At 37.7% G+C, this 61575-nt stretch overlaps 5 protein-coding genes across 12 annotated transcripts; 2 read left to right on the forward strand and 3 right to left on the reverse strand.

Annotated features, from left to right (window-relative positions):
• Positions 1 to 9006: 9006 nt before the first annotated feature.
• On the reverse strand, positions 9007 to 23216 carry LOC116194408 (histone-lysine N-methyltransferase ATX2-like). Of its 8 annotated transcripts, none has more exons than XR_004154430.1 (28): positions 22117 to 23216; positions 21779 to 21830; positions 21601 to 21675; positions 21270 to 21489; positions 20061 to 20184; positions 19837 to 19941; positions 19028 to 19233; positions 18662 to 18754; positions 18437 to 18534; positions 17213 to 17380; positions 16889 to 17026; positions 16454 to 16501; positions 16108 to 16225; positions 15858 to 15923; positions 15712 to 15773; positions 15531 to 15587; positions 15127 to 15195; positions 14735 to 14936; positions 14166 to 14450; positions 13257 to 13318; positions 13099 to 13176; positions 12553 to 12648; positions 11713 to 11816; positions 11417 to 11563; positions 10004 to 10115; positions 9839 to 9909; positions 9614 to 9737; positions 9007 to 9512 (listed from the first exon to the last, which is right to left on the reverse strand). XR_004154430.1 is itself a non-coding variant. In XM_031523219.1 (25 exons), exons 1-24 carry the CDS (start codon positions 22824 to 22826, stop codon positions 11422 to 11424), a joined length of 3378 nt encoding a protein of 1125 aa, XP_031379079.1. In that variant the 5' UTR covers positions 22827 to 23215; the 3' UTR covers positions 9007 to 9512; positions 11417 to 11421. The 8 variants fall into 8 exon arrangements, 1 of the variants encoding a protein (XP_031379079.1); XR_004154429.1 differs by having other exon boundaries at positions 9614 to 9743; XR_004154432.1 differs by lacking the exon at positions 10004 to 10115.
• Positions 23217 to 34732: 11516 nt separating this feature from the next.
• Positions 34733 to 35134, reverse strand: LOC116194410 (SKP1-like protein 1A). The gene has a single exon (XM_031523220.1). It carries the CDS (start codon positions 35108 to 35110, stop codon positions 34865 to 34867), a length of 246 nt encoding a protein of 81 aa, XP_031379080.1. The 5' UTR covers positions 35111 to 35134; the 3' UTR covers positions 34733 to 34864.
• Positions 35135 to 35915: 781 nt separating this feature from the next.
• On the forward strand, positions 35916 to 37229 carry LOC116193783 (uncharacterized protein At2g29880-like). Its single transcript, XM_031522531.1, has 4 exons — positions 35916 to 36272; positions 36360 to 36825; positions 37038 to 37090; positions 37182 to 37229. Exons 1-4 carry the CDS (start codon positions 35916 to 35918, stop codon positions 37227 to 37229), a joined length of 924 nt encoding a protein of 307 aa, XP_031378391.1.
• Positions 37230 to 41689: 4460 nt separating this feature from the next.
• On the reverse strand, positions 41690 to 46679 carry LOC116194411 (methionine--tRNA ligase, chloroplastic/mitochondrial). Its single transcript, XM_031523221.1, has 12 exons — positions 46134 to 46679; positions 45609 to 45752; positions 45382 to 45531; positions 45119 to 45286; positions 44610 to 44734; positions 44327 to 44420; positions 43925 to 44023; positions 43358 to 43538; positions 42929 to 43044; positions 42648 to 42803; positions 42397 to 42525; positions 41690 to 42300 (listed from the first exon to the last, which is right to left on the reverse strand). Exons 1-12 carry the CDS (start codon positions 46425 to 46427, stop codon positions 42151 to 42153), a joined length of 1806 nt encoding a protein of 601 aa, XP_031379081.1. The 5' UTR covers positions 46428 to 46679; the 3' UTR covers positions 41690 to 42150.
• Positions 46680 to 51246: 4567 nt separating this feature from the next.
• On the forward strand, positions 51247 to 57905 carry LOC116194412 (aspartic proteinase-like protein 2). Its single transcript, XM_031523223.1, has 10 exons — positions 51247 to 51579; positions 51999 to 52128; positions 52207 to 52454; positions 52807 to 53034; positions 53746 to 53905; positions 53989 to 54062; positions 55499 to 55586; positions 55976 to 56051; positions 56812 to 56883; positions 57423 to 57905. Exons 1-10 carry the CDS (start codon positions 51302 to 51304, stop codon positions 57572 to 57574), a joined length of 1506 nt encoding a protein of 501 aa, XP_031379083.1. The 5' UTR covers positions 51247 to 51301; the 3' UTR covers positions 57575 to 57905.
• The last annotated feature ends 3670 nt before the right edge of the window (positions 57906 to 61575 follow it).

Below are 61575 nucleotides of genomic sequence, written 5' to 3' on the forward strand. Positions count from 1 at the left end.
TCAAATTGTTTCAGTTTAGTCCCGGGACCATTTTTCACCCTTTTCAGATCTGCCCCGAATTTCAAAAATTCTTTTCAATAAAGTCCCAGTTATTTTACTATTTTCCAATCAGCCTTGGAATTCCCAGAATTTTTCAAGAATCCCTAGGAACTTTTCGAGTTGTTTCAGTTTAGTCCTGGGGCCATTTTTTTTGTTTTCAGATCAGTCTAGATTTTCAAATTCATTTCAAATAAGTCCTAAGACATTTTCATTAATTTTTTTACACAGTTCCTATTTTTAGAATTTTCAAATCAGTCCCCAATTTTTTAGAATTTTCAAATCAGTCCCCAATTTTTTCATAATTTTCTAATCAGTCCCTGCTCTTTTAAACTCGTTCAATTCAGTCCCCTGGACATTTTCTAAAATATCAGGCCCCTTTCTACTTGGATCACCCACCGACAATGTATGTGCCCCATTTAAATATTTCATTTTTGTAATTATGTGACTATGTCGGAAATTAGAGTTTATCGGGCGGTCAACTAATGGCTATCTCGACGGCTCGAAATCCGTAGACTAAAGCATTCGGCAAGTTTTTTTTTAATTAATCTAAAATTCTACACACGGGATAATCGGGACGTTAAATTTGGCTAAATTAAATCACTTGATTTCTTTAAATGGATTGCACGAATTGATTAATAATTTGTAATCGCGTCGACAGTTCAAAAACTGTTAGTCATGCCCTTTTCAAAATTCACAATTTCAAAAGCACCGAGATACGTACAACGTAATCTTGATTTTTATGCACACACATATTTACCGATTCAAGGACATGATTACCGGTTCTTGTCCTGCCGTGATCCTAGCGTAGGTTTGTGCATAGAATTGGTCAAAACATGGGAAAACAAACTAATCACAAACTCGGCTTAAATCAAACATGGGCAATAGTCGAATAGAGGGTTAGGTTTTGGGTTTTTAGGTGAAAATACTTTTAATCTGTAAAAGTCATATTGTCGCAATACAGAATAATCTAAAAATAACTCACTCATTCGAGACTTGACTATGGACATCATGTCTGTCGGGTCCGTTAAATGATGCCGAATGCTACATATCCTATCCATCATCCTATTTGTTTGTTTTAGGGTAGGATTTGTATGTCAAGATACCCCGGATAATAATTCATTAACTCACGTAAATTCGGCAATAACAAAATCTCATTGTTTGTTTATTTGCGCTTACTTGTTACATTTTTACACTTATTTGTTATGCGGGTCGAGCCCGATTCTTTAGGATACGATTCACTGGGTCCAATGCCCATAACCTTCGATCACGGGGTCCAATGCCCCCATACACCGAGTGCGCATTTAATTTAATTTTCGGTTTTTTCCGAAATCATACGGTGAGCATGAGTGAAATAACAGCCGAACGCGAACCGACCGGGATTCAGTCATTGTTATTTATCATTTATTTGAGAGAACAATGTAACGGTTTTATTATGCATATTTATTCATGTAATAATCCCGATCGGAGAGTGGACGGTTCAAGTGTCTATTCGAATTTACGGGTCAAAATGCGTAAGATAAGCGGAACTTAATTAAGCGGTAATTAAATAAAAAATGGCAAGCCTAGACAAGCTAGAGTACCGATAGGGCATGCGAGATATAGGCTCGCATGTAACAGAACCCCCGAATTCGGAACCTCGGGTTTCGCAGACCATATACCTTAGCAATTAGGTGTACCCCGTACCCGTAGACCCGGGCAACTAACCGGCCCTCGACCTTCGGGTCGTAAACAGGTAGTGGCGACTCCTTCTCGCGTACGTCCGTCGCGCGTCCCTGGGAAGGTGGACACTCCCAAGCCGCGTTGCATTTAGGCGCGCGCATGCGTGCCCCGACGAGACGAAATTCGGGTGCGCACACGACATTTTATTCTTTCTTTTTATATGCCCTAACGCTTTTCCTCAACCACCCGTATTTATAATTTTTCTTTTTTTATACATATGAAACATAACTTAATCACTTCGATATAAACAATGATTAATTTTTTTACAATTATGTAATTTTTCTTTTTTTTATGTGAAACATAACTTAATCACTTTGATAAAAAAAATGATTAAATTTTATAAATATAGCCATAAATTAAGTATTATCTCAAAATAGCTTAATCATTTCATTATAAAAAAAAAGATTAATTTTTTGGTAATTATAACCATAAATCAAGTATTATCTACTAAATATAAATGATAATATAAAACGTAATACAATAGATTTGTTAGTTTTGTTTAATGACTAAATAAAATTACTTCCACAATATTGATACAAAAATCTTGATACATGCCATTTTACATGCTTATATTAAATTAAAATGAATTAAATATTGGGTAAATACAACCATAAGTCAAATATTATATACCAAATATAAATTAATGATGATATAACATGCAATACAATAGATTTGCTAGCTTTGTTTAATCACTAAATAGAATCACTTACATAATATTAACATGAAAAAATTACATATACCATCCATATTATTTTTATTTTTAAAATGATATGTTTACAATTATTATTTTCTAAAGTGACTCTTCAATCCTCAAAATTTTTTTTTGTTCACATCCTAAAAAGAAAATCATAAAATTATGAATTGTTATACAACTATTAGGTATGCTATTCAAATAATACTAGGCGGAATATCCACACGTAAATATCAACTATTGCTTATATGGTGCAAGTAATTTACTATTTCATGATTTGCTTCAATATTACTTCATTTAGTTTGTCCTTACAAAAGATAGATATTTTTCCAATTATCTCCTTTTGTCGTCCGCACGTAGCGGGACGCGTCATTCGCCATTACATATTAAAGTGAATAAGAATAATATACCTTCAAATGCTAATATTTAAAGATTTAACGATGTTATTGCTATCATTTTTTTCCATTAAGTAAAACTAAGGATTTTGATTTTTAGAACTTAAAAGATCGTTTCTTAGAAAGTATATTGATAATTGAAATCATTTACGGATTCTCTGACAAATAATAACTCCTATTATACCAAGACATGATAATTTATTTTGTGTCGTCATATCGAAACAATCATCAAAGTGGTTTATTGAAAATCAATTTCAAGAGGTCGAACACTCCCTCTCAGGACGGTAACAATCGTATTGACCACTTCCGTTGGTGGAGTACAGCAAGTCCGTTGTCATGTTCCCTTTGGTGTTTATGTTTTCCATTTTCGCTACCCATCCCATTTGGTCGACTCCCTTAGGTTTCTATTGAATTAAAGGACTACGCTATATCATGTGTCCCGCTAAAAGCTTCTCTTTTATTTTTCAAAAAGTGACCCCAACTTTTTGTCCTTTTTAAAATCGTCCCACCCTTTTTATCCCCTCTTCATATCTATTAATATTGTGTAAGTGAAATTCCGATTTTGTAACGAAGCACCTTATTTATAGGATGTGGTTAAAAAGTTGGAGGCTCATCCCTTATTCTAATTTCAAGAATGATACAATTTAAAATAAAAGAGGGGAGTTGAAGGATAATATATTATTCCTCCTCTCTCTTTCCCCTCACATGTCAACCTCTTATGATTTTGCTCCATCCTTTCAACCTCTTCTTATTTTGATCTCTTTTCAACCTCCCAATCTCGCATTGTATCACACTAATTTTTTTTTTTCATTTTCAAATTCTCTCTCCGATTCTTACATTTTGTTTTTCTTACCCATAAATTGTGTTCCCTCAACTCAAAAGAGTGGAGTCGACTCTGAAGACAAAAGAGAGAGATTTTTTAAAGACAGATGTTGTGTGTACGGATTGATCAAATGTAGTGGATGGCAGTGAGATTAAATATATTTTCCTTTTTAAACTAAAAAGAACTCAACCATTTACCAGGCTCTGCCTAAAACTCTAGTCGGTTAATCCAAATCATCATTCACCCGAAATCCTCATCTGCGCATACAACCAAATCAATTTCCCACCCCACATACTTTATGGCGGCCGCCATCTTATCTTATAATAGCGGATGATCATAATATCGGGTAAACGCGACTCATAAATGTGTAATTCATCAAAGTTATTCCAAGGCATGAGAAGGTTTCGTAGGGGCGGGTTTGTGTTTGGCTGGCGTCCCATGCCTAAAGGTATAGGACACCTATGGATACGGAAGCCATGCTCCATTGGGCTTTCTTCGCAAACGGATAAAAAGTGGAGTTGGAATAGGGCATATGCCGACAATGCGAAAGGGCTCCATACGGCTTTCAAGGTACCCTCTATCATAGAAGTTCCAGTAGGCCGGACTCTACTTAGATAAAAAGAAGGCATTTATAATAGTCCGCGAGTTACTATTCGAGGATTATAAAGAAGCATAAATACGAAATACAGCGGGAAGTAAAGCAAGCGCTGCAAAACTCGGGGAACCCTAGAACGTCAACCGCTTTCGTCGAAAGAAAAAGGAAAAGCACCTAGGCGGATGGAAAAAGAAGCTGCAAAAGAAGAGGAAGCCGAAGATAGAGAGAATCGTCTCTAACGCACCAATGGGAGAATGGTATTCTTCAAGGACAAGTGCTATTGAGGTAATTTTTCAACCAAGTGCTCAAGCAGCAACAACAACAACTAAGCCGGATAATATGGCAGAAGACATATACGACGCCTGGGCCATAGAACCTTGTACCAAATAGTCCGCTAATTCAAATTACATCCTGGAGAATGCGCAATTACAGAAAGGGCATTGTTACCTTGAATGAGGATAGGTGTTGAAAGAGGACTTCCCTTCTGTCGATAGGCATTTTTAGGCGCTCTAGGACTTGAGAAAGTAAGATTAGTCCGAGGCTTGGGACTTGATCGACTCCACACCGTTTAAATAGGCCGATAAGCCACCTAAGTCTCTAATTTAAGTCAAGATACTAACCACTTAGGGACTTATTTATTGACTCAGTCTTGAAACAAATATCTAGATTCGAGGTTTCTATTACAACACCAATGCCTGCGAACAAGGGCATTGCCCGAATGGTGCTCTCCTGGGTTATAACTACCTAGCACTTGTTTTAATTATAGTCCAATCGTTTAATCCTAGAAGTCTAGGGCTTATTCGTGATATGTATATATATATATATATATATACACGCACATAAGTATAGATTACGCTTACAATTACAATACGCACACCACACGTGTACACATGCATCTATTACATGATACATACCTTCATTCCACTCATACATGAGTACATACATCCATCCATACATTCTTTTCCATTCACATTCCATTCATTCATCACAATTAGGCCATTATGGGCCTCGATGGGCCCAATCTACCTTCATGGACCAAAGGGTCCTACGGGTGGGCCTAAACCCCCAAAAAATCGATATTGGGCTTAAGGCCCCTAACTAGAAAAAGTCTAAAAAGTCATTTTTCCTAAGTTTACTAATTTTATTTACAAAATTTTATCTTTTCAATTTATTCCAATTTTATTAAGTCCAAGTTTACATGTTTAGCCGTTCAATTTCCCAAAAAATCTAAAAATGGTCCTAGTGCCCTCAAGGCTAAATTGCCTTCAATTTAGATACTAGAACACTTGAAGTGAGTTTTTATATAGTAAATGTCGAGTTTAAGTAATTAACTAATTTTAATCCCAATTAATCAATTTTCATTCAAATCTAACTCTTAACTTGACAATATCAATTTGTTAACCAAGTGAGGACTTAACCACTTTAATACCTGACTCTAAGAGTCCTAATCCCTCGAGATCACGTTGAGCTATTCAAGTTAAGCCTAAGACTCTTATTCTAAGTGTGTACTTAACCCCAATTCCCATGATTTAGAGCTGAGGGTACATGACTAACCGAATTAGACTCCAATTAGCCAATCGAACACATGATAGACACTTAGACCATGGAGATTCAATTTCGGCCGAGACACACACATACCACACAGTCGGCCACTTCAATTTTTCAATCAAGTTGAACGCAATTAATCCATTTTAAGCCCCAATTCCAAGTGGCCGAAACCAAATATACTTCACAGATTTGCATTCTATTCGTAGGCCAAGTGAGGCTCAATTAATCAATTTCCAACCCAAATCCTCGAAGTGACCGAGAGTTATCCTAGCCATTTCATCCAATTTCAAGCAAATTTTAACCCAATTAACCCTTAGAACCTCTAGATCATAAAGACCCGAGAGCTAATTAATCAATTTTAGACCAATTGGAATCAATTAAATTTACAAACCTATACTAGACATCAAGACCGAGACATTGGTGGAGTCCTCTCTTTGTTGCGAGTCTATGTGTGTGTGTGTGTGTGTGTGTGTGTGTGGAGGAAGTTCTGCTACCCTTGAAAAAAGTTAATGACAATTTCACAATTTTTTAAGCAGTTATGAATTCGTTCTTAAATTATATTTATGAAATAATGCTCATTCCAAGAGAAATCTTTGATATCTTAAATTCATCTCTTCTAGATTATTGAAGACTCCTACTAATTGAAAGTTTGAAAATAAAGCATCATTGATCATCAAAAGTCATGGGTTGAGGACATTTAGAGTCACCACATTGGACCTCACTAATTTATTGAATAAAAACTAAAACTAGTTTATGTCCGTGCATTGCGCGGTAGTATTTTATTAATACTAGACACAGTAACCGTGCTATGCACGGGTTAGCTAGATTTGATAGGTATATTAATAAATCGGTGATGACTACTGGATCGGACATATAAGTAAGATAAAATTTCGTCCGTGACTAAGATTGGTCCACAAAAATTAGTTTTTAATATTTTTCCTTTGAATCCGTATATTTGATTAATTTTATTTCTTACTCATTATATTTTGTTCAAATTTCTTTATTTTTCCTTGAAATTAATGCATTTACAGAGGAAAAGTGAGTTTCCCGTAGTTCATTGGGTAGAACATTGTTTTTTTTGGTTCATTCTAAGGTGAAATTATTCTTTTCATAACAATACATATATATATATATGACTTTTATAACCGAAGAAATCTTTGTAATTCGGAGTTGGGAGTGATGTTGCACAATAATAGGACGCCACTTTTGTTATGGTGGTGAGAACTCTAGAAGTTATTTAATTACAGATTACTTGCGTCATGTGTAGCAGTTGATCTGATTGTTATAATTATATATTTATATATATGTGGATATGAAAGATTTTGTATCTTCAGGACATTTAGTTCACTTTGACGTCCAGCTACTGTGAGAACCAAAGGAACACCTGAATGAGATGAATTTTAATCTGCCAAACATATATATTAATTTATTTTACAGAGCTCAGGATGTCAATTTAATACATTCATTATAATATAGTCTTTTCATCTTCTATGAGTATCACTACACCCTGCCGCTTGACCAATTGCTATTGGCAAGCACCCGAGAAGTCACGCAAGGAGAAACCACCTCCGTCTTACATCCCATTGTTAGGTGCGTCGTCCCAACTTTTAATATTGCGTATAGATTTGTATAACTAAATGTAAATGATCAATCATATGCCACAAAGAAATATAAATAGAAAAAATATATGTACGGCTAATATATATCAATATATATTATGAATGAGATTAACAAAATGTAAATTATGACAATAAACAAATATTTACTCTGAGTTGATAAAAATGCGAATAATATACATGTGTATATAAAGAGAAATTCAACTTGTAATATGTACAGAGTGATATCGTCTACAATTTAAAGGAGTAAGAAAACTAAAACGAAAGAGAATCATGCATAGAATAAATTTTCAAGTCATCTATTTATATAAGATATGTAGCACAATGAACCTAAAAATGTCTCTCGTATCTCGAGGAATCTCTGTAAATTATCAAAAGAACCTTTGATTTTTTAAGAAAACATTATGAATAGATACAAATAATATAGAAAATTATACACAAATTCGTTGAATAAAATACAAAATAAAATATATTGTAGAAAAAAAAAAAATATATATATATATATATAGTAAAATTCATTTAACTGAAAATGAAAGGTCCATTAACGTGGAGTTGGGGGTTTACGATTTGCCTTATATAGCGCAACCAGTTTTGTGCCAAGACTTTTATATATTATAGTTTATTTAGACCTCTAATTGAATGAAGTCAAATTAAATTGCTTGAGCATTATATACAATAAGTACGCTCATTTTCTTAGGTGAATTTCATTTGACACGCATATCAGAAATACTCCATGTATTAGAAACAGAAGAGATCGCGTATTTTCTAATTTGTTAAATTTCACATTAAATTAAGTGAACTTTTAATAACTGAAATCCTATTTCTCAGTTTTGTTAATCAACTGCATCTATTGCAATTTCAATTCAATTTTAATGTAAATCAAATCACCCATGAATGGAATGGAATGGACGGAGATTTTTTTTATTTTTTTTGGTGAGTACGTAAAGAGAGACTTTAACTGTGCGATCAGCGAGAGAAAACAACTGCATGGAGATGGACAAATAGGGGGAGGTTGAACACAATCCCATTCTCGACCAAACTCCAAATTAAGACGAAAAGCATCGTTTATTCACAAGCAGAAGCCTAATTGTCTTCTTCATCATCCTCATCTTCTAATTGATCGAACATATTTATTGCTACTTTCCAAAGGTATCCGACGCTACTTTCGTGAAAGAAGTGAATCAAAATTTGACAAGACTTAAATGTACCGCTTCATTTGATTCCCGATGTTCTTATGAGAGAGATCAAATATAAGGACCTTGAGGGGTTTGGAATTCAAAACACAAAATGCCATTGATCATCAACTCTCTGTGACCTAAACATCGTAGAACTCGCAAGCTTCCACTGAGGCCAACGGAGTATCTCAGAAGAAATGGCTTCATCTGAAAACAAGTGATAGCTTAGGCTCATCTGCGCTACGCATTCCTCTTGGCATTTTGATCATCCAAACAATTGTCTAAGCCATTGCAACTTTTCTGTCAAAGCATCAGAAACTGAACAAAATCATGAATGCAACCCAACGCACCAACCTAATACTAACCTCAGTAATAAAACAACCCAAGTATTGCAAGAACTTCTACTTGTTCAAAAAATAAACCCCTCCGATATCTGTATCAAGTATACTCCAGTGTATTTTTGACACAGAAAAAAGCTCGAACACTGACCAGAATTTTTACTCTTCAATTAGTAGATACATCGTATATACATTTCTTTGCTGGGGGGGAATCTACAAACAATCAAAATGTGGTCTACGTATGTAAGTAGCAGCAAGTTACATCTGAGATCATGAATTATTATATGACAAACCTCTTACAGTCCCAGTTTTGTGGTTTAAGGAGTTTTTTCAGTTAATCGACGGAGTAAGAATCCAAATAATTCTGCTTGACCGGAAGAGATCGCGCATGCAAAGAGAAAGAAGCTGAACCGCTGGAGGATTGCACCTTGCAATGGTAGGGACATGCTAGAGTAGCTGATCACCGGAGAGAACAGATCAGAACAAAGGCAAAAAATGAGGGAACTGTAGGAGTGCAGTGATCTGTCTCCGCAGAAGATCTTAGGTGCCAGAAGTTTGACAGTGGAGGAACTTCTGCAGAGAGGGAAAAAGGAGATACTGATCAGCACACCAAGTACCCTTCGGCAAGGATAAAAGAAAGAACAAAAATCGGAGTTGACCAGTAATGGAGATACCAAATTTACTGAGAAAAGAATTAGGACTATTGACGAACAAAGTGGAACAGCTCGTCGAGTTGATCACTTTTACAGTGTAATGGACCATGATGAGGGAAGCAAGAGGCTACCGTGCAGATTGCACCTACATCTTTTCAAAAATTTAATTACAGGGAAAAGTAGCGGCTTCAGAAAAGAATTGGATGAGCAGGATGAGTTTGCAACTCAAACTATGGAAAGACCTACCGTAATGCCGACTTGCGGCATCTATATCTCCATATTTGTTTGAGAAAATAGGCCAAATGGACCTGGTAAAGCTAGAAACATAGCATTGAGTTGCCAGTTCAGAATCCCATTTTCATGAAGAATAATGCTTTCATGATTTAAAAGACAATTAAAAGCAAATATTACCAAATACACAAACTTTGAACAGATTAATCTCTTGTCAATTTCTCTATGAAGTCGAGCAGGAATTGTGCACACTTCAACATATTCAGCATATGTCTTTAAGAAACCTAAAAATCTGCAACAAGCAATTTCAGAACTACAATAATTGTGCACGCATGTGGCTTCAAATTTTAAAAACATATTCAGAAAGAGAATGACACTCTTCCTTTCACATGCAAATGACAAGGTTCGCTGCTGATGTCCCACAAAGATCAACATATTAACAGCAAATTACTATATCAATTTGCCCAAAATCAATGCAGCACTAACTACTTTTATACCAAAAATACTAGCCATGCTCAAAATGGCTTACTGATTCCATCTCCAGACCCTAAGCAATTTCATTTGACATTAAGAGACAGAATTCTTCAGGTTATTCTGCCCTTAGTGGCACCAGAATTTCAGGTACAGTGATGTGGGAAACACAAAGAAGATGAGGTGACTTAACAATTTCAGTACGTTCTGATAGAAGCTTAGGTTAAAAAATGAGAAAAACAGATAGTCCCCACAGTCCACAAGTTAGATATCCATTTAAGCGACAAGCTTTTCTTTAGGCTTGGCATTTTGCTCAAAAACTTTCATCGTTTTGACAGCAACGACTTACACATTTTATCCATATAGTACAAACTTTAAATTAACATATAATGCACTAGGGCCTTCCCTTAGGGTACAAGGCATTCACCTAAGTGGGGGCTTCTAAACAGAACAGAGGTCCGTCAAGGAGGATGTCCACATGCAAGTCTGTACTGTTACCTTGCAAGTTAGATAACAATCTTTGGTCTCAAATCAAGGATCAAACTCATAATCAACTTACTTGATCGATTAACAAAAGTTATTTTCACTTTGCACTTTCCCTGCACATGTTATTGTAACTTTGCAGTTAAAGTGCAAAGTGTGAATAAATTTGGTAATTGATCGAGTCGAGTATGAGTTTGATCCTTGATTTGAAATCTAGATTGTTACATAACTTGCAAGGTAACCAAGGACGCTAACAAACATAAGAAAGGAAAACCACACTGGGATTCTTTTCGATGAGGTAAGGATGGGATGCAACATGTTAACATATTAAAAGAGCTCTGAACTTGCCTCTAATGGATTCCGCATCAAGTTATCACACCAAAGGAACAACAGACATGCAAAAAGAAACACCTATAGAGATTAATTAAATTCCTTTAAGTTGTAGCTAGTTTTGGTGCTGTAAATGTCATCTAATCCAATTGAATTGCAGAGTTTTTTTGGCCAAAATTTGCCAAGAGTTAAGGTAAGCATTTCTGATTGGGCAAGGGCCATTTATTTGATGAAGGGATGTTTCAAGTAATAGCATATCTTTAGTTGAATAATCACGAAAACACATGCCACAGTTTTAAACCAACTTACCTAATTCATTCCCCATTCCAGTCGGTCAACTCACTACGAGGCACACGGAGCTTAGCGGATTGCTCCTCTGATTCAGTGTCATTAACTACACCCCTGCATCCCGAGAAGCCACAGTAACATGCCAGTCGTTCATCGATAGAGAAAAACCTGAGACGTGGGCCATTGATATCAACAAATAAAACAGTGATCAATAATAGATAAGACTTCAAAATTTTTTTTTTTTTTTTGGGGGGGGGGGGGGGGGGGGGGGGGGGGGGGGGGGGGGGGGGGGGGGGTATCATCATCTGAAGTAGAACCTGTAATCATAGGTTAGCTCTTCCCATCTCTTGATGTCCCTTTTGGCAAAGATAATTATATGCTCATCGCCGTTAACACTAATGACTCTCGAGTAGCAATTTGGCTGCACAAACAAAGAGTAAATAGAAAAAGCAATAAGGGCAACCAAGAAGTATACCCGCCGAGACAGTTCCCATCAATCCTTCTGAACTTTGACTCAAGAATTGTCATTTGACAGACCGCAGGCACAGTTTGACCTAAGTTTCCCCCATTCATTTGATAATTCAACAATGGTAGACAAGGACTAGGACATCGAAATGCGATTGGCCATCATATGCTCATGGTTTCTCAGAGTTCTAATATTTTGAAAGAATCTAATTTTGAAAGGGCACAAAACAGTCAAAACTAGTTGGCAACTCCAACAGCAGAAACGTAATAAAGATGGATCCAACATTTTTGCTTAGGATTGTACTGAACAAGAACGTTAAATGTCAGTAAGCCTAAATGCCACAAGAGAATCGGAAATTGTTACAGGGGCCTCTCACGGATTTACTCAAGAAAGATCATCAGCATAGAGAAGAAATAGTTGCATGTGCTAACCAGCAAAAGGTCAAAGCATTTTCACTCTTGAACAGAACATGAAAGAATAAAATGACAGGGCTTTCACGAGCTCGGAGACTTTGTTAATGAAGTTAATACAGTAATTCATAATCAAGTGTTCCATGGATAATTTAACATGCATGATAATTCACATTGTCGCATTAGCAATATTAAATTGAATGAAAGTTATGCAAGAGCTTTGTAAGAAAATTCCCATGTAATGAAATTGAAAAATCCCAATGAAGAAAATAATTACTCACTTCGCATGAATGATTAATTAGATGAGCTATGCTGCCTGCTCTCGTGGCATCAATAACTCGTTCTTCATCAATTCGAAACATATAAGTCCCAGCGCCCTGAGCAGAAATCAGAAGAACAGATACCCTCAGGTACCAACCTTAAATGCTTCAAATCATGTCAGGATTATAATAATAAACAAAAAAAAAGAGGAAAAAAAACGAGAAGGCAAATTAGTTTGAATTCTTAAAAGAAAATAGTCATTCTTCGACTTATAAGGATCAGCCAAATTACTTTGACACTCCTTTGGATCAGTGAATAGGAAATCTTTTCAGCACTCCATATCTCTGCTTATATTGCATAAAAAATGTGTTTAAATCCCTTCCAGCCTAATTTTGATAATAAACAAAGACAGGGATTCAAAAATGTTGAACAAACTACATCTTTTAGAGTGCAATCAAACGCTCATTATCTTATTCTGTTTCTTTTACGGAAAAGATAAATGGAAAAAGAAAATCTAAGTAACAATAAAAAATAAAAGACCTCAGAGACATCCAATAAGTGCATACCACTAATGAATTGTATATGAAGTGCTCCCTCCTGTCAGCTATAGAGGGTCTAACAAGTTCACCTGTGTACTCAATGACCTACATGTGGAGCAATTAGATTGAATTAGTAGGTATTGTTATTCCACCCGAATAATAAATCTAAAGACAATTTAGCATACCATGTCCCCTGCTCGATGTGGTAGCTTTGCAAAGATACCAAAGCCATGTATGCCAGATTTCCCTACACAGCAAGAGAACAATCAATACGATTACAAAGAGAGACACAACCATATACTAACAAGTGGAGCTTATAACATATTCAGGAATAAAATTCCATAAAAAGATTGAGAAATCATAAAAAATAAACCTCAAGTAATATTAAGAGCTTGACCCATTTTTCTCTACTATTATAAGACCCGAAAAGCCTCTTTCATCTCACTTTCCGTTTCTATTTTGCCCATATTAATATCAATTTTGTCAATTAACTACATTAGATTATGAACATGATTTTGTTAATTTGACCAAATAACAAACCTCTCCAAGATATCCTAATCCCTTTCTTTCTTATCCCAATACAACCGCACATATGCTTTTCCCATTTTATATTTTACTTTTAAAATTATTTACCCCATTAAGTTACATATGCTGAACGTAGCATGGAGGCATAATCTATTAGCTGAAAAAAGGAGGAAAAATATCTAGACTTGTGAAACTATTATTTAAGAAATGAAGTACTGAAATATCTAAAAATAAAAAATAAAAACTCATTCAGTAATTTATAAATAAGATACTTCCAAAGAAAGAGGTCAAATAATGTACCACGTGCTTGAGAAACATGAGATGGGATAACACTAGTAGCTGAAAGATATCTGAATATAAGACTAGAATAGAATAAATAAAACTTTCTCAGAGTTCAGATAAAAAATCCTTGAATAATAAGATATACTTGTTCAGCCACAATAAAATTTTCATGAACATACTTTTGGATGCAACAAGAAAGATCACCGCCATGAATGAGCATACTTGCCAAAAAATAAATGAATATATAAATTATGTCATCAAAGTAAAGAGCACAAGAGAATGCTTACCAAATGCCAATCTCTTTCTGAAGGTCTCTCTCATGAATCTGTACTTCTCGGCCATAGAACTTATGCTATCAGAAGCATCAAGCTGCTGGGGCATAAGTCTTTGGAGATTAAAAGAGTACTTTGAAACAGTAACCTCATTGGAAGTCATAGTTTTGCCCAACAATTCATGTTGACAGTATCCACTGACAAGGTAAGGCTGATTCTCTACAAACAGGCGCTTCAATGATGCAGCGGCCAAGGCAGCCGGTTCTTTTCGTCCTCTTCTTCCAAAATAGTTGTAAGGTTCTGCAAGAAAATGGGGCGACCTTAGTATGGTCATACTAAATAAAAAAAAAAGAGACCATGCCAGGTTCCCTTATGGTAAAAGACATGAGGGAAAAATTCAAGCATTTGGCAGAGAATATGAACAGCACTGACTGCTATTTTGCCAAATAAATCCTCCGTATATTCAATCCATTTATTAAATGAGAACTACATGAAGGCATATATACCATGAAAGGTGTGCAAATCTAGACCTGAGAATAATCAAGCAAGAGAGGAATGATAGGAATGATAACTTCTGCACGTACCAGTGCGAGCACAACCAGATGGATTAGTAGGAGGGTTGTAATCACAGCATCGACTCACTACTTGTCCAATACGGGCAACTTCAGAGTGTGATCGCTCATTAGAGGGTTGCTTGTGCCTCTTGCAGAAGGATAAAAGGCGAATGCACTGATTCTCCTCATCGTCATCATAAGAAAGAAGATGCAGTCTGTCCTCATCTTCAAGCTATTTAATCATTTTTAAGAGAAGAAATGAGCAATATAACGTAATTATATGAAAATCCATAAACACAAAAAAATTTCAATGTTTGCCAGGGTTTTATAGTTTATACATAACATAACATACTTTCCTATAGTATACTTTAATTTGCCTTTAATTGGACAAACTGTATAAACACATGAAGAACAAAATATACCTCAACGCAAAGGCCAGCTGCTCGGGCACACAAGGGATGATATGCTACACGACAGTTATTGTTTGAACACTAGAAGAAACAGGATAAAAAATACAAACATGTTACTTGATGGTGCAATAATTTGAGATAAAGATTTCAACAAACTAGACCGAATAAATGTAATAACAGGGTACCAAGCTCCAAGAGAAATTTACATCTAAAGCTTAATGCTTGAAAAATAGTCAAACATAGATAACCAAAAACGGATCCCTTTTTTTTTTTCCCTGTTAATAGTGATGACTACACAGTGATTTAGATAAGGTGCCATATAGCAGATAATCAAGAAAAAGGCAAAGCCCTTATCTCTTATCAATCTTCTCTGAAATCTAGAACACTAAATTCAATTGGTAAAGTAAAAAACTTACTTGTATACAAGCACCATATGACACACCACATATGCTACAGAGCAGCTTCCATCGATCCTGTGCAAGAGCATGATCCTTAGAATCTACTTGGGATATCGTATGCAACAGTTCACATGTAACCACCAAGGTGCTTAAAGAAATGGGACTTCAAGCCACAGCAACATAATTTTGAAAAGCATACCTTATGGATTCCACTGATTCCATCAATTGGCTCCATTCTCTTCACGTCAGACAAGCAAGTTTCTATAACATTGGAAAGATAGCAAAATCAGCAACATTCAAACTAATTTCTGCCAATAAGTGTATTACAATATCACAAATACAGACCAGGAATCCACATGGCACAGGCCAAATGAGCCCAGCATCCATCAGTTGTTGGCTTCATTGCACCACCTGTATGAAGTTTAATTGATGAACTTTAGATAGCAACTGTACTAAACTGAATACAAAAATCTTTTTTTCCATTTGGTCTTCAGGTTTTGCACCCTCCTAGAGTTTCTACTAGTACAATTAAACACTGTATTGTTCAGGAAGGATAAAGAAACCATAAAATAGAACAATCTGATCAGACGAGTACCAACAACAGGGCAAAGGCAACATCTTGGGGCAGGGCTAGGAGCCCCTGGACGACATAAGTTGCAAAACCATAGCACGCCACCGACAGGCTGTAGTTCCCCATAGCATCTAGCATGAACCTGGGAAAACATCACCTTTGTGAAACAACTGCATAAAATGATGATAACTATAGCAACTCCGTTACATCATTATATAATGTCAGAAGTATCAGAAACAGATCAGCTTACTCAAGGACGTTATTCATTCATAGGAAACTAAAAAGACTAGAAAAAACATCTTAGCAGCCGACGAAAGGCAATTGAAAATATTAGAATTCACAAATTTAGGAGAATTTAAAAGACACTCACCATCATTCTGCATTTATCACACTGAAGGAACAAATTATTTGAATATTCCTGAAATGAAAGAATTGTCATTAGCAAAGTAATTACAGGTTAACAGAGTGCAGAGACCACTACATGTATGGACAGATTGACGGATGGAGACAAGGGAATGAGACTGTGAGATAGGGTGAATGAGAGTGCACGCGCGCACATATGTTGGATGGAAGACTGAACTAGAGAGAGTGAGAAGGAGATTGGCAGCTCGAATGAGGATCAGAGACTACTTCATGCAACAGAGCCTTAATTCAACTGCAACAATTGGCATTTCGATAACTATAACTATATGAAAGAGAGCTTTTAAACAAAACAAAGTTGTTTCCTTAGGAAGTCAAGGCATAGTACTGGCATCATTTGAAAGAGCTTCTGGCAAGTATAGGGTGGTAAAAGGCAAGGCCTTACCTCGTCCATATGGCAGACACTACACTTATCGAGGTCTTTCCAGTCCACACGAACAGGGCGATATCCAATTGGAAGATCCTGTCTGGAGTGAACTTTGCATTTGGAGAATTTTGACTGATGTCCAGATTTTGACAAAGCCTATATATATATACACATAAATAAAATTTTGTATGCTGTTAGACGTATATAGATTAACTTTTAGTGAAACAATCAATTAAACAGGAAACATTTTTAACATCAAAAAATTTTGATTGTTCGGTTCCAACTTATGGATTCTATCAACTGGACCCAAGTACGATCCGCAGCAATGGCATGGCCAGGTACCTGTATAAGTTTAATGACCTCTGGATTGGAGAAACCAAACATATCAGAACTACTTTTGAGTATTCTTTCAGTACTGCATTCAGGACCAGTACCGTCGGCCAAACTGGTACATGTCTTTAATCTACTGTAGATTTTATCCCAGCAGGCTGATGGTGTAGACCCTTCGAACTGGAAAATTACAGACCAAGGATTGATTCCCAAGCTTTAAGAATGAAGATAGATCATAACATCAAAGAGGGAATAAGAACTTCCAAGTTTTCTAGGTAACTGGGACAATGATGAATAACCAATAAAGAGATCTGGTATACACTCTATGTGATAAATTATTAACTATGAATCAAGCTGCATTATATCACATAGCTTCCAGAAATCTTTAAAAATAGATAGATGTTACTAACTTGATTTCATAAAAATTATAGTTATAGTCTCTTCTGATAATAGCAATTAATCTAAAGAAAATTTACTAAGGAAACAAGCATCGCAAGGGAGGAATGGCTTCAAAGGTGCTGATTCAAAAGGCACAATAACATACAAGGTGCTAGCATAAATTACAAACATTAGTATTGGCAGTAACAAGGAGCTTCTTTTACAAGCAACAGCTATCATCCGCCCCATTATCATAAGCTTTCAGCAAGCATCTACCTTAATCTAAAGATACTTTCATAAAATAACATCTATTCACTCGTACATCCAAGGTCCTTGTTAAAAGCCTCAAATCACATCAAGAAGAGTTTCTGTCATCTTATCTCCACTTCATGTTATCCTTTCCCCAAATAAAGTCAATTCTACTTCTACCTTCACTTGTTGCCCTCAGCTACTTAACAGTCAACATTGTACAAAATGCTCGATCAGCATTTTAAGACCAGAACAAATTTCATCTAATTAGTATCATTGCCATCTGATAAATGACTTTTCTATATGCCTATTATATTTCTCATACTAGCAGGAAATACATTCTTAGCAGGATAATAATTAAGGCCAATAACAATCAGTTTAGAGAAATTCTCCTAAAAGGACTGTATAATCATAGCACAAAGCAATTTTTAAGTGCTCAAAATGTTCGATAAAAGTACAGAGCAGAACACAACCACAATAAGGAAAGGGGTCAAGGGAAAGTCGCAGCAATGAAATATAACACAGATTTTCCTTCGTTTTAGATTGGAATTGGAAAAAATAAATCAATCAATCAATGACAAAGAAGTATTTGTGGCTACCAAAACAGACCTGCTCCCCATTGTCTGAAGTGACTCTGAAAAGAGGCCGGTTCCTTGATTTTGCATCTGCCAACACTTCCATCTTATATGGGGCACAACTGCTTGGATCTAAGAGGATGGAAAGAAGATACAAACGATCAAATTCAAGAAACAGTGCAATACGGATAAATCCAGATAGAATTGCAAACTTCAATATGAAAAAAAGACATTTAATAACACAAAAGCATCTCACTACCAGTAATTGAAGTAAACTTCCTTACTGCCGTGTATCCCTTTGGCCAGATGACTTTTCCATCCTGAAAATATGGCGAATCCTTTACGATCCTTCCTGCACAAAAGTTTTCAAAGCACATAAATTAAATTATGGGTTCAGAATTTTTATAAAAGCTTCAAATTTTAGTTTATTAAAATCAAAATGAATGTATAATGGTCACCTAAGTAAGAAGCAAAAGATAATATATATTACTGCAAACATAGTTTCTCTTTTCATAGTGGCATCTTTTAAGTCACTGTTTTTTCGAACGGCAAATGCATGCAGGAGAAGCAACAGAGTCCACAATCCTACATCCTAATAAAGCAGTAGTACACCTGTGAAAATTACCAAGGCTCATTATATGCAGATCCCCGATGACATATGGAGGAGCTTCAAGGCCTCCTAGCAGTCTCTCACTTTGTTCACCCTTCATGAGATCTCCAGCTGATTCTCCACACTCTCCCTCTCCATCACTTAAACTCCCACCATTATCACTATTAGGAACATTTTGCAGCCTAAGCATTCTTCTTGGAAGTCTTTGTTCACTAAGATATCTGCTCAAAAGCAGAGCAGCTTAGATAGAGCCTTGAGTGAGGAAACATCAAGCTGACTCTTGCCACTGACTGATACAAAATATATATATATAACATATCCACACTGATTTCCAAATTTAACTCATGCTCCAGAAATACATAACAATAGCACAGAGAAGTTATGTGCAACAAAAACATTTGGAAGGTCTTTAGTGCAAGAATTGCTCAACGCATGAAAACAAGAAGACTGCACAATCTTCACAAATTACAGAGTGATAAAGCTTTAGACACCTTGATATCAGAAAAGATGTATACATCTAATTCCAAAAAAAAAAAAAAAAACCCAAGCACATGAACTAAGGTCCCAAGCACAAGCAGTGGCTCATGGGAATGCTGCATACTTTTCCAAGCAAAGTGGTGCTTCCATGTAAAATTTACAGTCAACTTATGCGAAGGACCAGTTAGGCGTCAACAAGTATTCTGATGTAATGATAGGTTGAAAGTAATGATAGGTTGAAAGTAGAAAATTCTACATACGTGCAAAAACTAGAAAAAAGAGCTCCATCACAATGAAAAGGATATTATCCAGTTCTCATGCAAAATTCTTTCCAGGCAGTAACCTACATTTTGGCTTCTTCAAGGCCTCGGATGAAAAGAGGCTTTTTGCATTTTAAGTGGAAACCATTAGTAAGTCCACTTAAAAATGAGATAACCTGCTTCGTCTTTATCCTGAAAGAAAGCAAGATGAGAATAAGTCAGAAGATAAACAAACCTGTGATATGATCAACGCAACATTGCAGAATAAAACAAAAACATCAAGCATTCCTCAATTTCAAATATCCTCACACCTTGCAAAATCATGAGTGCCAAAAAATTGCACGGAAACTGATCTTCCTGTAGAAATTTTATTTGAAACACCACGATTTATCATGTGGGAGTCATCCACAATGATCCCAGGCCACATTGCATGACCTGCAGGACAACAAGAAATGTTGGAATAAGCAATCAAATATATTCAATCAAGTAATCAAATATTGCTTCAGAGCACACCAGCAAATAAGTGGCAGAAATCGAATAGTGCTAATCTTCACAATAACAAAATAAAAGCCTACCAGTTATGACATAACTGCAGTGATCTGAATACTCAATTTTCAAACAGACAAACAATTGTAAAATCAAAAATCTAAGAGTGACTTGAGAAAAGTAAAAGATACAAGAATTTATGTCACTATGTATCATTAGTTTCCTCAATAACCCAGTGACAAAATGACAATCAAATTGCATACCAATGTCCAGGATATATTTGACAGACAGCATCTTTTTCCTTTTAACACAGGCTGCTAATGTCAGAGGTCTTTCATGAACAAAGCCACAAACCACTAAGCTGCAGAGAAATCTAGTCAAAAAAAAAAAAAAAAAAACCTAGAACCTGAATATCCAAAGACATAATTTTGGAAGAAGTTCCATAAATGCAATAACTAGGCCAAAACCATCAAAGACAGTTTAAGTCTTCTTAATGACTTCCAACAAAACAGAAGCCCCATAGATACCAAGTATATAAACTCTAGTACCAACATTCTCAAGATGTAAAAATAAGGAGCATTGCATAGAGTTGCAAACAGTCCCTTGTAATATCAATCAGGAGAAAACATATACTGATAAGAAAGACATCCTGATCCAGAGCACACTGTGATTACAATGTTCCTTATGCCATGCTGACTTTATGCTCAAAATGTGCAGCACTTTCCAGTTCATGAGTCAGGCATGAGTGAAGTGTGTATCATGCAACAGAGTTCTAATCATTGATGACATAATTGCCATTCTTCAAGGCAATATAAACCAGCACCAAGACGAATAGAAAACTAAAGTATCAACCAATATGCTCACAAAGAAAAGCAATCCCATAGAATGCCCTCAAAATTAATGATATGCTCATCAACGGGTAAGAATTCAATGCAATGAAGACGCAATGAGGATTCTAATAATGCTTCTTGTTAGGCATGCATTTCTAGTTGCTTTAAAACAGAAGTTTACGAAAAGGAAGAGCGAGTACTAACCAGTGAGCTTAGCCCACACAATATCCCCGGGATCAAGCTCTTGGGAGTCATCCCAACCAGCAGCCAGCACAACCATTTCATCGTAACTAAGAGAATCTGTATCTGCATTTTTAGTGCCATATTTCAGGTTCAGATGCTGCATTTCTTCGGGAGATATAAAAAACTTGATCTTCTCGCAGGAAAGAGTTAGATCTTCTTTATCTCCATCCTCATATTCAACCTACATCATGTTCTATGCTGTCAATAAAGTCACAGTAGTATGCACACCCATTACATACTTCAAAACTTAAACAAAATCAAGATGAATAAGTAGCAAAAGCAAAAGCCATACATGATGCTTGTTAGTCTCGAGATCGTACCCCACAATGCGGCCAGTGTACCAATCAGCATCTAATGGCCAAAATACCTGCAGAACACGGTTCCAATTCAAAAAGCCATCAACAAATGAGACCAATGGTCCTAGAATAGCTCAAAAACATAATGCTCTAAAGTCTGGAGAGGCTTCATACTTTACACTGCAAACCAACGAAGACTTTTGCATCCACATCCTCGAAACTCAACCTATCCAAGCCATAATTCAACTTGTCAGAACAAATTTCAAACATAGGCACACAAGTGAGATAATTGGGCCTGTCCTGGTTCGCAAAACAAGAAACATCAGCCAGAAAGGTGTGACAAGGCACTTCAGAAAACCCGGCAGTTATCTGAAAAATGCAGTATGTCAGTATTTCTGACCCAAAGAATGGTCTTTGGAGAAGTCCATGATCACTCATTGTAATTTGTTCCCAGCAACACTATATTAGCTTACTATCTACCCTTCTAAGCAGCACAGAATAACTTCACTAACCTGACCCATCTCTTCTTGTTCCGTATGCCTTCATCAACGTTCTGCATATCTGCAGAATTCTTCCTCTTTACGGGTTTGTGATTCCCAGAGTTACTCAAATTATGATTCCGGTTCTCTCTCAACCTCGGCCCATCAAGACAGAGCAAGACGCTTGAATCGACCCCCAATTTCAAGAGCTCTCCACTAAAAGACTTCCTCTTCTTCTTCTTCTTCACCAACTCCCCAGTGTCGGAGCCCCCAGAAATGCGACCCCCATCTCTCTCGCAGTCATCCTCGCAATGTTCAGCCTTTACAGGCCTAGCGGCAGCCAATTCCGCGCGAGAAACCAGCAAATCATAGAAGGACTGACTCTGCATCGCATCATCGGGGCGCGGCCTCTTACTCCGCCGAGAGTAGACGTGGAGCAGGGGAGAATTATCCCTAGCCCTCCTCCTCTGGCTCTGGCTCTGGCTCCTCTCCTCGGCAATGCAACCGCTCCTGCAGCTCCTGGGATCGTCAGGGCAGCTCTCAAGCTTCCGGGCCTTGACCTTCTTGGACATGAGGGCGGAGGAGCCGCTGGCGGGGGAGGTGGCGGAGTAGACGTCGTCGAGGGAGAGGTAGCGGATGGAGCCGGAGGTGAGGACGTCGACGTTGGTGTCGTCTACTTCTTCTTCTTCACCGGATGGAGCAGCAGCGGCAGACTCTGGCAGGGTTTTCGCGGGGAAAGCCATGAAACAGTGAAGGATGAGGGCAGGAATCCACGCAATTCTTCTTCAATGAAGCTTCATTGTGGGATTTGGGGAGTATCTATCTTCCTCACTGGTCCGACCACGATGATGCGAAGAAGAGGAAGAAGAAGAAGAGAGGGGTTTGGTTGGGGGGGTTAGGGTTTTAAGGAGGAGAGTGATGATGATGGGAAGGGATGAAGGGAGGGATCTTTTGGAGGGAGCGATTTCCCCAAAAAGATCGGTTTCCCGCCGCGTTGCGGTGGTAATTATACATATACATATATATGTTATATATGAGAAATGCAAAGCGAAAGTCTTCTGTGTCTTCTGATCCTTGGAAGTTTTACATGGAGTCCTCAGCATGAGTCCTTGCGCTGGATTTTGCTTGTTTCCTTATCCGGGATCTATGCTTGCGTTGCGCACGGATTCTATCAAATTCTGCTATGGAGTTTTTTTTTTTTTCCATGTTCTCTCCAAAATTAGATTCCCCTAACCTTTAGGTTTTTTTTTTCTCGGAAGTAATGAGGATTCATTCATTACTTAAAAAGAGTGCATCACAAAACGCTCAAGAATACAAAATTTACAATATCAGGATCAATCGAAGAGGTCCTCCATAGCAAGTTGTATAGGAAAAAATTACAGGAAAAACACCAATAAATTAACCACGAATGCTAATCCAGCAACAATTTCAGACTCCCGATCAAGAACTCCAGACGTCCCACATAAATTTTCGGTAAAAACCAAGAGGGAAGGTACTCAAGCCATAAGTCCATGTAGATCTCAGATATCTAGTGCGGGCATTTCGAGTAAATGTCGACATCATAGCAAAGCAAGAGGGGCCTTGAGCCATACTCGAGTACGGAACCCTTCACAGAGTCATCCCAATAGATAGGACAAGAGACCTAGGCTAAGGAAGGCAATCGACCAATTCGATGGAGCCGAGGAAGGCACCAAGCAGTCGACCAGTCCCAGAGAGCTGATGAAGGCACCGTGGAGCCAACTAATCAAGCCTCTGCCACCCTAAATCTGCAACAAGAGATACAAAAATCCGAGAAGGGCTCGAAGTGTCATTGTCGAGACAGCACATCCAAAGACAATAAGCATCACGACAAAAGCCACGAAAGTGAAACTTAATTGTTCATGACAATGTTAATCCCGGCAGATTCACCCTAAGCTCACTAAATCGGAAATAAAAGAGCTCTTGTCATTGGGGACAGAGTGACAGTGATCTGACCAAACCTAAAGGGGGCGGTTCCTTACACGAAGGGCGGAGGAGGCACACCATAGAGGGGTAGAGCGCTGAAGATGAGAATCGACCACCTAGGACCTAAGCTACCAGAGTCACTCCAACAGGGAGGGGAGGCCGCCACATACACCAACCGGAGACCGATATGCGATATGAGGAAGGGGAGGGCCCTTGCAATTTGTGGAGACACTGTTAACACCGCATGCGTCACAAATAAACCGTGCACTCTCCGATCCAGCCCAATTGACCTAACCGAGTCGACCGACTCAACCCGAAACCCATAACATAACAAATATGGTCAGATCTAGGTCAAATCTAGTCAGATCGAACGGGTCGAATCAAGCTCGGCTCTGACTGGATCTGAACTAGATCCCACCATGGCTGGTCGGATCGAGCGTGATCTGGCCATCTCTGGAATGAACGAGCATGATCTGGCCGTCGGCGAGAGATTGCAATGGCTAATCTCACAATGGCACGCCATGCCACCGTTTGGGAGGAAGTTGTAGCGACTAGGGGTATGCATGGATATCGGATATACCTGGAACCGATCGGAACCTACCCGTTATGGTAGGGTCCGGGTAGCTAGTATTGAAAATAGAGTAGGATTCGGGTATTAAAATACGGAGCCGAAACCAATACCCGGACCTAGATAATAATTTCCCCCATTATATATCTATATATAGTTATATTCAAATATTTCTATATTTAAAAAATGTAGTCACTAATTTAAAAATAAATAAATCTATGTCGATATCTTGTTTTGCGTGATTACTGATTATGGATGAGATATTTTCGGTTTTATTTAGCAAGATAAAAAAAATTTACAAGTCCTAACAGGATACCCAGAATCTGTGGTATAATACAGGTTTTGGATTCCATGACTTAATAGGGTAAGATCTAGTTCTAAATCTTGAAACTTGTCCCTTACAACTAAGGTCCGCATATTGTGAATAAAATAGGTTACCCGGACCTGCACACCCCTAGTAGCGGCATGACAGTCGGCATACCACCTTCGAGGGAAGGAAAGAGGTTGCAGCGGCACAAAAGGCCACCGGAGAGGAGGAGACGATGCTCGACAACTACGGTGGACCGGAGATGGCGCCGGAAGTTTGGAGGAGATAAAAGCCACTCACCATAAACCAAGGCAGAGATGATGGAAGGAGGAGCGCCTCTAACTCTGATACCTTCATTAGTCCAAGGGGAGAAGGAGGAGGAAGAAAAACGAAATGGGAAGAGAGAGAGAGACGTTGGACCTGCCCAGCTGGAGCCGGATGTGCCAACGGTGGCGATGACTAGTTGAGTTTTTTAAGGTTGAGCGAGATAGGGTTAGGAAGAAAAGGAGAGCGGGGAGTAATGGAGTAATGACCTGCAAAGCACATCTTTTCAAATTTCTAATTTTAACTTTCAAAAGCTGCAAATGAATACCTAACACAACATATATTCCATTTTGATGGAATACGCCAATGTACCATATGGCACATGAAAATTGATCAAGTGGCTTGCGACTCAATATTTTAATAACATATTTAAAAAACAAAATTAATAACTTTAAAAATTTCAAAAATCGTAAAGGCAGTGGCCTCAATGGCAGCTAGCCTACCCCTGCCCCACCCAATTTGATTCGTCGTTAAACTCAATGGTTGCCTGTGATCCCACAACAGCGGCAGCCCCCTGCGAGGATCTTAATACCATAATTTATTTAAAAGAAAAAAATTAAGAGGAAAAGGAAGAGGGGGCGATGGTGCATAATCAGTGGCCACCACTCCCTAATCGAGGTTGCTAGTGAAACCCCACCTCCAACTGTCACAACCTGGACCAAACCATAACTTAATCCCGATCATAACCACTACTTTTAAAATTTACAGAAGTGTATAAAATCTATGGGACTTAAAATTGACTAACAAATTTCTAAAGAAAGTGGAAAGAAGTTAAGAAATCAAAAGTAATTTATATTTGATCATTTAGAGCAAATTATACTTTATACATACTGCTAATATCAAATATATACATCCACATTATGAAACATAAGTATAATCCCAAACTTAATTGTATAACTTTGTATTCACCTAAGTAAAATTCATTTACAAAACTTGCAAAATGCCTCTATCAAAAATAATCAAATGAAGTCCTTGAGCCATGCTTATACCCTCTCACAAAAACTAGGACTTCAAAATACTTTCTTATGCTAGACCTTCACAACCGAATTCTGAACCTCGAGCACTAACTATATCAAAATGTTGAAATAAAAGGATGAACTCACAACCCAGTAAGTCGATAATCCATAATCAAAACATTAATATCCACCAAGCACTTATATTCAGCGACATCAGAAATCATGCCTCCTAATCATCTTAATAGAAACTGATACTTACCAAATCGAAGCATGTCAAATACCTCAAGCCATAAAGCTAAAGGCAACTCAACTTATCACAAACATGTGCATATATCATACATCAACTCACATAGCACATGTGAACGCTAATCTCATATCAAATGGCAAACCAAACTCTCATCAAAGAAACATGGACTAGATTCAGCTAAACTAGCCACGTCATAGCCAACTAACATATATCATGATATTTATAAAATATTTAGTTCATTGCGTGGCTGTATGCAATCAACATCATTGGTCAACACGCACTCAACTGAATAAAGCAAGTTTTAACCAACCAAATATGCAAAAGATTAAGCAGAATATCAGTTTTAGCAATCACAAAAAACATTAGCTTCTTCATCACTAAACGAACTTCTACAAATCAAAACCTTAACCAACAAGAACCTGATCCTTAAACCTGATTATGAATCAGCAAAACAGAACCAAGAGAGGCTAAGAGTGTGTTTGGATTCGCAACAATTTTCAACTCAACTCCACTTATCTTCAATTCAACATCACAATCATTACTTTTTTTATTTTTTAAATATTTTTAACCATTCAATTCAATTTTTAATATTAAATTCTCTCAACTATTCATTACTTTTTCACAATTCAACAACACAATCATTACTTAATCATTATTTTCTCTCAATTATTTATTATTTTTTCACACTTTTTCTCATAATTCAACAATACAATCATTACAAACCAATTAAAATCAAAACTCAACTCAACTCAACTCTCAATCCAAACACACCCTAAATAAGCCAAGAATAAACAAAAAAGTTACATGTAAATCCTATTGGTAAGCATGCTAAAACCATAACATATCAATTCGCAACAACACCCACCTAATCTATCAAGCTGCCAAAACCGAAGTTGAGCTCAAATAGGGGCAAAAGATGGCTTAATGAATAGCTAACTTAGTGAATAGTAATATTTAAGAGATGAAAAACCAACTTATTGGTGTAGAAGATAAGGATTTGGTCTTGTTCTATTCGAAAGGTGAAGAAAATTAGTGGAGCTTAGCTTATGTTCTGTTAGAAAGAAGGAAAATAGCAGAGCTTATGTTCTGGAAGCTGGCCAAAACTTAAAAAGGATGGGAGAGGTCGGTTTACATATTGCAAAAGAATCATCAATGTTTTGGAAGGTTTTACAGTGATCCCAAAGCGTCAGGAAGTTTTATTTACTCCATTTACTTAAGACATTAAATGTAAATAGGAAAGTACCCCATTTTGGATTCAAATAAAATATAAAAATAAAATAAATTCCGAATGAATCAAAAGTCAAATTTCCAATCGAAGAACAAAAATGAGATTTTGGCACTTTTTTCAAATTTCAAATGCGAATTTACCAAAGCAAAACTTCTTGTAAAATTCAATAAAAATCATTTAAAGGTCTAACAATATGAGGGAACAATTACGGGGAAATAGTTTCTCGAAATTTAATTATTTTCAGAAATCTCAAAATTAGGTCAATCCTTTCGAACTTAGGCAGATTCCAATTCCTTGCAAGCACATTGATCTTACGAGCCTAAACTTAATCAAAAGTACCTTAATGCACACAAATCGATCAATGAATCTATAACTGGTTCTAATCTCAGGAGTTTCGATCACTGTTGTTACATTGACTCTCCACCTCCTTTGTGTTTTCTTTTAGTTTCCATTCTTTTTAAATTTTTTAATAATTTTTTAATTAAAATATATGAACCAAACACACCATGTCATATTTTGTGTGCCATGCGTGCACTAATAATTGCAAAATAGACTTATTCTATCAAAATGGACAAAGAAATTCATCCCGTACTAGACGCGCAACAAAAAATGTAAGTCATGTATTTCAGCGTAATATAAAAAATGTCATGCTAGAATTAGATATTTGAGTAAATTTCATAGTTCTTTAGGTCATCAACCCTAATATATATATAAGCTCTCACAGTTTGTCTCATGCAATATTCTCTATTTTGTTTTTGTAATGAACCCTCAACAAACATTCGGATTGCTTGAATCTTCAACACCAATGGTCCCTGCATGAATATCGATGATGGTTTTGTCGTCAACAATTTCATTGCCCAAGCAGTTAGGTAATATCCATCGATGGACCTAGAATTTCGATCAAAAGAGTGAGTTCTTAGGAGATATGAATAAAAAGATCAATCTTCAACATTAGATGCGCTCTTAGGTATTTTTATTAAAAATTTAAGTAAAATATATAATTTTCTTTATAACGTAAAAATTTTAAGGGGAGCAACTACCCCCTTAACCCCCATTCGGTCCATCCTTGCTAATATCTCATACCAATATTATACGACTTTTATTAAGGTGGTCATGTTTTATGGATATAAATCAAGTGTCTTGGTTCAGGCACCTCGAACAAAAACTAGGAGCTTCTATTATATCTTGGACATGGTACATAATATCGCCTCTCATGGACCTAATTAGTGAGTTGTGATTTATTGAAAATAATGAGAGCCCTCAAGTTTATTCTCGTGAATTCTGAAGGTTGATTGTCTAATTTGACTTATATGGAAGGAGAGCATAATGGACCAATCAATCTTGAGAATCCTAGTAAATATTATGCACCCTTTGTTTTACATCATATCTTTAATATGAAGTGTCTCTTCATAGGTTCCCATGTTAACCTATTGCTTGTTGCGTTGTAGGTGAATTTACAATGACAAATCAAAGAAGTAAGGTAAAGTAACATTACGTAAATATGGTTTTATCACTAGTATATCAACATGATGATCACAATGCTCAAAACTGAGACCATTTTGTTATGTATTGATGTCATAAGTGCACATTTTGCGGTGATAAACTAAACATAATCTAACTTTGGGGGCTGGATAATATTACAGCTTATATCAACCCCGATGTGAAGATCTCCATGGTTGAGAGCACACTCGATTATCCCCAATAGAAGAAGCCCAACATCACCCAGGCAAAGGAGTTGCTTGGGTGGGAACCCAAGATCAAGCTACGCGATGGGCTTCCCTTCCTCTCATGGAGGACTTCAGGTCGAGGCTCAAGAAGCCCGAAGCAAATGAAGAAACCCATCACCAAACTAGAATTGAAAGACATTTTCATGCGCGTTATGCGCTCTCTGGGGTAAAGTACTGGATAGAGTAATAAAGAGTTGGGTTTATCAAAATGTTGAATTGGGAGTGCAAACTCGAAGATTTCATTCATGCCTCTCTGTAGTAAGTACATATTAAGTAGAACTATCTAGACCTAAAAAATAAGGAAATAAAATATTCTAGCCCTAAAATACCTCTAATAATTATGGTACATGAATATATAAGGGGTATTTACCTAAAATGGCCCATCGTTTGCCCGTTTTGTCAAATCTATCATATGCTTTTTTTTGTCAAATCTATCACACGGTTTACTTTTTTCATCAAATTTATCCCGGCGTTATCTTTTCCGTCGACATCTAACGGCCGTGCTGATGTGGCGCCCATGTGGCAAGTGTGGCACACTATCTCTCCACGTGCCATGTTAGCACGACCGTTAGATGTCGACAGAAAAGATAACGACGGGATAGATTTGATGCAAAAAGTAAACCATTTGATAGATTTGACAAAAAAAAGCATATGATAGATTTGACAAAACGGACAAACCATTGGCCATTTTAGGTAAAAACCCCAATATATAATATAACTTTCTTCAAGAAAGAAATCTTCTCGTAATATTCCTCCTCAAGTTGGAGAATGAGGATTCTGAATTCACAACTCGTCGAGGAGTAGATGAAACTAGTCATGATCAAGTGCCTTAGTGAAGATATCTACAAGCTGGAAGCGCATGGACACATGATGGGTAACAATCGCACCCAGAACGAATGTGCTCCCGCACAAAGTGGTAGTCCATCTCTATGTGCTTGGTGCATTCGTGAAACACGAGGTTAGAGACGATATGGAGAGCAGCTTGATTGTCACAGAGTAAGGTCATCGCCTCTCTATGATGAATACCCGGAGAATCCAGAAGACTATGAAGCCAAAGTAATTCACTGACAGCAGCAACCATGGAACGATATTCAGCCTCAGCATAAGAGCGAGAGACAATAGTCTACTTCTTAGTCTTCCGAGAAATGGAGCTACCACCAAGCTATACGAAATAACCAATCAAAGAGCGTCTGGTCAGAGGACAAGCAGCCCAGTCTGCATTACAGTAGGCTGTTAAAGATAATGAGGAAGGTCGAAGGAAAATTCCTTGACCAGGTGCCTATTTAATGTAATGGAAAATATGAGTCGCTGCATCCTAATGACCCTGACAAGGCTCTTGCATGAACTATGAGAGGATATGATCGAGTAACATAGGTCAGGACGAGTAATGGTGAGGTAGATGAGACGACCGATAAGATGTCGATACTGGCTAGGATCATAATAGAGATGACCAGTATCCTTGGATAATCGATGTTGTTGTTCCATAGGAGAATAAACTGGCCGAGAACCCAACATGCTCGTCTCCTCAAGGATATCAATGGCATATTTTCATTGACAGAGGAATAAGTCAGAGTCAGACCACTGAACCTCGATGCCAAGAAAATAGGAGAGGGAACCTAAATCCTTGATATGAGAGCAACAGTCAAGATATCCCTTAAATAAGATACATTGCCTGCTATTGTTCCCTACCATAATGATATCACCAACATACACAAGGACATCAAGGAATGTGGCACCTTTGGAAAGAGTAAATAAGGAACGATCTGCCTCCAATTGCTTGAATCCATAACTAGAAAGAGCCGTTGCGAACTTCGAATACCAATTGCGAGACGCCTGTTGTGGGCCATAAATCGACTTACGAAGCGGACAAACCGTAGAGCCACTGGAGGCAAAAAACATGGTTGTAAAGCCATGTAAACTTATTCATCAAGATCTCCATGAAAGAATGCATTATTCACATATAGCTAGTGAAGCTCCCATCCTCAAGCTACGTCTACACTCAAGAGGCAACACACTATAACAAGTTTTGCTATGGCTGCAAATGTCTCATGAAAATCTACTCCCTCTACTTACGTGAATCCCTTAGGGCATGTTTGGTTCACAGGAAATGATAAAGAAACGAAATACATATTTCGCACGCAATACGCATTCCAACATTTGGTTCACGGGAATGCGTAATAGGTATTCCGGATAGGCATCACAATCCGGAATACATGAGGAATTTGAAAGCCCCCCTCGAATGTTCAGAATTACTTATTCGGAAAAGAGTGCGAAATGACGAAAATGCCCTAACGTTTCCTCAAAAATTTCAATCGCATGCCATCGTTTATCTCTCTGCTTCCCCGACATTCTCATATTTGCAATCCTAGCTGAGAAGTGCTCGAGCCTTCCTCCGACTGCGATTCCTCCCTCGAAGCTCCGCGCCTCAATGACTCGACTCCGCTAGTCCACTTGAGGACTCCACTCCGCTTGTCGAAGCTCGCTCGTCAACCCATTCCCCGCTTGAAGACACTGATCTCCTCACTCTGCCGAAGTTATTTGCTTGCTTTCTACCCCAAGAATCCGTTGTAATCAGTTTTGTCCCGCTGCTTATCAAGTTCGAGCGTTCAATTTTAAGTTAAAGGTAGTCGATTATAAAGTTAGGGTTTTCGATTTTAAGTTCTGGCAATTGATTTTCAAGTTAAGTTTTTGAATTTCATGTAGGTTTTCCATTTTGGGATGGGGTTTTCGAAGATCTTAGGTTGTCTTGAAGGCAGTCTCCGGTTTTGATTCTTCTGAGTGAGAGATTTGGGGAAACGAATTTTGCTTTTCCTCTTCCCCGAAGCATACTGATATGTGTTTGCTGATTCAACTGCTGAAGTTAGCATCATATTAAAATCGAAATGTGTTGAAATGTGTTGTTTCCGGTTGTGTTTGTTCCTAATGCCTCAGTGCTTTGAAAAATCGAAGTTAGTTTCTGGTTGTGTTTGTTCCTATTGCCTCAGTGCTTTGAAATGTGTTGTTTAAACAATCTCTCAGTGCTGAAAGTGTTGTTTCATACTGCCGAAGGTAATTGGAAATGGTCTTTGCTGATGTGAAAGTGTTATTTGTTCCTACTGCCTCTGCTAATGTGTGTTTTCTACTACATATTTGTTCCTACTGCCACAATATTATTGAGGGATAATTCTTGGAGTTGTACTCTCTGATGATGAATAGATTAACTCATCCACTGCTGTCTACTTCTTTGAACTCTGGGGACATACGTTTTCAAATGAAATAAGGCACTTTTCTAACTAAATAGCTCATGCCCTTAACAATAATGTGCTCTCATTCACTACTTCTTTATGTTGATTATAAGACTACTATAATATATTTTGAATTCATTTTGCAGTTATGGATCGCTTGAGTTTGCAGAGTAAGAGCAAGAAGAGGAAAGTCGTTGCTCTAACTGATTGTATTCAAATGTGTACTATATTAAGAAGTTTAATGGGAATTTAGAATTAGTTGCTTTATATGGTCCTAAGCCAAGCACTAGGTCATATGAGTTAAGATATTATGGCAGGAGGGATCATATTAGAAGGCTTATGTATGAGGATGACGTTACTTGCACTGAACAACTTATGATGGATAGAAATGCATTTTTCAAATTGTGTCATATGCTTCAAGAAATTGGGGGTTTGAAAAATACAAGAAATATGCATGTTGATGAGCAAGTGGCAATGTTCTTGTATGTTTTGGCTCATCATTTCAAGAATCAAGTAATTAAACACCAGTTTGGTAGATCGGGTAAAACTGTAAGCCGATATTTTCACAATATTCTGAAAGTAACTTTACGTCTACAAACTCATTTGTATAAGAAGCCCCAACCAATACCTGCTACCTAACAGGACGAATGTTGGAAGTGGTTCAAGGTACCCAAATGAATGCCAAATTTTGTCAAATTATGGAGATAATATGATGCTAACATAATATTTTGGTTCATGTAGAACTGTTTAGGTGCTCTAGACGGGACTTATATCAAAATGAGAGTGCCCGAGGTTGATGGACCTAGATACATAACTCGTAAAGGTCACATAGCAACCAATGTGTTAGGAGATTGTACTCTAGATATGCAATTCACATATGTTCTTCCTGGATTGGAGGGTTCTGCAGCTAATGGGAGAGTATTACAAGATGCTCTTTCTAGGGAACATGGACTGAGGGTGCCAACTGGTGAGTATAATAATTTTTTTACATTCATAATATTAAAAGGTAAGCTTAATAACATATAAAGTAATAGAGGTTTGTTTGCCCATCTTTTTGAATATAGGTTGTTATTATTTTGTTGATGCTGGTTATACAAACTGTGAGGGATTTTTGGCACCATTTAGAGGTAAAAGGTATCACCTCAATGAGTGGCGTCAAGGACATTGACCGAGAAATGATGATGAGCTTTTCAATTTGAGACATGCATCTGCTCGTAATGTTATTGAGAGGTGTTTCGGCTTGCTTAAGATTTGATGGACGATTCTTAGGAGTCTGTCATTTTATCCTGTTAGGGTGCACAATAGAATTATAATTGCTTGTTGTCAACTAGGGGTGATCGGTTCCGAGTACCCTATTTTTTTCGCGATACCCGGACCCTACCCTATAAGGGACCGGTTCCAAGATTTTGGAACCGGACCCTACCCAGTTGAATCTTGGAACCGGAACCTACCCGGAACCTGTATTATACCACAGGTTTCGGGTACCCTGTTGGAACCTGTAAATTTTCCGACCACAATTCATGACCATATGCACAGTGGAGCTGAACAAATCAACAGACTCCTACAGAGAGTTTCAATCAGCTCATACAACCATATTGCTTCAATCAGCTAGATCCTATCTAACATCACAAGTATATGGGATCACGACCACATTGACGTGATCTCCAGCTACAATCTCTTGCATTTCATGACTAACCTAACAGGCTAATTCTTAAAGCAGGAAATAACATGTACTATATGCTGTTTCTTAGCAGCAAGCCACCATCAAAATCCAGCAACGACTTTCGTACAAGGACATGTTCAAACTACTCTAATTCATCGACTTAATAAAACCTTGTTATTTTGGTGAAATAGACAAGCATTGTCAAACCGGAACAAGCTCAAATATCATGAGAAGTCACGCACGTCACAAACAGCAACCTTAAAATTTAAGTAGGCAACAACTGAAAAGACTCGAAAGAATTCAACAGTTAATAATTACTCCTCAGCTCCACCAAATTGTTTTTTATAACTACGATGAAAAAGGCACCTCATCAAACTAATCTAGAAGCTTAATTGCAGGCCGGAAGATGAAAAAAAATGTCAACGGCAAGAAAAGCAAAATCAAGCAGCACAAAGAACACGCAAGAACAACACTCATAACTCATCCACCAAAAAACATATGTTCATCACAAATTTACCGGCCTCTGCAATTATCGAAGTTATGAGAAACGTCGACATCACAAACAATCAATTGAAATTTCAGCAATTAGGGTTCTAAGAGAGCAGCAACTGACCGACCAGAATCAGATCGAAGAGCGTGGCCTGATCGACCTTGACGAAATCAGCGTCCCACGCCTTGAGTTCGTCCTCGGCGGCGGTGGCGGGGGAGGGGCGGTCCTCGGACTTGCTCTCGGCGGCGGCCTCAACGTGCTTCTTGCAGTACTCGACGACCTTGGCGAGGATCTTGCTGGTGACGTTGGGGAGGGGGATCCCGTTGTCGGCGCAGTCGTCCTCGATCATGTGCCTGATGGTCTGAGGACGGTCGGAAACGAGAGGCGAGCGACGGAGAGGAGCTGAGACGAGACCGAGAGGCGATTTGATTTAGGTTACAGAGTAAGTAACAGAGTTCCTGTCATCCTCCCGACTCCTGAGCACTAACTTTACTCTTTTTTTTTTTAATTAATAATCATCATCCGGTTCCGGTTCCGGTTCTGGATACCCTGTAAGTGGAACCGGAACCGGAACCGGATTTCACCGGTTCTTGATTTTGATACCCGGACCCTACTCTATTTTCAATACGAGGTACCCGGAACCTACCCGACCGATACCCGGTATCCGTGCACACCCCTATTGTCAACTGCATAATTTCATTAGGAGAGAGATGGCTTTTGATCATATGGAAGACTAACTGAATGAAACAGTTGTTGACAAACCTAATGAGGATGTTGATCATATTTTCAAGATTCAAACATCAAATGTTTGGAGTAATTGGAGGAAACAATTGGTAACTGAGATATTTAATGAGTGGAACTCATCTACTACATAGTTATATGTTGTGATTAGGAATTGTAATGTAAACTTTGAGGAGTTGTTTTTTCATTTGTTGCGGGATTGTATGTTGTATTCTAATTACTTTCTGAAAACAATGTCATGGATCTATTTCAATGCACATGCTTTTGAATTTATGAAAGTCTTATTTCCCCTTTTCATATGTATATATATATATATATATCTTTTTTGCATATATTCACTTAATACAGCTCCTTATTAGTATATAATAAGCCAAATAACAATTTATTTCATGTATGTCCTTTTGGTATAGAAAATGGAAGACAATTTTGCTTCTGTTAATTCCCAGGTAAGCAAGAGTGGCAAAAGGAAATGGACTATGGCTGAGGATGCAGTCATTATATCTTATATGATTGACCTAAGGAATATGGGCACCCACAATGCCGACATAGGGTTTAAGTCTGGCTACTTGCCAGAACTTGAGAAAATGCTTTTGGAAAAGCTCCCGAATTGCGGTATCAAGGCGAGACCTCACATTGAATCTCGATTGAAAACACTGAAAAAGAAATGGGCTATCGTGTATGATATGATGCTTAATATTTCAGGCTTTGGATGGGATTCAACACGAAAGATGGTAACAGCGGAAGACGATGTTTGGGAGGCTTATGTTGCGGTAACAAATACTTTATCTATTTATTTCGATATTCTATCGTCATGTTTATGTATAATGTTACTAACACTTTATTGTTTCTATTTTTAGACTCACAAAGAAGCCGCTCCATTTAGACTGAAAAGTTTTTCACATTTCGAAGAATTATCTATAATATATGCGAAGGATCGAGCTATTGGAAAGGATGCTCAAGCTGTTGAAGATATTCTGAAAGAGTTTGAGATTGAAGATTTGACTGCAGTAACCGAAGAAGCGGATGTGAATACTTCAAATGAAAATAAATCTGCTAATGCAAATACCATTACATCAGGAGATGTTTCTCGTGCTAATCTGCCACCAACAGAGGACCCAGGAAGTGTTTCTTCGGGAAAAAAGTGGAAAAAGAATGAAGGGGACTTCTCAATAATTTCTCAGGCCGTGAATACTATGGCATCGGACATGAACGAGGCTTGCATGATGCTCTCAAAGAGTATTCACTCTGACATTGTTCAAGAGAAGTTCCTTGAACTTCCTGGAGCTCTTCGTAGTGTTGATGGCTTTATTTCAGCACAAGTGCGTATGGCTATTCAAAAGTTCGAAAACCATCCGAATTATATAATGTTATTTTTTAGTACCGACTTAAAATACCGCTTGGAAATGGTTCAAGATTTCCTTGTAAATCACTAAAGTAGGACAAGCTAAACTTCTTCGTGGAGTTTTTTGGGATCTTGGTATTTATATTTTCAGAAATATATGTTCAGTGTTGTTTTGGTATTTATATTTTCGCAGCTATCTTTTTGAGTGGTGTCATGCGCCCCAGCTCGAGATCTGAGATTATCAAGGTACGAACCCACGTTCTCATTACGAGTTTCACCTGATAATTAAACATTAGCTTAGTTTGAGATCTCATTAATTGGAAGTAATCTTTTGTAGGTGAATTTGCTGGTGTCGAGCTATCTTTTTGAGCGAGTATGCCTGTAGGCAATGCGTTCCCCCCCCCCCATCAAACAGCATGGGAGGTTGATATGTAGCTATATCGTGTTTGGATGTACTAAAATGTTTGTGTGTATGTTTTCCTCCTTTGTTCAATATGTACTGCGTATGTCCCTTTGTTTTGGGAATGAATGTTATACTGTACATGTTAATTGTCAGGCAAAGTGTAACATTTCTCATCTTTGTTCTTATCACATTTTGCCTTGAGCATTTGAGTACGAAATTCGTTGGTCCAAGGAACGAAACTTCTGACTTTATTGTTCTTGACATTGATGAGGATCGCGATATACTTATTATTTTAGGGAGACCCTTTTTAGCCACAGATGGAGCTCTCATTGATGTTGAAAAAAGTGAATTGATAGGCCAACGAATTACACATTCCATGAAAGGCACATCAAAGATTCACCTAAGGCAACGAATTGCAACGTTTTGAAAGAAGATGATGTAGATTTTATTGGATGTCTACATTGACTAGAACCACCTTGGCAAATAGCAATTGAATGGATTGCGCCGCCAATGTTACATCTGAAGATTGTCAAATACTCAACAGGAGAACCGCCATCCTTAGAGCCAGATATGTTACTTAAACATCCAAGTAAATTATTGTAAGGAATACAAAATCCATATGTAAAATTGGCTATTCTTTGTTAATTATTTACTTAATAATTAAATTATAATGTATAGTAATTTTTTATTATAAGAGAACATGTTTTTATTAAGAAAAAAATTTATTAATTATTTAGATAATTATACATATATATTAATAAAAATAGTTATTTCTAATAATTACAATTACAAAATAATATTATTAGTTCATTATTAATAAACATTTAAATATTAATAAATTCACTATTTCTAATTAAAATAATTACTTTTATTAATAATCACAATTTTCAGTAATTTAATTAAAATAATTAATTTTTGAAAATTATTTACTTTGTAATTATTTAAAATGTTTATTTTTTATTAATTATAAAAATTGCAATTAAAGTTATTTATTTATCTTATAAAACCCATTAGATTTAACATGAATGACATTTATGTCTTTTTATACTATTTTTATTTTTTTCATTCCTTATTCAAGCCAACCACATATCATAATTATAATTCTCAGTTTTGCTATTCCCTCCAACAGAATAAAAAATTTCATCAAAATATTTTATTCTTTATCTATTATATTCCATGGCTATTTCATTCAAGCGAATCAAACGTAATCTTAGTAACAAATCAAGCCTTGTAACGCTTAACACTACCATCCACTCAGTGTTTAATTTAGTAGACCCACTTGCAAGCAATGGGATGCTTGCCTGGTGATAAATCCTCAATAGTTCATGTGCCATTTTTCTCCAAAGCACAAATCTCGTCAGTCATGGCAAAACGCCAACGAGGATCTCTAGCCACTTACTTATAAGTACAAGGCTCCAAATCGGAGTCAATAGATGCCAAGAAGGATGAAAAGGAGTCATTAATTGAAGTATAATTAATGAGCTTCTTGATGGGATAGGCCATACTTGAGGATTGCGATTAGACGAGCGAAGTGTGGGGGGAAGCGGTACCTGAGCCGTGTGACAAACAAAGTCACTATAATAAAGTGGCATGTGCCTGGTGCGCGGTGGCGGTGGCGGTGGCGGTTTCTTCACTAGTGGTGCAGGGGGTGGTGAACATGAGGGAGACGAATCAGTTTGAATGAGACGATGACGAGCTGGTCGGGTCTGTGAGAGATGGCGATGGGTACGGGTCGCCAATTTCAGATCTGGACGACGGATGTGGATCTGGGCCTGTGGGCCTGGACTGATGGCGCTCAGTAGAGACAGAAGTCGTTGGGCCTGAACTAGGAGTCGCTGGGCCTGGACTGGAAGTCGCTTGCCCAGGACTGGAAATAAACGGGCCAGGCTGATCCTTCCCATTGGAAAGAAACTCCCCCTGAAATGGAGCTTCCTGGTCTAAGAAACGCACTCTTCATCAATACTGCGTTTGGTTTCAAAGTAAGATTTTAAAATCAGATTTTGATTTTGAAAAAGAGTGATATAAATGGGGTCCACCATTTGACTTTGTATGAATTATTTTGTTTTATTGTGGAAAAAGAATGGTATAAATGGGATCCTCTTTGACTTTGTATAAGTTATTTTATTTTGTTGTGGGTAGAATTAAGTTAAAGTGAGATTTTAAAATCCTACTATAAAACCAAACAAGCCACAAATGTTTCGCTGACTGTGAAGCAAAGGGAAAAATGTTCTTACAAAACCGAACATCTCGAGGCACGAACACTTCTTTACTTTCGAGATCATATAACCTCCACCCATTCTTTCCAAGAGAGTAACCAACAAATATGCATTTCCTGGAACGAGTGTGAAACTTGTCCTTTACACGAGGATGGTAGTGAGCGTAGCACAACGATCCAAAGACCTGCAAGTGTTCATAATTCGGTTTCCTTTTGAAAAGCAGCTCGTACGACGTCTTTCCTCCAAGAATCATGGAAGGGGTGCAATTTATCAAGTGGGATGCCGTTGATACACACTCTTCCCAAAAATCAACCAGCAAAGATGCTTGAAATTGTAAAGCTCGAGCCACATCGAGTATATGCCGATGTTTACGTTCAACCCTGTCGTTTTACTGTGAAGTATATCCACACAAGAGGTTTGATGAACAATACCATGCTCACAGAAATATTCATGGACGTCTCGCAACAAAAATTCGGCACCATTATCTGTTCTGATTACTTTAACCGAATGCTCGAATTGATTTTTGACAAGATTGCAAAATCCGATTAAGTGCTTACGAACTTCAGATTTATCACTCATCAAATATAACCAAGTGCTTCTTCTAAAATCATCCACCAAAGTCAAGAAGTAATGCGCCCCCGAAATTGACGGAGCCTTATAAGGTCCCCAAACATCACAATGCACCAAAACAAAAGGTAGTTCTACTTTGTTCTAACTCAAAGGAAATATGGAGTACTGTTTTACCCGACAGCTGGTATCACAAACGACACCGCTTGATTTATTCATGCAGATACCAGTACCATCAAAATAAATACTCTGCGAAGGATGGCCCAAACGCATGTGCCAGATGTCGGAGTCATCCGTCTTCACTCGAAAAGCTTGATCCGCCGCCGCCACTTGACACAGGTACCATACCCCCGTGAGGCTTACCGGTCCAACCATTCTCCTCTGGATATGGTCCTGTATGAGACAAAGTCCATCGTCGTAATGAACGTCATATCCAAAATCAGAACATAATTTCATCGTAACTGATATCGGATTGCATTTAATATCAGGCACCACGAGGACAACTTCAAGAATAAATTCACTGCCAAAATTGATTTTACCAACACGAGTGGCTCGACTCACTCCATTAGGAACATGAATAAGTGGCTCATTCGAAATAGCGACAACCGACGTTTTCGCGTGGACAAAATTCTTACCAGAGAGTGGTTCAGAAAAGGCTCTTATCTGAGCCAATTAGCGCAAACAGGTTCTGAAGCTCTTCTCGAGAAAATCGCGGAATAATGCCTCCTGTAGTGCTCGGGTCAGATTGCTGAGATGAATTAGCCCAGATGGGCCCGGCTTGATTCTGTTGGGCTGGAGCTAAATTGGGCCTCCACTGATTCTGCTGGGCTGGTCCGAGTTAGGCCTCCAGGCTCCGCTACTCTGGCCCGATCTATTGTATTGCTGACTCGACCCGTGACGTTGCTTTCCACTCCATCCCTTCCGCTGGTTGCCTTGTCCATTCACCTGATAACAAGTAGCCCATATATGCCCGAGACGACCACAATAATCACATTGAGGGCGAGGCTTCCCCCCTGTGTTTAAATCAGAGGAGAAATTATTCGAACCAGCAGAAGCATCAGCTGGTTTAGCTGCAAACGCAAGACTGTCTTGGCTCGCGCTCCTCACCGTTCCGTGCCACTAATTTTTGCATCTCCTCGTGAGCGACCGTGGTGAAAATCTTGTTGATGTTAGGTAGCGGCTCTGAGGTCAGGATGTTCGACCAAATAGAGGCATAAGCACTGTCAAGCCCCATAATGAACTGGTGAGCATTTTCTTCCTCACGTTGAGCCGCAATTTGCGCTACAGCATGACACGGTACAAATCGGAACGTCGATATACACATCCAACTCGTCCCACAGCTTCTTCAACAATGAGTAATAATCCACAACAGCCCTTCCACTAGTGAGACAAATTTCAGCTAGAACTGAGAAGAGACAAGACGGTCGGTCGCATTACCAATGCTCTGATACCATATCAAAATGTTGAATTGAGAATGCAAACTCGAAGATTTCATTCATGCCTCTCCGTAGTATATACATAGACTACAGAGACCTAGAAAATAAGGAATAAAATATTCTTACTGTAAAATACATCCAATAATTATGGTACATGAATACATAATACAACTTTCCTTCGAGAAGGAAATCTTCCCAAAATAGGGTTGATACGGTTTTATAATTCTATGAATGTGTGTTCCTGTTAGTATCTGCCAAGGATTCTGTTTCTTGGCGGGAGGTTTTCAAATTTCCCTCTGTTCACTGTCTTCTACAATTTCAGTTTGCACACCAATTTAATCACCCTGCCCCCTGAATCTAAGGTCCGCATATTCTAGTTCCGGACCACATGGCCCGGTTTGCACACCCAAATGCACCAACTTCAGGGTACATATAAGCAATTTAGAGCAATCATAACAAGATTCGAACGACTGCACTGACTTCAACATGCATATCAGCTAATCAGAGCAATCACAGCAAAATTTTATCGAATTGACTTCGTTCTCATTTGCAGAATACATCATTCCTGAATCAAGAGTACCAACTCAAGAATTGAACGGTGGTCATTTGGAAGAGAATGCTGAGTTAATTAGATTCATCTATCTGCTCAAATTGACCTAAAAAGCTTAGGCTACTTCTCTGAACTTAAGCTGCCTCTTTTAACTTCTTTTTGCCACTCCTTGAGCCTACTGCAGCCTTACCTTCCTCCTCTGTCTGGGTCTCGATTCTTGCGAAAACCGGTTTTGGTTGGGCCATCACCTGGCCGCACTTTAGTCCGCCCCACTTGGTGTCAACCTGCAATACGAGAATTTTCGAAATATAGTCATCAGCCACAGAAGGAATTGAACCAGACTAGAATTGATAGAGATGGAGAGAGAGAGAGAGAGAGACCCAAGTAAGAGCATTGAACTGGTCCTCTGAGTAACCGAGCTGTTTATATATTCTGAGACACAAACTCGGAGCAACTGGGGCTAGCGTGACCGCTATGATCCTCATCACTTCCAAAACAACCACTAGATCCTAACATTGGCAAACGTTGATAGTCAACGTCAAATATTTATGAAAAACCAAAATGACCAGCCACATAAAGTGAAACAATTTTTTCAGTTGTTCTGGTAATGAACTTCCATGTGAATAGCTACCTTGGCCGCAGCTTCAGAAGCGGGGCCCCCTTGCTTGAAGAGTGACCACGGTGCTCGTTCATCGACATAAGAATTCCCTGCATTACCAATTTCAAGAACAGCCTCACAAGCTGAGGAGAGTGAGAGGTTTTCATAGTGAACCCGAGCCCTTTCAACCTGCAAATGGAAGAGAACTCAAAATGAGGGTCCTTTTTTTAGAAGGTTTAACACCTATCAAGCATTCTTCGTGGGAAAAATTATTAATCAAGAATGATATACTGAAGAACGTGTGCAAGAATTACCAAAGTCTCCACGGTTTCTCTAAATGAAGTTCCCTCTGCAGCCACAGCTGAATCAACCACCAAAGTGGATTGGCAATTCTTTCTGAGAAGCCCAAGGGTGCGGTTCAGAAGATTCCCTAAGAGAAGGAATCAATTAATGATCAATTTTTTTAACTTGCATAAAGACTGGACTTATTAAAAGAAATGGTCTGAATAAGTCAGTGCCTCGTCATAGATATAATCAAAAATATATTCCTTCAGAACGGATCAACTACGGACATTGATTGACACTTGATTTCCATATTGTCCAAGGACTCACAGTAATCAAATGATTGGTCCAGCCTGAAGAAATCTCTTTCAGAACAAGTCCAGGTAAGAATCTCTTCACTTTCAGGCTTTACCCACAAATAGTGGAGCGACACAAGAATATCAGAGTGAAGATGCTAGTACCTATGGTATTGGCAAGATGTGCATTGACGATATTGATGAATCGGTCCTCTGAGTAGTCCCCATCACTCCCAAATTCTACTTCTCGGAGGAAGAAGTACCTGACTGCATCGGATCCAAATCTCTGAACCAAATCGTTTGGTTCAAGCGTGTTTCCCAGAGACTTGCCCATCTTCATCCCATCCTAAAATTTTATAAAGATAATAAAGAATAGCTGCATGAAATGAAAATTAGGTATAAGAAAAAAATCTAAAACAATTCTTATTATAATCTTATGAAAACCTAGGGAGTTATGTTTGACCTCATAACGTTGCACCCTATAACAATAAAACAAAAATAAAAAACCAATCACTGAGTCAAAATGAGAATCTAAACAAGATAAATAGTTCTGATTTGAAGAAAGAAGAGAGAGCAAGATTCCTACGAGTCGGTTTGCACATACACTAGTTGATAGTAAAATCATCATTCATGAACAAAAAAGGGATTTTCATGGCATAAGATAACTGGAACAACAGCTTCGAACCATTAGAATCAAATTAAATATATGTAGCTAGTAAACAAGAAAATTACTTTTGTCAAGAATCCATGTCCGAACACCATCTTCGGAAGGCTTAAACCAGCAGACATAAGCATAGCGGGCCAGTAAACTGCATGAAATCGTAGTATATCCTGCAAAGGAAATGGTACATGTCATGCTCACATAACTTATTATACTCTTGAAATTACAATTCCGAATGCTCAACAACAGCTGTAAATGATAAATAAGAACTGGACTCCCAGAAAAGTACCCAGACAATAATCCATGGCTAATTACTTGGTTCGTAGTAGCAAGACATTCAACACTTTCTATCAGAATTTAGAGCTCGACTATAATTGGACAAATTATCTCACAAATACAAATCCAATAATCAAAACTCATATTATGCCTTCACGTAAGTAAAGCATTCCTGGAAAACAAAGCATATCTCAGACCTTGCCAATCAAATGCAATGAAGCCGGCCAACCAGAGGAAACAGCAAGTTCCAGATCAGGTCGTTCTTTCTCCTCTGATAGTGCTGATATGTAACTGGTGGAAGGTAGAGAGAGAATTATTAAAACTGTATCTATGAATGATGCCAATAATAGAAGTGCTGAATTCTTTCTTTTCCCTTGTATAACGAAAATGAATTATTTATTATAAAAAAGAAGAGACTTTGCACTTGTACTTAATTTTTCCAAGTTAAATATTGCGATTTTGAGTTAAAAGAACAGTTACCCCAACAAAGCATCAAACCAGACGTATATGGTTTGCTTCTCATCACCAGGTACTGGAATACCCCACTCCACTGATGCACGGGAGATGGAAAAATCCTTTAAGCCACTTCTAATCCAACTTTGCACCTGGCAAAATTTTATAGGAAATATCATATTAAAGATGAGGATAATTTTTAGTTACTCACGATTCTTTACTAAATAATCCTGGAGTATTCCTTGAAGATGTTATCACCAAAAGATAGAGTTAGATTCAGTGCTTTCCACTGGCATCAGCAATTTAAGGTTGGACGGATAGTAGAGATTAAAGACCTATAATTTCTGATGACGTATGACAATTTGAAGCCCATATTCCAATCTAAGCTGTCGACAAGTATCTCGATCACCATAACTCGCAGTGTAAGCAACCACAAAAGAACTATAATGCATTTTGATTAGCTTTTCTTTCCCTCTCATAGTCTCACACATTCAAGCAGACTAGTCCTCTGATCCATGAGCAGCATAGACAATCACCTCATTTAGACGGAAAGATGGCTGCACTAAGTCTGGGTTTTGAACTAAAGTTTCTTCCAATAATTTCTGATACTTTGATAAGGCAAAGAAATAGTTATCCTCCTTCCTTCTAACACATGGCTTTAGATGCATTGGGCAGCAACTGTTTTCGAGCAAATCCTTCTCATCCTGTAAAATGACAAGTAATTAGCATTAGTAAAATCTGTTGAACCACAATCATGAATCAAAGAAGTTTGGTTGTCAAAATAAAAGAAGACTCAAACCTTGTACTCCTCGCAATTGACACAGTAGAGCCCCTCATAGTCTGCTTTGTAGATATCACCTTTTGCGAGGACTCGGGAGTAGAATTGCTTCACAATAGCCTCATGCGTAGGGTCAGTCGTCCTTATGAACTTGTCATAACCTATCTCTAACTGCAACAAGAGACCGAGCAGCCTGAGATTAATCCAACTTGGCGAACAACTAAACAATGTGGTAGGGCAAAAATTACATCTTTCCATAGCGACTTGTAAGCTTGCGAGATAACATCGCAATGTTCGCCTGGGCTGGAACCCTGGGCACTGGCGGCTGTAGCAATCTTCTCACCGTGCTCATCAGTGCCTGTGATGAATATAACTTTCTTACCTAATAGCCTCTGCCATCAAAACCGGATAGGACTAGTAAGAACTAATGAACCGGTACCAAAGTAATGCATAGCCGATAGCATAAGTCATGTTAACAATTACAAAGAGAAGGAGAAGTTCAGTTTCATCGACCTATTATCATCAACTCAACTCATGCAGTTGCAGACCTTCCCTAGATGATTTAACAAGGATAAACTCGAAGTCGCGATCGAGTTCTAGATAAATATTCAATTCATAAACTGGTCTAGATTACATAACTATGATCTAGCAAATATGTTACAACCATTACCCCATTCATCCATAGCTTCATTGATACTGATAGCTAAAGGACAAAGAAGCTGCAGAAATCTCAAAACACGGATAGAGAGAGAGAGAGAGAATGCTGGGCAGACCTGAAAACGAGCAATAGCATCGGCTGCAATGGTGGTGTAGGCGCTGCCCATGTGGGGAGGGGCATTAACGTAATAGAGTGGGGTCGTCAGGACAAACGTGTCAGACGCTGCTGAGCCGTTGCTGGAATTGGTACAGTACAGAGCTCCATCGGCAGCTGGAGAAGGAGCAGAAAAGAAGAGACTTTGAGGGAGACGGAGCCGAGTCCTGAGGTGGGCAGCTCTGAAATTCGTCCCTTGACGAGGATTCAGTAGCCACAAGCTGTTTTGGAAGCTGCAGTTCATCCCGGCCGCCATTGCAGGGGGACTTCTTTGCTCTCAAAGGAGCAGCACAGCAGCTCGAGCTTGGGGTCCGACTGAGAGACTGTGTCAGACGAGCGAGCTAGCGCAAGAGATCGAGCTCGGTGGGTTAAGCCGCTAAGGTCATAGCTAGGGCTCGGTGAAGCTGCTACGACCGGCGACTAGGAGGAGGAGCACAGCAGCAGCTAGAGCTCGAGGTCCGGGTCCCGGAATGAGAGAGAGAGAGACCAGAGACGAGAGGCAGAGGCGGCGACTGAGAGGTTAGGGGAGAGAATAAGATAGGAGAAATGATAATCTGGGAAGGAACTACCGTGCATCTAAAAAATAGACCGTTGGATTATAACTTTGACAGATCTGAGCCCTTAAATAAATTTCTTCTGCAGCGCCGAATTAGTCGCCATAGAAAATTATGGTTGCGTTTGGTTTCATAGTAAGATTTTAAAATTAGATTTTGATTTTAATTTTGAGTGGAATAAATGGAGCTCACCTTTAATTTTGTATGAGTTATGTTATTTTGTTATGGAAAAAAGTGATATAAATGGGATCCACTTTTTGATTTTGTATGAATTATTTTGTTTTGTAGTGAGTAGAATTAAGTTAGAATTATGATTCTAAAATATTATCCTAAAATCAAACCAGTGAGGGACCGTCCATCTTCTATTCCTCGCGTTCTCTGCTTTGCTTCCTTCCCTCCTCTGCATTCTGCAGCTTTGCTCCTGCAATCCACCGGTTGGAGCATCGGTGAATGTTCTCTTGCAAAATGTTCGAAATAGATCGACGAACCTAATCACTATTATATTTACCTCTTACACTCCGAAATCAGTCTTATATTCCTGCAATTGTCAATCTCTAATCTCGTCACCCGAAATCTATATCTACATCTATATATTAGGCTAAAGGAGAGTAATAAAAGAACTCTCACATGCCTCCACATATCATTCTAAAAATGAAAGAAATATATTGCTTTAATTTATTAGAAGAAAAGAAATATTCTATATATATACATATTAAAAAATAATAATTAGGTTGAGAGATTTTAATAATCTAATATTTTCTAAATTGCAATAGGTTTCTACTTTAAAATTTAATGGTTTAAATAATTTACTTTTTTAAATATCGATAAGGATAATTTCATATTGAACGATAAATTTAGTTGTGTTTAATTTACCCCTCGTTGGCAGTTTGCCACTACGCCCCAAACACATGGATAAATTGAGAAGTGTCGCCATCGATGCAGTGTTAACTTTGGACGGGTAAGTGTTCATAAGGTACACGATTAGTTACGCTTGGAACTCAGAAAGTTCGAACCTTTTATGGGGAACATTTGGTCTAAGATAATATTGCATTCCCATAACATTCTATATCTTCTGCAATTGCTGGTCTGTTTTCTCAAGCTATATCCTAATTTTCCCCTTGATTTCATTTCCCATACTGGCGCAGTATAATCTTAGAATGGATACTATGCCTCTGTACACATTTGGTGAATGGATTACGGAGAATATTTCTTCTATCTCCATCAATTTATAAAAATTTTAACCAAAAAAATAGAAGAGTGCGACATTTGTTTAGTTAATTGAATCGATTTCCTAAATTTTGCTGCAATTGGTTCAGGCGAGCAGTGAATAATAAAAAAATATTTTCATTTTCGTCTGTTGAACTTCAAAATCTGAAACTTGGTGGTATAGTCTTTGTAAGTATAATATATTTTAGGTTATTGCTATCCATCTACTCAATACGAAATCAGATGAACTGAATAAAGCATGACATAAAGAAAGTGCTTTTTTCACTTTATTACGGTTTCTCTAATGATTGTGTGGATGCGGGAAAATTAGATGGATGTGAATTTACATGGTCAAAGTGATGGAGAAGTTGCAGGAAGAAAGAGGGAAATGGTAACCATAACACGAATATATGATTTGGGAACAACATGTTCAATTAAGTTTCTATATAACATAAACTTTTAGATTTACTTCTTGTTGAGCAATATTTTTTGTTTTTCAAAATTAAGCACATGCGCAGAATCGATGTGCAGGGGACAGAGCAATAAAATTATTTAAAAGTTTCAGTCGAGCGGTTGCGGACATTGGATTCGGGAGTTTGCTACATCTCAAAAGTAAGTTGAATAAAGGATCATGTGAGTGGCTGTTAAGTACGTGGAATCTCGGTACAGGTGAGTTGGTTATTCATTACACTAAAAGGGCAATCCTGTACCAAAAGGGGCGATAGTCTAATGATTTTAAACTCACTCTCGTATGATTTGAAAACCCCCATATCTCAAGATCGAATCCCCTGAGAACATATGCTAGGGTGGACTCTTTGGCTTCGGTCTTGGGTCATCTCCGGCTTTTGTGAACTATACTAGATCCCTGGTGGTGCTACGCTGACGGGGCCAATGCTTGCGCTGATTGTTCAGTTCGTCTGATATATTCGCGGTTGAACACAACAGCCTCAACATTGTGGAGTGGGAGCGGCAATATTGCCATCACTGCTGCCTACCATTTTTTATTTAGCAAAAAAAAAAGAAGGCTATCTTTGTGGGGATGTGGAAGATATTAGAATAGTGCTCAAAAGCCAATCACATGTTGATATGATTGGATTTATTCAATATATTTTTATGGGTAAATTACACCACACATCATGATTTTTAAAATAATTTCACCACACATCATATTTTTAAAAAATTTTACAGCGCATCACGATTTTTTTTTAAATTTTCACCGCACATCATATCATTATTTTTCCATCCAAAATTAGATTGAATGGTAACATCACGATATCTTCAAGGATAATTTTGAAAAAAAAACTTGAGGGATTTAAAATGGAATAAAATGAAAAATGTAAAAAGAAAAAGAGAGAGGAAGGGACTCAAAAGGGGAGGTCAGCGACTGCAATTGGGGGGTTGAGTCCCCCAAAATTTGGGAAATTTCAGCGGTGGGATCCCCTAAATTAGGGCTGTTGGGGGTGCCCTCGTCGACAATCGATCCCTTGATTGTGGTCGGCTCAGACAAGGCTGGCGACCCCAATTGGGGGGTCGACAGCTAGCAGGAAAGCCCCTGACCCCTCTAATTTGGGGGATCCTAGTGGCAACCCCAATCGAGGGTTGGGCGGCCGACGAGAGCCCCTTCCTCTCTTTTTTTTTATTTGACATTTTTCATTTTATTCCGTTTTAAATATCTCGAGTTTTTTTGGGTACAAAATTGTCCCTGAAAATGTCGTAATGTTACCGTTTAATCCAATTTTGGACGGAAGAGTAACGATACGATGTGCAGTGAAAATTTAAAAAAAATTTCGTGTTGTGTTGTGAAAATTTTTGAAAATATGATCTGTGTTGAAATTATTTCAGAAATCATGACGTATGGTGTAATTTACCATATTTTTATTCATGCATAATAATGATGAGGCATTTATATTAATCACACTAAATTTATTTTAATGGATTACGATGAAACGAAAACAATGATTTTAGGGTCATGATGGGAATATGCCAGTGAGACCTACAATCTATCTAATAAACCCTACTATGAAACATCCCCAGTCATAGGATCACTGAGTAGGGGATCAGTAATACCGGTAAAAATAGTACAATTGTTGCATCTTCTACGTAGAGGTTGACTGATCTCACAGTTACTTATGAGGAGTCATTAATGTAAAAATGTAGGTGCTTATTAGAGATTGGGTTCCCCGAACTGTCTCTCTTAAGAAATGCCGAATGGAAATCTTACATAACATAGATGTCAATATGCAATACCTCAAGTGATAGCAGGAATAAGTAATTCTTAGACCTGAGACTACTATAGCACTTTGTGATTGTTAATTTTATGGTTTTGGTTCATTCCCTAGCATGACACCACGAGACGTGTGGTATTATGGACATAATGAGACTTCCATGGAAGTGGGTGAGTAATCAACTATCTAGTAAGAGGAGACAATTACCTTTTTTTTTTTAGTATTCTCTCGGTAAAATCTCTGGCCAGAGTAGGATGAAAATTAGAAAGTTGTTTCTAACATTTCATCGTAGAGACATTGCTCGAGAATTCGATTACATATGAGTAAGTATTGAGATTTGACATTTCATTCATATTCTAACTTATTCGAGACATTTATAACCGAAGGATTTAATTACGCGGAACTTATCATCAAAGGGTGTTCGATTCTTTTTAATAGAACTCTTCTCCATCTAGGTAGTCATGACACTTTGTTAGAAGTCAATCTCGGCTTGTGGGTCAATTCGATTAAGAGTTAATTGTATAATCTTGTTAAAGGGTTTAATAAGATTAAACTTAATTAATTAAAAATTGTTCTAATAAACTAATAAATTTACTAATACATGGCGATCCACTGCCACCTCAGTGCAGAGCCCAATGGGTACACATATAAGGTTTTTCTTGTAACAAGATTTATTTATTTAAATTCAAATAGAGCAAACAAATTCTGTTAGCACGAAATGTGTTTGGTGCAATCACACCCCTTATTAAGGTAAAGACATTTGAAAGACACTCAATCGTAATAGGACCCATGAAATAGGAATTTCGATTCCGATTAGACGATGACATAAAGCTTATATAAAGCCCAATCGGTTGTCCATAATTCGATGTGCCAAATAAATCAGAGAGTTATTTTTGATGCGCTCCAAAGGGAAGCTGGCTCTACGACCAACAATTTTGCTGGTCGATACGGGTCGTATTGAAACAAAGCTTCCAATATAAGGAGTAAATTAAGATTAATAAAATATGCAGGGGGCAAACTGAGACTGAAGAAAAACTTCAGGGACCAATTGAAATTAGCGGGCAAGACCAGTATTATTAAGAACAGAACGGAGACGAGAGGGATGCTCGCACTGAGAGAGACGGAGCTCTCTTCAATCTCCATTCATGGCGGTCAACAGAACTCCCGCGACCTTGCTTGACTCAGTAGCTCCCCTTCCCTTCTTCTCCCTACCCTTCTTCCTCCTCGCCCTCGTCACCGCAGCGACGGCGAGCGTGAGCTCCAGTGTCTACAACAGCACCGGATTCTTCAGCCTCAAGTACCGATTCGCCGGTCAGGAGCGGTCTCTGAGCGCCCTCAAGGCTCACGATACCCAGCGCCAGCTCCGAATTCTCGCTGGCGTCGATCTCCCGTTGGGCGGAATCGGCCGCCCCGACGCTGTTGGGTACGGCCAATTGAATTTGAACTTCCCTTCCCACTGTCATTTATTTCCTCTTCGCAAAGTTTGGCTTTTTAGGGTTGACTTCGACGTGATTTTGGGTTTCGATCATCTGAGTGTTTAGACTTGCGGCGGTTCTCGTCACTTCATACATGTCAGCTGAAAGAAACTCCATTATTTATTAGATATTTCGGGCATGAAGATATCATACTCTACCAAATTCATGGCTAGAATTGGGAGTGAAATAGTTGTGTAAAGTGATGGCACTTAAAAACTCATGATTAGAAGTGATGATCTCTGATATGATTGATGATCTTTGAGTGTTGAAAGTAGCGAGCAGACTGTTGAGGATCTTCTGGCTTATCGTTTCCTGTAGTGGGAATTTCAAATATGCTAATTAGAATACTTTCCATCGATATTCTTAGGCTATATTATGCTAAGATTGGGATCGGTACCCCTTCAAAGGACTACTATGTACAAGTCGATACTGGAAGTGACCTTATGTGGGTCAATTGCATTCAGTGCAAGGAGTGCCCCAAAAGAAGCTCTCTTGGTGTATGGCCCCGACTTTGACCTCATGTTAGTTTTATCTTTATATTGCTTTGAACTGATTCAGTATTTTATTTCCATTAGATAGACCTCACACTCTACAATGTTGAGGACTCGGACTCTGGTAAATTGGTTCCCTGTGATAACCAATTTTGCTTAGAGGTAAATGGAGGTTCATTGCCAGATTGCAAAGCTAACTTGTCCTGCCCGTATATTGAGATATATGGTGATGGTAGCTCTACTGCGGGGTACTTCATGCAAGATGTTGTACAGTATGCTCGAGTTTCTGGAGATCTTGAAACTACAACGGCCAATGGAAGTGTTATATTTGGGTAAGTAACAAGCTTTCTTATTTGATTCTTGTTCTTGATGCAATTTCTGAGCTGTGATAGACTTCTTTAAGATGAATCTTTAAAAATTCGAATTGAACTGCTATCAAATGGATGTTGGCGCCAGTGGGAAGGAAGTCAACCCTAAACCAAGCTTTACAATATGTATAGGCTCTCAGAAAATTGACGCCATTTTCTTGAAATTATTTCGAGAAAATGAGAAGTGATGCCTGCAACACACCCAGAAAAAAGCTTTTTATTTCAGGTTATTTGTTATGTGTAACTGTGTTATCCGGGAATTCTTTCGAGTTATGTTCATGTACTAATTACAGATAGTTTTCCTGCCTTGCCTTAGATGTGGTGCTAGACAATCAGGCGACCTAAGCTCATCAAATGGAGAGGCACTTGATGGAATTCTCGGTTTTGGAAAAGAAAATGCATCAATGATCTCTCAATTAGCTTCATCCGGGAATGTGAAAAAGATGTTTGCTCATTGCTTGGATGGTACAAATGGTGGAGGCATCTTTGCTATTGGACATGTTGTGCAGCCAAAAGTTAATACAACTCCTTTGGTTCCGAACCAGTATGTGTTACATTTTTGGTTTGAACCACTTATATTTGATGTGTAGTTACCTTGTATTCTATAGATCTTTCTAGCATAATGTCGTATTCTACTTTCTTTTGCATTTTCACATCAGGCTCATCATTCTTTTACTCGTGCTCCCTTCATATGTTAGTGTCTATGCATTCCTCAAGATAATTCATGCTTGAATTATGAGACACAGTGGCTTCTCCAACCTTGAACCATTATCATTTTTTCATCTTATTAGACAGGAGGCCTTTAGTGATAAATATAGCTCCAACCTTTTGCGAGAGCATCTTTCTCGTCATTTATGCCCTTTGATAATTAATTCTAAGAACTTTGTGCACTTCATGAAGGCAGTTATTCTTGTGAAACCTAAAGTACAATATTGATGCCAGTCTTATGGACTTATATCCAACTCAATGAATTCATGATGGCAACTTCTTATTTGTGTTAATAATGAAAGCAGTTCTCATATCCTAAGCATGGCTTGGCTTTTGTTACTATACTTGCTTTTGTTCTCGTGTCCTAGGCATGGCTTCTTTATTTTGATGTTCGATCCTTTTGCTAATTTTTTGGGTTATAACATTACATATCTTTTTCCCCCTAATAGTTATTATGTGCTCATATATTCTTCTTTGGCATTTCAATTCTTATCCAATTTATATTTCTCTCGCTTGTCTTCTTATGAAAACTTTCATTAAATTTCAGGCCACATTACAGTGTTAATATGACCGGTGTTCAAGTGGATTTTGAATTTCTGAATCTCACTAGAGATGTATTCGAGGGAGACAGCAGAGGGACCATACTCGACAGTGGTACAACTTTGGCCTATCTTCCAGAAGTTATTTATGACCTATTAATTAACAAGGTTTGTGAGCAGATAAGAGAAGCCTCTTAACATTCAATGAGTTCATTCAGATTGATTATACTTAATGTGATTTCTCTTCTCAGATTATCTCATGGCAGCCTAATCTGAAAATTCACACAGTTCGTGATGAATACACATGTTTTCAGTTCTCTGAAAGGTAGACTGTTCTTTTTACTTTTTACTTTTTGAAATACATTGGGAACTTGATTTGGCACTTCAAAATGTTGCATAGCTCCTGTTCCTCAAATATTTACCATCAGATCCATAAGCTTGGTGCATGATGGATTCTTCTAAGATGCAAAAGAATAATCATTGGGCAGATCGACTCTAGTTCTATCATTTGATACTCGATCTGGCTAGACGCCCTTCCCTACAGAGGTTCTGGGTAGGATTTCACATTCTAATTCTTAATTGAGACCTTTAACATCGCACCACTAGGGTTTGGATTCTTCAGACATTAAATAGAAAATACCTAAAGTGACTCCACTGTCTGGAAAGCAATCCCACCTGAAATGGTGCACACATAATTAGGGCCCGTTTGGTATGGATTCTGGAATACGAAGTGGAATCGGAATTGGAATGAGGCGGAATTGTAAATAGAATGAATAATTTCATTTTCTGTTTGGTTTAGCACGGAATCGGAGTTTGATTGCATTTCTTGATATTTAGTTTGATAAATCGGAGTCAATATATAAATACATATCAATTACGTGTATATGTCTATATATAAGGTATGCACACATATCGATAGTACTGTATTATATGTTTGTATATATCTATGTGCGCTTATGTATATGATAACATTGGGTGAAGGGCAAAATAAAAGATTAAACTGATTGAAGGAAAAAAAAGAGAGATTAAACTGATTGATGAAAACTTTGATTCCAGGCCTTCGATTCCCTGGGTATGTGGGGGGAATCTGATTCTGACTTTAGGGGGAGTTGAAATCCCTTAATTGGGCAATTGGAAACCGTTTTTCACTTAACAAACGTCTATTCCCTTTCCGATTCTGGGGAATTTTTCAACCAAAACAAACAGCCCCTTAACCGATATCCAACAGATAGACGTGATAAGGCATGACTAGCTAATGGGGCACCAGGAAGAAATTGTATGTAGGAACTCAATTAATTCATAACATGATATAAAAAGGGAAATGTTGGATTCCTTTGTTGCTTGGATGTTATAATACAGCTGAGATAAGCTGAGATAACTTCCTTTCATGAGGAAGTTAAAGAAAGTGATCGTGATTTTTTTTTGGCTCATAAATCCTACAAAGAGCTTGCACATCTGTCATAATCACGAAAAAGCCTTAGATATCTGATGCTCTTGCCTATTGATTTTGAAATGCTTATTGTTAGATGGATTTTGTGCTTCCCTGAGTTGCCGCTTACTATTTTGGGGCTATGCTTTCTCGTTCTACCCCTTCCATGAGTATGATTGCTTGTCAAATGGGCACTTTAATGTCTAAATATGGCTTTATCATAAACGTCAAACCCAGTTATCATACAGAATGATATCATGCATTAGCTTAATAATTGTGATGTCCCCAGTAATTTATTTTTGCAATGATCTTATTATGCTTTTCCATCGCAGTGTTGATGATGGATTTCCTAATGTTACTCTCCATTTTGAAAATTCACTCACTCTCAAGGTTTATCCTCACGACTATCTATTTCCCTATGTAAGTATCATGAGCCACCTTTTTATGTCAGTTCTATAATCCATCTTTGATAGAGAGAACGAAGAAGTCTTCAATTATGCATGTGTACAAATGACTATTGGAACACTGATCAAGGTTTCTTTGTAAAAGAGGATTGTTTCACCATCAGAATAGCTGTATACTATTCTATATGAAGATTCCATGACACCTTCAATGATTAGTTTCATTGCAAGTGAGAGCAGCTTACAAGGAAGTCTACATAGACGGTTTCCTTTTTCTGTCAATACTTTCTTATTTGTAGAAACTTGAGAATAGATCAGTTTAATTTGTAGCTGGTTGAATACCTTTCCAACCTGCCGCATTTTATTCCTACGATCTCTTAGTTCATATAATCTTTGTGGACTTTGTAGGATGGATTGTGGTGTATTGGATGGCAAAACAGTGGTTTGCAGCCGAGTGACCAGAGGAACGTGACACTTTTGGGAGGTATAGTAGGACTTCCTCTGTCAGTTCTCTGCATCCCAGCTTATATTTGGATTTCGTAATAATGTTCCATACATGTTCTTTTTGTTTTTCTTTTTTTTCGTTTTCCCCCAAATGTGTGCTAGGGAAAATGGATCAAGAATATCTTGTCAAGAGAACTTCATGGTGCATATGCTGTTAAGATTTGTTGTTTTGAATCAAATGAAAATATGGTAAAGATTCAAGGGAAAATATGGAGTAGACTGTCCTTCCAGAATATCTGAACATTCATAAGTTTTCATAAATATCAGTAAGATGTGCCTCAAGCTGAATGGTGAAGATCAGTATGTTTATTTTGTGCTTTCATAGTGGGCAAAAATGGTCCTTTTTAATCGTCAAGTGTCTTAACCCTTTCCTGACTAATTGACTTAGCTTCAGAAAAATCAGTATGCTGTCATACTTCACAGAACGTTGTGTTCTGACGTGAGAGTTTATGATAGGCCCATGTCTTTCCCGACTTTATCATCCTTTTCAGTGTACTGGGAATGATACATGTGCTACATTACTGGTTGTGGTGGTATCAGTATCCCACTTGCTCTAAAACACCAACTTTATTATATCTCTGATGGTTTATCTTAGGCAGAAGCAGGAACGTATTCCTAAGGCCTAATTATTTTTAATGCTATGGTTGGTGCATAGGCTATTGATATCATCCGCTTGAGTTGTTTTGGCATCCTGAAATAGTTATGGTGCTATTCTAAAACTTGATAATATCCCATTGCAGAGTTAGTGCTCTCAAATAAGTTGGTGGTGTATGATCTCGAGAATCAGGTCATTGGATGGACAGAATACAACTGTAAGTGACTTACTTTCCTCTGTTGTCTATGGAACTTATATTGTTTTTTAATTTCTTTTGCATGAAAACTTAGGTCAAGGAGTAGTCATTCTGGTCAAATAATGATATCAACATTCTTATTGATCAGAAAAAAGTTAAATATATTTTACTACGTTTGTAAGATAAAAATGGCTGAAAATATGTTAAAAGAAGTTGATTTTAGTCAAAATGTGGGTCGATCCAACCTTCATTCCCTTATTTAAACCACCAACTGTTATTTTTCATTTCTGAATCGTATCAAGTATTTCCTCTTGTCCAAAGTTGCATCAGAGTCAGTAGCAAGATTTTCGTGTTTATATTCGTAAAAGATGAATTTTATTAAGATAGCCTAAATTGACTGTTTACTTGTTCCAACTTGAAATCTGGTTTTCTCATTTATAAGGATTCTTTTTGGGAAGATATTTGCCATAGTGTTAATACTTCATAGGTCCAGTAGATTTTGATGCAATGAAAGATGAATCATTGCCGTCTTCTCCAAAGTGCTATTTGTCTTCTTGCAGGCTCTTCAAGCATCAAACTGCAAGACGATCACAGCGGGACGGTACATCTAGTGGGTTCTCATTACATTTCTTCTGGGTGCTCTCTGCTAAAACCAGGGGCATCGATTACTTTCGTACTGTTAGCGGTACTGCTGCTGATATTAAAATTGTGATTGAAGGCAGAAGCACTTTTCTAATTAAAAGGCCAAGAATTAACATAGGAAAAGGAAATCATTACGAAACTAGTTGGCAAAAATGTGCAGTATGTGCTACTTTGGGTTACTCTGATGGAAAGCTTTCGTGGTTGGCATGAAAGCTTCATAGAAAGGGTATTGTGCTCGACTTCTCCTTTGGCCGAGTTGCTATCCCAGTTATTTTTGTTCCCAAGGGAAGTTTGGTTCTCTTGTATGGTAAGGCTTGTATAGAAACTCTACAGGATTTGTGTTGAAAAGAATTAGTAAACAAAAGAAAACAGAGAGGTCTGCAAATATGTCTTTTCTTGTGTTTGAAGTTTGCAGTAATTGTTCTCCAGTTTACAAGAGGCCAAGTGCCTATTAATATGGGAAAATAAAGGCGCGAAGGTGACACTAATGAGAATATAATTGATCTGATATACTTTCCACATTGGAGCATATCTATCGCGTATGCCTAGTTTGCTGCAGGTATAATATGCCCGACCCGGGGGACCTCTAAGTTATTACCTATTAGTGAATATAAATGCTAATCGATCATTTGACCGAGCAGATTTAATCCCAGTTTCTTGAGATTAATATTTGTTTGGGTAAATTCACTCTGAGAATTTGAAGGACGAATCCCCCGCCTATTTGTATTTCAAAGTTCAAACAATTAAATATAAAATAGTTACGAAATTTAAGAAAAAGGATGACTTACTCAGTCCCCTCTCGATCTTGGGGTGGTAGCCAGCGGGGAGGCCCCCAACCCCAGACCGAGGGGGTCTATATTTCAAGGTCTCTCTTGATCTAGGGGTTGGAGGACCTCCTTGTCAGCCACCGTCTCTATTGGCGAGGTCAAATGGAGGACTCGATCCAAAACCGAGGTTTGAGAGAATTTCATTCTCTCACGTGTTAGGCCACGGGTCCATCTACTTTCTTGCGTAATCCATAAGATGGGAGGTGAAAGTGAGATATCAATTCTTGTGTATGGACATAACATGTGGACATTAGACATTTATATTGTCCAGGGCTAGCATGTGGGCGGATTGGTAAGAGAATATCATGAATCAGACTGAACCTGCACTCGGTCGAAGATATTGGGGTAGTTGAGCGAACTAGTTGCCTAGGCTAACTCCATTCAGATTAATAAATAACTAGGTGATAATTGCGCGTTGTGTGTTGAGGGTAAAAATTCCACACGGAAAAACTAAGAAGAATCCAATGGGTTTATAAGAAATTGAGTATCACAATCTATTAGCTCGAGCTTTTGGATTGGAGATGGGCCCAATCACTTATAGGCCCAATGGATATTTTACATGGTATCAGAGCGGATTACGCTTTCACGCGCATGTGTGTGGGTTCACATTACGCCAGTTGAAATGTCTCTTTGTTGATGGGCAGCCGAAGTGCGCCCATGTTTGGCCCGAGTGTGGAACTCGTGGTCTTTTTGAAATCTGAGTGCGGAGAGAAATCCGCCTCGCCTTAGTCCGGCCCAATCGTGGCCTCACTGTCAATTGTCATCCCCCTTTCTCCCGAGCACGGAAGTCCAGTCTCGGCTCGTAGTTAGTTCTTGAGGGTGGGTTGTTCTAGTCCACGTGGCACGTGTAGGTGAATGTCAAAGCCACACGTTGCCACGTGAGGGCGGTTGTTGAGAGTAAAAATCTCACACGGAAAAACTAAGAAGAATCCAATGGGTTTATAAGAGATTGAGAGCTTTTGGGTTGGAGATGGGCCCAATCGCTTATAGGCCCAATGGATATTTTACATTGTGCATAACATTTTATCAATTCATTTATAACCAGTTGATTATAGACATTGTCGAAAGACATTTTTTAGGCGCTCTAAAAACTTGATAAGTTAGGTTAGTCCGTGGGACCGATTTGGAGTCGTCACTACACCGTAATGTGGCCAATGAACCACCAAAGTCTTTAATTAGAGTCAAAACACTAATCGCCTAAGGATTTATTTTGACTCGGTTTTAAACCAGAAGTACAGCACTTGTTTAGTTAGGGTAGCACTTGTTTTGTTTCATCATCCAATATTTGTACCCTAGGAGTCTAGGGTCTTACTCTTGTATATATACAGGTATAGAATTACAATTACAACTTGAACTCCACACGCTTACCCATGCATCCCTTCATACATATGTACATGTACATCCATCCATTCCATTCATACTAATCGCCTTCATCACTTTCATTCACCGTCGCCCCCAATGGGCCTTTAATGGGCCAAGATAACTCAATGGACCAAGTGGGCCTACAAACTTGGGCTTATAGCCCGAAAATAGGAAAATAGACCTAGAGCCCATATGTCAGAAAAAAAATCTAATTTTACGTTTAGTTTTCAAGTTGATTTTGTGCAATGGTTGTAAGTATTGACAAAAATATTGATGTATGAGAATACATATATGTATATATATATATGTGTGTGTGTGTGAAAGTAGATGTGAAATTTATTATTAAAAAATTATTATGTATAAATATGAAAGTAGATGTGAAATTTATTATTAAAATTGATTATAAAAATTGTTAGAAAAAACTATGTAAGAGAATTTATTATTAAATTAGATAAAAATGTAAAAAGTAATGATTGTTTTGTTGAATTTATGAAAAATAAAATTGAGTTGGATTGGGTAAGATATTTTACTCAAAAACCAAACGAAGCCGTCATTTTCCTAGTCTACTCATTTTATTCACAATATGCTTTGTTTGTTTATTAAAGGGGTTTTTACCCCATATAGTCTATGGTTTACTTGTTTTATCAAATCTATCATATGTTTTTTTTTATTAGATATATTCCATGATTTACATTTTACTTCAAATGTATCATGCCGTTATATCTCCGTCAACGTTTTAATAGTTTTGCCACTGTTGTCCCTTTTATTTGAGATAGATTTAAGAAAAAAATTAAAACCATAGAATAGTTTTGAGGAAATAATTAAAATCATATGATAGATTTGGGAAAAAAATTAAAATCATTGGATATATTTGGAGCCTACTAACGTTTCATTAATGGACAAGATAACGCTGAGATATATTTCGAGTAAAATGTAAACCATGAGATATATCTGACAAAAAAAAGCATAGGATAAATTTGACAAAACGCGTAAATCATGGGCTATATGGCGTAATTTCCCCTTTATTAAATCATACTCTACTTATCTTAACTTTACTTTTCCTTCAACTCAATAGCATAATCATTATTTTTTTTAATCTTTTTTTCTATTTAATAATAAATTCTCACATATTTTTTCTTAACAATTATTATAAAAAAATTTTAATACTAAATTCTCCTAACTATTCATCATTTTTTTCCTCAATTTAAACGAAATCATTACTTTTTTATATTTTTCTTCAATTTAATAATAAATTCTATCAATTCGATACTCGAAAGATCATCTTACCATCAATTTGGTCCTTCAAAAATTTTTGCCCTCAATATGGTCATTCAAAGATCATATTGCCATCAATTTAATCATCCATTAAAAAAGCCGTTAGAATTACTTAATTCCGTCAAATAATTTCTATAAAAAATAAAAATAAAAATAGAAAAAAAATTTAGATAGAAGAAAATTGTTCTTTTTCAATCTCTCTCACACTCTCTTTGTAACACATAGTTTGTATATGTTCATGTTGAAAATGTACGTGTTTGCTTGGTTTTTTCATTCTTCTTAATATCGATGGGAAAGATGAAGATGAATGGAGATGGAGGTGGAGATGGAGACTATTAGGCGATTGATAGAATCACGGAGTATATGTTGGAGTGAGAAATATTGCTAAATTTTTTTTGTTTCAGTAGATAGATTTTTTTTAATAGAAATTATTTGACGGAGTTGAGCAATACTAATTGTATTTTTAATGGATGATTAATTTGGTGGATATAATGATCTTTGAAGGATCATATTGATGGCAGAAATCTTTGAATGATCAAATTGATGGCAATATATGATTTTCAAATGACCATATTGATGCCAAATATCTTTGAAGGACCAAATTGAA

Source organism: Punica granatum, chromosome 2, assembly GCF_007655135.1.
Source record: "Punica granatum isolate Tunisia-2019 chromosome 2, ASM765513v2, whole genome shotgun sequence".
In the NCBI taxonomy this organism is placed as follows: domain Eukaryota; kingdom Viridiplantae; phylum Streptophyta; class Magnoliopsida; order Myrtales; family Lythraceae; genus Punica; species Punica granatum.

Coding starts and splice junctions, on each gene's coding strand:
- LOC116193783 (XM_031522531.1), top strand. CDS start 35,916: ATGGAAGACAATTTTGCTTCTGTTAATTCCCAGGTAAGCAAGAGTGGC. Junction 36,273..36,359: donor TTTGGGAGGCTTATGTTGCG/GTAACAAATACT, acceptor TTCTATTTTTAG/ACTCACAAAGAAGCCGCTCC. Junction 36,826..37,037: donor CTTTATTTCAGCACAAGTGC/GTATGGCTATTC, acceptor ATATTTTCGCAG/CTATCTTTTTGAGTGGTGTC.
- LOC116194412 (XM_031523223.1), top strand. CDS start 51,302: ATGGCGGTCAACAGAACTCCCGCGACCTTGCTTGACTCAGTAGCTCCC. Junction 51,580..51,998: donor GGCCGCCCCGACGCTGTTGG/GTACGGCCAATT, acceptor CGATATTCTTAG/GCTATATTATGCTAAGATTG. Junction 55,587..55,975: donor ACGACTATCTATTTCCCTAT/GTAAGTATCATG, acceptor TGGACTTTGTAG/GATGGATTGTGGTGTATTGG.
- LOC116194408 (XM_031523219.1), bottom strand. CDS start 22,826: ATGGCTTTCCCCGCGAAAACCCTGCCAGAGTCTGCCGCTGCTGCTCCA. Junction 16,502..16,888: donor GTGTCTGCCATATGGACGAG/GTAAGGCCTTGC, acceptor CTTTCATTTCAG/GAATATTCAAATAATTTGTT. Junction 14,937..15,126: donor CAGCTGGCCTTTGCGTTGAG/GTATATTTTGTT, acceptor ATGATTAAATAG/CTTGAAGATGAGGACAGACT.
- LOC116194410 (XM_031523220.1), bottom strand. CDS start 35,110: ATGATCGAGGACGACTGCGCCGACAACGGGATCCCCCTCCCCAACGTC.
- LOC116194411 (XM_031523221.1), bottom strand. CDS start 46,427: ATGGCGGCCGGGATGAACTGCAGCTTCCAAAACAGCTTGTGGCTACTG. Junction 45,287..45,381: donor TCAATTGCGAGGAGTACAAG/GTTTGAGTCTTC, acceptor GTCATTTTACAG/GATGAGAAGGATTTGCTCGA. Junction 44,421..44,609: donor TGGTTTGATGCTTTGTTGGG/GTAACTGTTCTT, acceptor ACCTTCCACCAG/TTACATATCAGCACTATCAG.